The sequence below is a fragment of the Sorex fumeus genome, unplaced genomic scaffold, assembly GCF_029834395.1.
Source record: "Sorex fumeus unplaced genomic scaffold, SorFum_2.1 ptg000044l, whole genome shotgun sequence".
Lineage (NCBI taxonomy): Eukaryota > Metazoa > Chordata > Mammalia > Eulipotyphla > Soricidae > Sorex > Sorex fumeus.
Window position 1 is genome coordinate 20473878 of NW_026606101.1, and position 69238 is coordinate 20543115.

General features: G+C 53.4%; 3 protein-coding genes across 3 annotated transcripts in view; 1 reads left to right on the plus strand and 2 right to left on the minus strand.

The window, feature by feature from the left end:
• The first annotated feature begins 1068 nt into the window (after window positions 1-1068).
• ITPA (inosine triphosphatase) lies at window positions 1069-16045 on the plus strand. The gene is made up of 8 exons (XM_056121802.1): window positions 1069-1151; window positions 6930-6987; window positions 7071-7135; window positions 8144-8217; window positions 9029-9060; window positions 9562-9677; window positions 14100-14176; window positions 15579-16045. Exons 1-8 carry the CDS (start codon window positions 1086-1088, stop codon window positions 15718-15720), a joined length of 630 nt encoding a protein of 209 aa, XP_055977777.1. The 5' UTR covers window positions 1069-1085; the 3' UTR covers window positions 15721-16045.
• Window positions 16046-18473: 2428 nt separating this feature from the next.
• On the minus strand, window positions 18474-29088 carry SLC4A11 (solute carrier family 4 member 11). The gene is made up of 19 exons (XM_056121588.1): window positions 28978-29088; window positions 26803-26955; window positions 26490-26539; window positions 26116-26347; window positions 25939-26020; window positions 25695-25818; window positions 22891-23097; window positions 22699-22792; window positions 22462-22587; window positions 22263-22376; window positions 22033-22165; window positions 21752-21825; window positions 20513-20762; window positions 20320-20426; window positions 19869-20037; window positions 19612-19785; window positions 19337-19532; window positions 18955-19124; window positions 18474-18852 (listed from the first exon to the last, which is right to left on the minus strand). The coding sequence occupies exons 1-19, from the start codon at window positions 29006-29008 to the stop codon at window positions 18789-18791; spliced, it is 2550 nt and encodes an 849-aa protein (XP_055977563.1). The 5' UTR covers window positions 29009-29088; the 3' UTR covers window positions 18474-18788.
• Window positions 29089-39107: 10019 nt separating this feature from the next.
• The window catches only part of DNAAF9 (dynein axonemal assembly factor 9), a 125946-nt gene continuing 95815 nt past the window's right edge, over window positions 39108-69238 (minus strand). Inside the window, exons 29-37 of the mRNA XM_056121428.1 lie at window positions 60287-60324; window positions 53999-54134; window positions 51975-52061; window positions 49264-49370; window positions 48848-48922; window positions 46247-46452; window positions 44802-44867; window positions 42557-42650; window positions 39108-42187 (exon numbers count right to left, since the gene is read on the minus strand). Of these exons, the coding sequence (XP_055977403.1) occupies window positions 42075-42187; window positions 42557-42650; window positions 44802-44867; window positions 46247-46452; window positions 48848-48922; window positions 49264-49370; window positions 51975-52061; window positions 53999-54134; window positions 60287-60324 (922 nt within the window). The 3' untranslated portion in view covers window positions 39108-42074. The remainder of the gene's footprint in view (window positions 42188-42556; window positions 42651-44801; window positions 44868-46246; window positions 46453-48847; window positions 48923-49263; window positions 49371-51974; window positions 52062-53998; window positions 54135-60286; window positions 60325-69238) is intronic.

Genomic DNA, 69238 nt, shown 5'->3' on the forward strand with positions numbered 1-69238 from the left:
TCACATCCTTGGGCCCAGGTTGGCAAGAAATCACCTGGAGGTCCCCCAGCCAACAACAATAAAGACACCTGGTTGGGGCTCAGGAATGTAGCCACTGGCTGAGCACTTGCTGAGCAGGTCCCCAGACTTGCTCAGCCCCCACACCAAATAAAAACAGCCAAAATGCAGCCCTGGGTAGAGGAGGCAAGTTCACAGAAAAAAATAATTCATTTAAGTGGGTGGGAGAGAGGAGGGTACCAGGGAGCACAAAATAACGTTCCTGCAGACTGGACTTGTTATAGACTGAGTCCATTTTATTTTCACTCGTTTATTTTTATAACTTTGATTTAACAGGGGCCATGTCTGGCATCCGGTAGCACTGGGTAGGTGGGGAGGTGTGAGCCTGGGAACGGCCCTCGGGGTCTTGCACACGTGTGTGCTCTATGGTTTGTGCCACATTCTCTGCTGTTGGTAGTGCTAAGCTGAAAATTCACTGTCCAGGAGATCTGAGCTGGAGGGCAAGGAGGAGCTAAGGCAGCCGCAAGGGCCTAGATCAGGACACAGAAGTTAAGAAGTCCTTGTCCAGAAGGAGACAGCCAGGGAGGCGCCCTCCTTAGGGAGAGCGGATAGCCGGGCAGCTGTCACTGAACCGCGGCTGGTGGAGTCTTTGCTGCCCAGGGGACCCCATCCTCGGGGACCCCATCCCCAGACCTGGGTCGGTGGCGGGGACCGACCCCTTCTGGTCTTGGCAGCGAGCGCCCCCTGGCGGCAAGGACTGGTGTCGCACTCAACCTCCAGTGCCAAAGACCTCAGTTATCCGGCCGCGGAGTGGGGCGCGTGCGCCGTTGTCCTCCCCGCTAACACCCCAACTCTAAACTGCTCCTTCCGGAAGGGAGTGGCTAGGCTCCCCGGCGACGTGAGCCAGGATTCCCGGGACCCGGCGCGGACACCGAATTCCGGACTAAGCGGTTCAGCCGCCAACCGCCTCCCTGCCGCAGCCTCGCCGGACCGCGGGCCGGAAGTCGGACCAGCCCCTTCCGCCGCCGGCCGGAAGTGCCCGCCTCCCGGAGCAGGGACTTCCGGCGGGCTGCGGGCCGGTGGCAACCATGGCGGCCTCCTTGGTCGGCAAGAAGCTCGTGTTTGTCACCGGCAACTCCAAGAAGTTGGAGGAGGTGCCGGCCGGGTTTGGAGGGTCGAGTAGGAGGCGGCTGCGGGCTCGGTTGTGGCTGGGCAGAGGGAGGCGGCTGCGGGCTCGCCTGCAGGACCGAGGGAGCGGCCGCGGGCTCACGTGAAGGACGGGGAGGCGGCAGCGGGGTTGCACGTGGCTGGGCAGAGGGAGGCGGCTGCGGGATCGCGTGCAGGACGGAGGGAGGAGGCTGCGGGACCACGTGCAGGACAGAGAGGCAGCTGCGGGGTTGCATGTGGCTGGGCAGAGGGAGGCGACTACGGGTCGCGTGCTGGACGGAGGGAGGCGTCTCCGGGGTTGCACGTGGCTGGAAATAAGAAGGAGACTGCGGAATCGTGTGCAGGACAGAGGGAGGAGGCTGAGGGATCGCGTGCTAGACAGAGGGAGGCGGCTGAGGGATCGCGTGCAGGACAGTGGGAGGAGGCTGCGGGATCACATGTAGGACAGAGAGGCAGCTGCGGGGTTGCATGTGGCTGGGCAGAGGGAGGCGACTACGGATCGCGTGCTAGACGGAGGGAGGCGTCTCCGGGATTGCACGTGGCTGGGCATAAGAAGGAGGCTGAGGAATCGTGCGCAGGACAGAAGGAGGAGGCTGCGGGATCGCTTGCTAGACAGAGGGAGATGGCTGAGGAATCGCGTGCTGGACAGAGGCAGCTGCGAGGTTGCACGTGGCTGGCCAGAGGGAGGTGTCTTCGGGATTGCACGTGGCTGGGCAGAAGGAGGCTGAGGAATCACGTGCAGGACAGAGGGAGGAGGCTGCGGGATATCGTGCTAGACAGAGGGAAGCGGCTGAGGGATCGCGTGCAGGACAGAAAGGCAGCTGCGGGGTTGCATGTCGCTGACCAGAGGGAGGCGGCGGTGGGGTTACCTGTGGCTGGACAGAGGGAAGTGTCTATGGGATGCGTGGTGCTGGCCAGAGGGAGGCAACTGCGGGATCACGGGTGGCTGGACCACGAGGTTCAGCCCGGGATAAGCACCCTGACAGATCCCCCACCACGGAATGTGTGAGCTCAAGGGTGTGCACTGGAGGAGTCATGTGACCTCAGCACCTGCCCGGGAGGTCGCCTGGGAGACCCCCACACTCCCTGGGGTTGAATCCAGCCCCTCCTACCCCCGGCTGGTGCAGACTGAGCTTTCCTGGGCCGTGGAGAATGTGACGCCATGCGCCACATTAATGAGGAAAGGATGCAGTGGACTGCCAAGTTGTGCTCCCCGCGGGGCTTGATGAGGATGGGGGCCTTGGTTGTGAGAAAAGGGTGCTCCAGGGGATGTTTTGGGGATGCAGCAGTGGGGTGGCCCAAGTCCTGAGGAGTCTCCAGGGGGTGACTTGCCCTTGCAGACGCGCATCCCTGTTTATTGGGGTCCTTCTAGCAGAAGGGACCCCGGTGTTTCTGCCAGTCCTCAGCTCCAGTCCACTTTGCTGAGGTCATGGGTTTACCCCCATCAGGCCAAGGCTGTGGCGTCCTGCTGGGGAGTGTGACACCCACTGTATAGTCAGGTAGGCCAGTAGGGTGCTGTGATTAGGGGACTCCTCATTCTTCACAGTGGAGGAGCTAATGGCATTTCTGGTGGGGATTCTCAGAAGCCAGACCTCTGTGTGCTGATAAGTTTTGGGGTCCTGAGGCCAGACTCCCGAGCAGACAGGTCAGTGCCTCTCTGAGGTTGTTTTCCCCTTTTTTGTTTTATTTGGCACCACGCCCAGATGCTCAGGGGTTACTCTTGGCTCTGCACTCAGGAATTACTCCAGGCTGCCTCAGGGTCCACCTGGGATGCTGGGGATGGACCCAGGTCTGGTGCATTCAGGGCAAGTGCCTACCTCTGCTGTACTGTATCTCCAGCCTTTTATGTCCCTTTGTGGTGTGTTTTTTTTTTTTTTTTTTTTTACTTTTTTGCAATGCCCTGGATCTGTACTGAGGAATCATCAGGAATCACTCCTGGTGATGCTTGGGGGACCATACGGGATGCTGGGGATTGAACCCGGGTTGGCCGCATACAAGGCAAACGCCGTACTTACTATGCTATCAGTCTGGCCAAACCCTGCTGAGTTCTGAGTGGAGCCACATGCAAGGTGGCAGATGCCAGCCCCCAAGACTAAATCTGTCACTAGCTGAGAAAGTGGCCCACCCACACTTGAAGAAAGGGGCTGGAATGACTCCAGGTGGCTGACTGAAGATGATGGGCTTGAACTTGACCTAAAGAAAGGGTCAAGTTTTTTTTTTTTCCCCCAATCACTCTTCATCTCAAAGAGGCCGCTAGGGAGTCTCTTCTTGCTGTCCTTTTCTCCATCTGCTTATTTTTATATGTTTGTGATGCAGGGGATTGAAACTTGGGCTTCACACATGCAGAGCACACACACAGTCATAGAGCTGGCTCTGAGAATTTGTTGGGGGTTGATGAGGTACACCCAGCCGTGCTCAGGGATCACTCCTTTTTTTTTTCCTTTTCAGGTTACACCCGGCGTTGCTTAGGGGTTACTCCTGGCTCTGCCCTCAGGAACCCCTGCTGGCAGTGCTTGGGGGACTATATGGGATGCCAGGGATCACCCTCCCCACTGTACTATCGCTCCAGCCCGATTCAGTAATCACTCTTGGCGGGTTCAGGGGACCATGTGGGGTGCTGTGTTCAAGGCAAACACCTACGCGCTGTACTATTGCTCTGGTACCCCCTCCTTTCTCTTCCTGTGCTGCCATGACAAGAACCCACCTACTGTGGTTATATGCTGCTGGGGTGCCACACTTTTTGTTTGGGGAGGCACAGTTAGCGGTACACAAGGCTTACTCATCTGAGCTCAGGGGTCACTTTTGGCTGTGCTCAGGGGACCATGTGGGGTGCTGGGGATCAAATGCAGGTCAGCCACATGCAAGGCCAGCACCCTACCTGCTGTTCTATCTCTCTGGACCCTGGGTGTGCAATACTTCTGGAATTGGACCCTAGCCTCACCCAGGCGCTTGGCCACAGAGCCACATGAGCAGCTTCAGAACTGTGTGTATATGGATCTGGTTTCAGTGGAGGTTTTTTTTTTTCAGTTAATTAATTTTTTGCTTTTTGGGGGTCACACCCAGCGATGCACAGGGGTTACTCCTGGCTCTGCACTCAGCAATTGCTCCTGGTGGTGTCGGGACCATATGGGATGCTGGGAATTGAACCTGGGTCGGCCGTGTGCAAGGCAAACACCCTTCCTGCTGTGCTATTGCTCCAGCCCCCTACGTTTTTAATTTTTTGCTTTTTGGGTCACACCCGACGATGCTCAAGGGTTACTCCTGGCAGTGCTTGGGGGACTGTAGGGGATGCCAGTGATTAAACTGAGGTCAGCCACATGTATGGCAAATGCCCTCCCCACTGTCCTGTTGCTCCAGCCCCACAGTGGAGGTTTATTACAGTGACGAAACCCATCTAGCACTGGAGGCAAGCACCCTCAAGAGAGATGTGCCTATGTGTTGTTTTATGTTTTTTAGTTTTGGGGGTCATACTCAGAGGTATGTGGTGATGGGATCAAACCTTGCTTTCTGACATGCAAAGCATGTGCTCTAGCCCCTTCAGTCTCAAGCTCCTAGTCCCCCCTCCCCCAATATTTTTCTTCTTTTGGGGGGGGCCACACACAGCTGTGCGCAGGGCTTAAACTCCTGGTGGAGCCCAGGGCCCCTGTGGGGTGCTGGGGATTGAACCCAGGTCAGCTGCGTGCAAGACCAGGCTCTTACCCACTCTGCTATCGTCCCAGCTCCTCCTCTTCTTTTTTTTTTTTTGGTTAATTTTGGTTTGTTCAGGGGCTCACGCAGCCTGCATTCAGCTTTCTCTCTGGCCCTGTTTTTAAATTTACAAAAATACGTGGGATTACAAAGAAAATCAGTTACTCTTGAGCGCTATCCAGTGATGCTCAGGGGCAATTCCTGGCTCTGGGCTTGAGGTTCATCCCTGGCAGTGCTGAGGGACCAGGTGGCTCCAGAGCATATGGGTCTTAGCTTCTTGAAAAGCAGTCTCCTTGAAAAGAGCACCAAATAAAACGTGTTGGGAGGATCCTCCCAGGATGGGAGAAGCATCCTGAAAGTAGACTACAGACCAAACATGATTGCCACTTAATGCCTCTTTTGCAAACCTCAACACCCAAAAGGAGAGAGAGAACAAAAGGGAATACCCTGCCACAGAGGCAGGGTGGGACGAGGGGATGGGGGGTGGGAGGGATACTGGGACCCGTGGTGGTGGAAAATGGGCACTGGTGGAGGGATGGGTACTTGATCATTGTACAATTGAAACCCAAGCACAAAAATTTGTAAATTTATAACTGTACCTCATGGTATTTCACTAACAAAATTTTTTTTTAAAAATGTAAATGATGGAGAATGGGCACTGGTGGAAGAATGGGTACTGGGTCATTCTATAACTGAAACTCAAGCACAAAAATTTGTAAGTCTACAACTGTACCTCGTGGGGTTTCACTAATAAAAATTAAAAAGAAAAAAAAGAAAAAAAATAGTTATCTGAGTAAAAAAAAAAAAGGAAGAAAAGCAGTCTCCTTAAATTTGTATTTTTCTGGCCCTGAAATCAGTTACTTAAGTTTTGGAGCCACACCCAGATGTGCTTAGGGTTTATTCCTGGCTCAGTGCTCAGAGATCCCACTGTACTATCTCTCTGGCTCCTAAATAATTATTTTTTAAATTTCATTTTTATTAATGCATAATTGATTTACAATAACCCAATTCTGTTTAAGTACATTCTCAAATATTATAAGTTCTTATGATCTGGATACCTGTGCTTTATAATATATTAAAGGATTCAATCTAGCTGCATAATTGCAATAACTTAAAAATAGGATTTGAATGCTATTTTGCAATATCTACTAAAAAATCATGAGATATGAAATTGCAGTGCTTTCATGGGTTAAAAGGTCACGGGGGCCTATATTTATTTATTTATTAAATTTTTATTAGTGAAACACCATGAGGTACAGATGTAGACTTACAAATTTCTGTGCTTGGGTTTCAATTGTACAATGATCAAGTACCCATCCCTCCACCAGTGCCCATTTTCCACCACCACGGGTCCCAGTATCCCTCCCACCTCCCATCCCACAGGGGCCTGTATTTATAGTTGAGACGAGATGCTAACTTTCAGTCCAGGGCAGTGAATATATACAGTTATTTTTTTCTCCGTATGGCTTCGATCCTGGATCCTGAGAGCTGCTGGTCTCTGAGGGTGGGTGGGGTTTCTGGGTGGCCAGAGTGGGGCAGAGAAGGGCAGAGGGCAGGAGGGTGACCAGAGGGTGAGTAAGGAGATGAGGGCTCTCACCTGCTGGGGTGCGATTCCGAAGGAGGTGGGGGATCACCTCCCTGGGCTCGACTTGCAAAGCTTTTTTTTGGCGGGGGGGGGGGGGCACCTTGCAATGTTGAGGGGTTACTTCTGCCTCTACACATGCGAATGACTCCTGTCAGTGCTCTGGAGACTGTATGGGGTGCTGAGGATTGAACCCGGGCTGGCTTCGTGCAAGGCAAGCGCCCTCCCCCCTGTCCTGTCGCTCCAGCCCTGCCTTGTTAGGCTTTAGGACGGGGTAGCGAGCATCCAGGCTATGAAGTCACAGGGGTCTGGCGCCGGTGCGTGATGGAATCGACAGAGGCTCTCGTGCCTGTCACTGGCCGGAAGCGCTGTCAGACAGACTCACAGGCTTCTCCAGGGACTGCCCAGAGTCACCTGAAGGAAAGTGGGTGACAGCTGCTGCGGTCCTGGGGGTCCATTAGCAAATGGTGATGAATGTCCTTTCATTTTGCAACAGGTCACTCAAATTCTAGGAGATAAGTTTCCCTGCACCTTGGTGGCAAAGAAGATTGATCGTATGTCTCCGCTCTGTTTGCCCTCGCGTTAGGGTTGGGGTTCTCTGTCTCCCCATGGTCTGATTCTCTGTTTCCTCTCCAAGTGCCGGAGTACCAGGGCGAGCCGGACGAGATTTCCAGACAGAAGTGCCTGGAGGCAGCACGCCAGGTGCTTGTTCCGCACGGAGTCCGAGGCTGGCTCCTTGGTCAGCTCCTTGGTCAGCTCCTTGGTCAGCTCCCGGGCCCCGGGCCAGCTGGGAGCAGGCAAAGAGGAACAGGGTGGGCACCATTTATCATGTCTTCACAGTCCAGCCCAGACCTCACTGGGGGGTTGGCCCACGGTGGCTCTGGAACACTAATGTAGCCCCTCTCTCCTTCTCTCTCTCCCCCTCCCCCCCCCCTCTCTCTCTCTCTCTCTCTCTCTCTCTCTCTCTCTCCCTCTCACTACACATAATTCTCCCTCCCTCTCACACACAAATACCCTCCTTCTCTTCTCTTCTCTCTCTTTCTCTCTCTCTGGCACACACTCTCCCTCCCTCTCACCCACACATACCTTCCTTCTCTCTTTCTCTCTGTCTGTCTCTCTCTCACACACACCCGTCTCTCTCTTTCTTCTCCTAGCTCTTTCATACATTCCATTTGCTTTCTTTTGCTTTGGGGCTATATTCAACAGGGCTCAGGACTTAACGCCTGCCTTAGCTTTCAGGAATCCCTCCTGATCGTGCTCAGGGACTGGGGATTGAACCCGGGTTGCCTGTGCAAGGCGAACGCCCTAGCCCTACCTGCTTGCACTATCACTCCAGTCTCTTCTCTGTTTCTTTTTCTCTCTCTCACTTTCCCTCTCTTTTCTCCCCTGCTCCCAGGTGCATGTTTCATCTCTTATACCACTCTCCCTCTCTCCATCCACCGTTGCATTTCGAGTTGAAGAAGGGGTTGTTATCCACTCACCCCTGCGTGGGGGTTGTGGAGAAGGAACTCTACATTAGTCAGGTGTAGCCTGACTCTTTAAAATGAAGATAAGTCATTGGCAAGCAGGGTCCCTGTAGTCGGAGGAGGGAGGAAGGGACCCTGTCTGCCCTCCTCTGCTGCTCCTCCCAGGCTTGCCGGGCCCTGGAGTGGGGGGAAGGTGTGGGCGGTGCTGGGGGCCGCCTCAGGACTGTGTGTTCTTGTCCTGCAGGTGCAGGGGCCGGTCCTGGTGGAGGACACCTGTCTCTGCTTCAACGCCCTGGGGGGCCTCCCCGGACCCTACATGTGAGTCTCCCTGCCGGCCACAGAGCACCCTGAACTCTGAAACGGTCGGTTACCTGATCTCGCGGGTCGTTCCCTGTCTTGGCATCGGTGCTAGTGTTCCGGATTGTCCAAGGGAGGATTAGGGGTGGGGGAGAGGCAGGCTTTTTCTTTTGTGAAGTGTGAGAATGTGCCCTGTAAGTGGAGATGGGCAAAGGGGACCCACCCGCCAGAGAGGCGCATTTGTGGGCGGGTTGGTTTCAGGAAAGAGGAGAGAAGCACGTTGAGATTTGAAATGGGTTTCCTGGAAACACTGGTGCCCTGGACCCTCTTGGATCTTGGTGTTAATTTGCTTGTCCTTCCTGGGGCCAGAGTGCTGTTGCCTGGCCTTGGAGAAGCCTAAGTTTAACTTACGGGTGGCCAGTTTTGTTTGCTTTGGGGCCATGCCCAACAGTGCTCAGGGGTTACCCTTGGCTCTGTGCTTTGGGGTCACTCCTGGTGGTGCTTGAGGGCTGGATGCAGTGCTGAAGATACAAGACAAGTGCCTGGTGACCAATTTCATCATCAGCTTGCGAGTCAGTAACAGCTCACATCTCCTTCCATGGCACTTTGCTCCATATCCCCACCAGCACTGAGGAGGTTTTTGTTTTTACTTCTCAGTAGTTCTGCAGCATGGAGAAGTGACAAAAATGGTATTTAAGTCTCGTTTGTCATTATCCAGTGCAGTTGAAAGCCTCGGTGACATTCTGTATTTTGTCTTTTCCCTGTGGGATTCTTTTCTCTTCATCTGGGTGGAAGACCCTGATCATCTGATCGGCTTTGGTTTCTCTTGCAGAAAGTGGTTCCTGGAGAAGTTAAAGCCTGAAGGTACCACCAGCCCCCTGGGCTCTTCTGTGGGGAGGATCCCAGCTAGTTAGCAGGAATCGGGTTCCTGCTCCCAGCTCAGAACCTGTCTTCGCCTCCAGGCCCCCGGCTGCACGAAGGCTGATGGGTGAAGGCTGGTGGCCCTGCAGTTGGAAGCGCAAAGGGACTGGGGGCCCTGGGACTGCCTCCCTGTCCTTGTCTCAGGCAGGGCCAGGCCTGGAAGCGGCAGTGCCCTCCAAGGCCCCATCCCCCACCCACCCCAACCCCTAATGGCAGGCCCAGACGGTTCCTTTGTAGGTCCTTCAGAAGCACTTTTTATTATGGGCATGTCAGGTGATACACCCTGGAACAGGGAGCCTCACCTCCGCCTCCTCCCGTTTCCCGGGTGATCAGGGCCAGGGCTCCTCTGGGGAATCCTTATGAGGCCCCTGGGTGGGGTGTTGTTAGGTGAGGGCGGCTGCTGGCAGTACAGGCTACAGCTTCCGCTCACTGGAACTTCTGCAGGTCTCCACCAGCTGCTGGCCGGGTTCGAGGACAAGTCAGCCTATGCGCTCTGCACCTTTGCCCTCAGCACTGGGGACCCCGGGCAGCCGGTGCTGCTGTTCCAGGGCCGGACTGCGGTACGTTCCCCTCTTGTTCCCCCGCGTGCCACCAGAGGGCGCTGTGACTCAAGCCGGCGGCAGGCCTCTTCTGCAGGAAGGTGGGGGCGGGCTCCGCGGAGCTGGAGCTGGAGCTGGATCCCAGGGCTGCGCCCAGTCACCCCGGGCACCACAGCTAGCAGTGATGTCAGCCCTGAAGCCTCTTTGCTCCCCGAGGAGGCTGGCGTTTCAGGGAAATGCACAATGGCTAACAGCTGTGCACCCGGCCTGTCAACCCTCCCGAGAGGCAGATGTGGAACCTGAGGACAGTGATTCCCCGATGCCCCATCAACAGCCCAGACGTCGCCAAGCTCGGGTTTCTTTTCTTTTCCAGCAGTGCTCAGGAGCTCCTCCTGGCTCAGTGCTTGGTCCTGGCAGTGCTTGGGAGAGCCATGGGGTGCTGGGGGTCAAAGTGGCCTCTCCGTGCAGAGCCTGCACTCGGCCTGCTGGTTGTCTCTGGCCCAGGAGACTGGCCTTCTTTATTTTATTTTATTTTTATTTTTGGTTTTGGGCCACACTGGGTGCTTGGGTTACTCCTGGCACTGTGCTCAGGGATCACACCTGTCAGCTCCCGTAGGGAGCTCCGGGCATCGACTCTGGGTCACCCGCATACCAGACAAGTACCCTACCTACTATACCATCTCTCGCGCCCATTTTTTCCCTTTTTTTTTCTTTCCCCCTTGGTTTTTCTATCAGGTCCCAAGCTGTTGGATCTCTCTCTCTCTCCTCTCTCCTCTCTCCTCTCTCTTCTTTTCTCCTCTTTCTTCTCTTTTCTCTCTCTCTTCTCCTCTCTCTTGCCAGGCCTAGCAAAGCTCAGGATAGTGCTCCTGATGGTGCTCAGGGGACCCTGTGGGGTGCGGGGCATTTAACCTGGGTGGGCCCCGTGCAAGGTAGGCGCCCTCCTACCATCTCTCCAGCCCAGCAGCTGGGATTTCTTTGCTCAGCCTCTGTGATTCCGGCTTCCCGTGATGACCTTTCTGACTTTCCATATTCAGGTAGCATCAGGCCTCCGCCCCAGCTGCCCTTCACTCCTGCATCTCCACACCTGACCCTAGGGTCCAGCCGCTGCTCCTCACGGGGCTCAGTTCCCTCTCTAGGCTGAACCTGCTGCCCCCAGCCCCGCCTTGACTCGGGTGCACCTTCTGCCCTGGGCTCGGGGGAGCTGCAGAGACCCAGGGAGGCTCCAGCTCCTCCGCAGACGTTTCCTGCCAGCCTGCCTGGTAGATGTTTTCTTGACTGTAGTGAAAAAGCACCGAATCACAATGGCCAGGGAGATAGTACAGCAGGTAGTTTGCAGCTGACCCGGGTGTACTGCATATGATCACCTGAACCTCACCGCAGTGATCCCTGAGCTCAGGACCAGGAATAAGCCCTGTGAAGTGCTGAGTGTGGCCCCCAAAGCAGACAAACCCCGACAATGGCCATCTTTGCGTTTTTGAAAGTACAGCACAGAAATACGGGTAGGGCCCTTGCCTTGCACACAGCCGGCCAACGTTTGGTTCCCAGCACCCCAGATGGTCCCCTTGGCCCCACCAGAAGTGATTTCTGAGTGTGACCCCCAAACAAAACAGACCTTTTATTTATTTATTTATTTATTTAAGTGTTCATTCTGAGCATGTGCCATGGATTTCCAGAACTTCAGAAGGCTGGAACCCCATACCCCTTGGTGGCTCCCCGTTCCCCTCTGTTCTTGCCCCTCTGGCCAACTCCATTCTGCTTCTCTTTCCAAAGGTTGGACTCTTCTGGGTGTATCATAGACGAATCCTGGGGGGTCTGGGGAGAGAGGGCTCGGGTGGTGGTGGGACACATGCCACGTGCCCGGGATGTGAGGTTCTTGCACTGAAGGAGCAGCCCTGCCCCGTACTTTTTGCTGTGACTCCTTTTCAGTAAGAGTTGTCCTGCAGAATTTGTCTATTCTGTTTTGTGTTTTGGTCACTCCTGGTGGTGCCCAGGGCGTACTCCTGCCTCTGCACTGATGGATCGCTCCCAACAACACTCAGGAGACCAACCATCAGGGATTGGATGTGGGTGGGTCACATGCATGGCAAGCGCTCTACCCCTATATTATATTTCCAGGCCTCCCTACCCCATTCAAAAATGTTTTTTTGATTAACACCTGGTGGTACTCAAGGGACCATAGGTGGTGCTGGGCAAGGCAGGTGCCCTACCTGCTGTGCGATCTCTCCAGCCCAGTATTTGTCTTTTTTAAGGCTGAATAAAGTTTAGTTATATGTTAATACACGTTTTCTTAGTCTAGTTAACTGTGATGGGCATTTCAGCTACTTGAAAAATGCTTTCGTAAACCTCGGGTGTGCAAATAAGTTCTTGAGATTCTGTTTTTAATTGTTTTGATTAAATTCCCAGAAGTGAGGTTGGTTGAGCATGCTGCCTGGTTAAAAATTTTTTAATGAGGGGCCAGTGATTGAACAGCTGGCAGGGCATTTGCCTTGCACACAGCTGACCCACGTCTGATCTCAGGCACCGCATATGATCCTCAGAGGGCAGGATTGAGTAAGCCCTGAATATCACCAGGTGTAGCCCATCCCATCCCCCCCCAAAAAAAGTTCTTGTTTAGGGGCCACACCCACCAGTGCTCAGGCCTACTTCTTTCTTGTGGGCTGGGGGACCATTTGGGATGCTGGGGATTGAGCCCAGGTTGACCACTGCAAGGCAAACGCCCTCCCTGCTATACTGTTGTTGGATCTTAACAACAAAGAATTTTTTTTTAATGAGTTGTCTACTACTTTTGTAGAAATGTTTTTTCAAATAATGAGAGGCTGGGAGCCAGAGAGATAGCAGATCGCCCTGGGTCTCCTCTGCCTGCCCGGAGCCCTGGCTCTGCTCCCAGTTCCGTCCTGGCACCTCAGGGGCCCCCAAGCACTGGAAGGAGCCCCCAGGCCTGGCAGGGTGTGGCTCAAAAACAAAAGAAAGAGAACAAAAATCTGAAGCTCGAACAGCCACAGGCCCCGACTTCCTGCACGGTGACTAAGCATTGGCTGCCCTGTTGACAGGCCCGCGTCACTGCAGCCCCCCCCCAAGCCATTTCCTATTGTGTCCCCGACTCTGCTTCCTGCACTTCACTGCTCCCCAACCCCCACTGCATTTGAGGTGGCTTCTGCTTGGCCTGCACCCTGGAGCTGCCACCACACTCTGCAGTGACCGATCACCTGATCATCGCCTGACCTGAGCAGCAGCCAGCGGTGGGGGGGCCCCTGCCAGGAATGTGCCTGCCCGGCCCCTCAAACGTGGCCCAAATGCCCCCTCTCGGTGGCCTTTGCTGTGTCGTCGTCCCCCCCTCCCACTGAGGTCATCCCAGCCTGCTCCCCAGGAAGCACTTTGCATTTGGAAATCATTAATTTGTTTGCTGTGTGGTGGTGCCTGTTTTTGCCGTGATCTGTTCTGCCAGGGAAGGCCAGGCCCTGCTGGAGGTGTTCAAAACACGCTTGTCGCCTGGGCGAGGCTCTTAAGTGATCTAGTAATTGGCCTGGGTCACCCAGGTCCTCATAGCACAAGTGGAATTTCTCTGGCCTGACTGGTCCCTGCGCCCCATCCTCTAAGCCCTGCATTTTCCTGCATAATTGTCGCAGGTTTTCCTGCCTTTTTGCAGGTTTTGAGTGTGTCAATTACGTGAAGCTTTAAAGAAACAAACATGTCTTAGTTTTCAGGGAGGGTGGGTGGGACCATCCCCCGTGGTGCTTGGGGCTTACTCCAGGCTCTGTCCCCAGGGGTCACTCCCTGTGCTGTGCGGGGCGGAGGGGCTTAGGGTGCCAGGGCTGGAAGCACGTGAGGCGAGGCGGCACTCTCTGGTCCACGCTGGTACCTTAAAACTAGGGGCGGGGCCGGGAGAGATGGGAGAGCAAGTAAGATGCTCACAGGCAGCGGCCCCGCACTGCCTGTGGTGTTCTGAGCACCACCTGAGAACAGAGCCAGGAGCAGCCCCCCCGGGCACTGCTGGGTGTGCCCTTCCCCCAACCCCCAAATAGAAAAGGCATCAGGTATGATGGTTTTCTGGTGAAACATGGTACCTGGATTTTGTTTGTTTGTTTACTTTAGACACTCCTTTGTACTTGGGGAAGGATGGTGATAAGAGCAGGCATGGGGCTTATCTGCAAAGGCCAGAGCTCTTAGCTCCTTTTGGGGGGGGGGGGGGGGGAGTTTGTTCATGGGCCACACCTGGTGGTGCTCCCGGGCTGCTTCCCGGCTCTGCTCTAGGGATCTGGCGGTGCTGGGGGTGGAACCTGGGCTTCGGGCCTGAAGGTATTCTCTGTCACGTTTTCAGCGCTGACCCTTGTCTGCAGCGAGGTCTGTGGTGGGTGAAGAGTGGCGTGGGGGGTGGGGGGTCCCCTCTGAGTTTGGTGCCGGCTGCTGCCCAGCTTCCACACTTGTCCCCTCTTCCTCGGGCAGGGCCAGATCGTGGCACCCCGCGGCTGCCGGGACTTCGGCTGGGACCCCTGCTTCCAGCCTGACGGATACCAGCAGACGTAAGTAAGGCTCGGGCAAGTGTTTGTAGGGGTGGGGCAGCGGGGGTACCGAGGGCCGCACCCCGCCCGCCTGAGTGCAGGCATGCAGAGAGGGGCAGGGCGGCCCAAGGGCCCGTTCCAGCTGAAGGGCCAGAATCCCAGCGCCCGTCCCTCCCTCCCCTGGGGCCCGGGCTGGCTCCCCCACTTCCCGTTCGGCCCCTGCAGGCTGCACCCTCGGAGGTGGCCCTCCTGGGGCCTAGGTGGCCTTGGTCGTGGTTTGTTGTGCATAAACCGGACAGTGGGGTGGTTATTCCAACCCCCCCCCCCCCCATCTAGTCAGAAAACTCAGTTGGGCCTGCCCCGACCTTGTGGCACAACCGAGGAACACTCTCGGTTCCTCAGCTGCAGACCCGGGTGCAGCGCAGTGCCACTGGCCGGCCACGTGGGGCCTCGGGGAGTGCCTGGAATGTGGTCGGAGTGACGGGGGAGCTGGCGTTGTTTCGATTGTCACCGATTTCATTGTAAATAGACACATATCAGGCAGCTGGTGTGCAGGCCCCCACCGTGACCTGGAGGGTCTCACCCCTCCCCCCCAGAAGTCCCGCCTGGATGGCAGGCCGCTGTTTGCTCCTGTCAACAGGTGACAAAGCTGACCCAACAGGGAGCCGTGCGCGTGGGGCACTCGGGAAGGACAGTCCCGTGCCCTCGAACACTCACCCGCGCGGGTTTCGGCTCACGTGGGAATTGTAGGCCCTCGTTTTCGTCTTCACTGCACTTGTGATTGTCTTAATTTTAGGCACCGAGCATGAGAATTCTACTCATAGCAGGGTTTCATGCCTACAACCTTCCAGCACCACTCTCCCCCTCGGAGTGCCCCCGCCTTGACCCTTGTGTTTTATTTTTAAAGATTATCTGGTTTCTGGGGCCAGAGCGATAGCACAGCGGGTAGGGCATTTGCCTTGCACGCGGCCGACCTGGGTTCAATCCCCGGCATCCCATATGGTCCCCCAAGCACCGCCAGGAATAATTCCTGAGTGCAGAGCCAGGAATAACCCCTGAGCATCGCTGGGTGTGACCCAAAAAGCAAAAAAAAAAAAAAAAAGGATTATCTGGTTTGGGGGGTGGAGCCATAGTATAGTGGGGAATGTGTTTGTTTTGGGTTCTGTCTCCATCCCTGGCACCCCATATGGTCCCTTGAGTCCACCAGGAGTGATCCCTGAGTGCAGAGCCAGGAGCAAGCATTGAGCATCTCTGGGTCTGGTACACAGACACACACAAACACACACACACAAAGAAAAACCCCCAAACCAAACAAGATTATCTGTGTTTTCAGAGTACTGTCTCGGGTGTTTCCCAGTGGGCTCTGGGCTCCTGACCCGGGCTGGGTCCTGGGCTTCCCTCCACCTGTGCTGTTCCCCCATAGGTACGCAGAGATGCCCAAGGCGGAGAAGAACAGCATCTCCCACCGCTTCCGGGCGCTGCATGAGCTGCAGGACTACTTCTGCCGACTGACTTGCCCTGGGGGTGGCAATGCCCAGGCCGGCCAAGGGTCTGGGGATAGCTAGCCTGGCCACCTCCGCTGGACTAACACCTGCCGGCGGGGACTTTCCTCAGGGGAGTGGAGAGTGGAGACTGCTGCCCCCACGCCCCTTTGGACGGTGAGGCCGGTGTGCTGGGCATGGAGGGCACTTGGGGCAAGTGTTCCTGTTCTCTGGCTCAGCAGCCAGCCCCCAGGCCCGGGGTCCCACAAGGGCCTGGTGCTCGCTCGCAAGGGCCTGGGACATGGAGCCCCAGGGCAGACTCTGCACATTTGAGGAAGCAGCGCACAGACAGACACCTTGGATGTTTTTGAAATGCCACAAATAAAAAGCCTGAAAGAAAGACGCTTGCTTCCAGAATCAGCCGGATCTGTCCTCTCTGTCACCTGTCCCCTGTGGTGCCTGTCTGTCTCCTGAGTCCCCTGGGGCAGTGCAGGAAGCCCAAGGTCAGGGTTGTGGGGGGCGAGGGGGTGGGGGTTGGGGTGCTGAAATATCACTGCTCTCCTGTTCAAGTCTGAGATCGTGGCTGTAGTCTCCGCCCAGGCACCCACCACCACCTCCACCACCACTGCGATGTCCCCACCCAGCTGGCCTCCTGGGTTTCAACTGGTGGGCTGGGCTAGACTCGGCTCAGCTGTTGCTTGATGGTCTTGAGGCCAAGGTCGCATCTGTGTTGAGGGGACAGTGCCCTGACCCCTGCTGCCTTGACATGCCACAGTTGGCCCCGAATGAGCCTGGGCCGGTTTCTCGGGCGCCCCTGTCTGAGGCCCTGGGTGCTCCCAGGTCCTTCCTGAAGTTTATTGTCCGGCCAGGCCGTGTCGCCCCACCCCGGAGTCCCCATTGGGTGTGTTGGGGGGTGGGAGCCATGTCCTCTGGCTGCCCTTGGCAGCTCCGTTTCCTCTCTCCTGTGGATCCTGAGTCCATGTGGGTGAGCGGTGTAGCTCCCTACGGGGTGTGAGGCCCCCACACCCCCTCTCCCCGCTGGGGGTTCCAGGAAGTACGGTGGTGGCCACCCTCCAGAAGTTGTCACCTCCGTCTCCCGCCTGGTGTCTGGCTGGGGCTCAGCCTCGGGGTGTCGGCGCCTTCCTGGAGATTCTGGATCTGACTCAGTCTGCAGGAAACACCCCAGCTGCTAGGCAGGGGAGCCCCGAAGATCACAGGCCGCCTGGGTGGGTGCCCACCCATCTGGGAGTACACGTGCCGATGGTGGGTGTCTTGGTGGGACCCCAGCCTCCTTCCCAGTCAGTGCTCCAGGGGCAGGTTCCAGAACCCTTCTCATAGGGCTGAGGGTTTGGGCCTCTCACCCCGCCTCCCCAACACAAGCCTGTCTCGTGTTGGTTTGGGATTCTGTCTGGTAGTCTCTAGAACTCAAGGAACTCTAGCTTTCCCTCCCCTTTTCTCTCTTTTTGCTTTTTGGGTTACACCTGGTGACGCTCAGGGGTTACTCCTGGCTCTGCACTCAGGAATCACTCCTGGCGGTGCTTGGGGGACCATATGGGATGCTGGGAATCGAACCTGGGGTCAGCCAGGTGCAAGGCAAACGCCCTACCCGGTGTGCTATGGCTCCAGCCCCTCCCCTTTTCATTTTAGATGTGGCAAGTTTCTCTGCTACTTTGGTCTCCAGGGCTTTTGCCAATACTTTAAAGGTGATGTTTTGGGGTGACTTATCTCTGGAGGCAGGTGCTCCGGCTACCATGGCTGCTGCCCCACATGGTCATAGGGGTGCGCCCCTAAACCCCACATTGAGACTGCCTGCTGCCACTGTCATGGACTCTGGCCAGGTGACTGAGCGAGACATATGGGATGTCCTTCTCTCCACCCCCTCGTCCCCCAGCACCTGGGTGCTTCCCCACTTCCCTCTGGCCGCAGTACCCCATTCCTGCCCAGCCCACGCTATGCCCATGCCACCTGCGTCTTGGTACTGTTGGGTGCTGGGGAGGGGGCTCAGCTTTGCAGCCACAGGCCTTGCCGGGTGGGGTTACGTCCCTGGCAACACAACAACAACAAAAACTGGAGGTCACAACAACAAAAACTGGAGGTCGTGATTTATTTTCTATTTTGGTTTTTGTACCACACCCAGCAGTACTCGAGGCTTTCTCCTGGCTCTGTGATCAGAGACCATTCAGGCTCGGGGCTCATGTGGTGCTGGGTAGATCAGCTGGATGCAATGCAAGTGAGCTATGTGCTGTACTGTTCTCCGCCCCAGGAGCCTGTCCCCTCTCCTTGGCAGGCTCTGCAACTTCCTGAGAGGTGGGGATTCTCCCACATAGATAACCATCCCACTTCACAACCACCCCTCCCCCCCCCCCGCCCCACCCCTGCCTCAGGGGCTCCTTTGCTAGACTTTCCAAACCTTGCCTTGTAGCCACCCCCTCACCCCCAGCCTACATCCACCTGGGGTGGGTGGAGATGACAGCTGACAGGTGACACTCAGCAGGGGCCCTTTGATTCCACTTCCCCTGGGAGGATTTCCCCTCAGGAGCCTTCACAGACTGGTGGACAGGGAGGGGGACATTCAGAGACAAGGAAGCAGCAGCATAGGTAACAGAACGGCTTTATTCCCTACAGTGCACCCAGAGTTCCTTATACAATCAAGGAAATGCTTTCTCTTTCAGGCATCCGACTCTTTTATCAAAAGAAAATCCATCCTGTTTGTTCCTACCCTGGGCAAAGCTGCCCTGAGCAGTGTTCAGGACCCAAAGCTGAAGGCCAATGTGGGGGGCAGGGGGCACAAGACAGCAGGGGTTAAGATGCTGGCCTTGCATGCCTTGGACCCTCTGGTCCCTGGCACCACACGGCCATCCACACCCTGGCACCTCTGGGAGTGACCCCCAAGCTTAAAAGCCAGGAGTGACAGTCCCCAAGCATCACCGAGTGTGGTCCCAAAACAACAGCAAACAGGAGCAGGCACATGCCACTGGACCCCCCAAATGCTCAGACAACCCCGGAGGCTGCTGGGGCAACTGGGGGTGGTGATGCAGCACTGAGCAACACCCGAAGGACATCCATGCCTCCCCACTGCGCCACAGTGCCAGCCTGGGAAGAGCTGGACTGGGGAAAGGGTGGCTGCCGGGGCCTGGTGCTCAGCTCGGTGCTCAGTGCTCGGCATCCATGGCGTCCAAGTATTTGGCTTCAATGATCTGGGGCAGCAGGTTGTAGCTGGTTGGGGAGATGAGCGCTGGGTCAGAGAGAAGGCAGAGGGCACCCCCGCCCGGCCCCTACCAGCCTACCCACTGCCCCACCGCCAGAAGCTGCAGGTACCGGATGGGGATCATGGCGATCATGATGACGGGAAAGATCATTTTCATGTAGGGCAGTGGACTCATGCCGAAGGCGCAGAGCAGCAGCAGCTGCAGGGCCTGCAGCCCCGTGAAATAGTGGATTTGACGCTGCGGCACGCGCCGGATATAGTGGCTGGGCGGGTAGGCAGTCTGTGGGCAGGAGGCAGGGATCAAGGTGGGACATTGACCACGCCCCCAGCCATGTGGCCCCGCCCCCACCCTCTAGGACCACGCCCCCAGCCATGTGGCCCCGCCCCCACCCTCTAGGACCACGCCCCGCTCCCTATTACCTTGCCCTTATCCCTTATGGCCCCACCCCATTCCCTATGGCCCCGCCCCGTCCCTATGGCCCCGCCCCCCACCTGCTCCTTGAGCAGCAGCGCCAAGCGCTCCACCAGCTGGTTGCCATCGATGGAGGTGAGCGCGATGTAGAGGAAGAGACCGTAGAGCACTGGCTTGGGGATCCACTGCAGCGGGAAGGGCAGCAGCAGCAGGGAGAAGCCCACCAGCACGCTGGCGCCCAGCGTGGTCAGCCGCGTCTCCTTCACGCTCACGATCCTGCGTGGACCCAGACGCGAGCTTCACCGGGGGCCCGGGGCTGCCCCGCCCCAGCCCACCCTGGCTCGGGCACACTCACGTCTCATAGATGTGCCCGTTCTCCACCCGCTCCTCCACCAGCGCCAGCGCGCGCACGTGCAGCGGGGAGTGCGGGTAGGCGGCGTGGATCCAGGGCAGCCCGAAGAGCGACAGCCCCATGTTGATGATGGCCACGAGCAGGAGGTCCCAGTGGTAGGCGGTGCCCTTCACGAGCCTGCGCAGAACCCGGATTCGTGGGCACCAGCCGAGAGGCCCCGGGCCAAGCCCCCGGCCTCGCAACCCTCCCTGTCTACAAACCTGTTCTCAGGGGCGTTGGCTAAAGCGGCCACCAGGTTTTGCTCCATGAAGAAGAGCAGGGATAGTAGGAAACCGAGGCCCATGGCGCTGACGATGGCCCCCAGGGACAGCGACTCCACCTTGGCCATCTCAAACCAGCTCTCGCTGGGGTTGTAGCGGAACTTGCCCACTGTAGCAGGAAACAGGCCCTGCTCCAGCAGCCCACAGGCCCCTGGGAGCCCAGGCCAGGCCAGGCCAGCCCAGTCCTGCCAGTTCCACCTGAGGGGGGGTGGGTGGAACCATACCCTGTGGTGCTCAGGGGCTACTCCTGGCTCAGTGCTCAGGAGCAGCTGCATGTAGATCAAGGCTACCCCTGGCTGGGGGAGGGGGGATGGAGGGGGAATATGAGGATGGGTTGCATGCAAGGCCAGCAACTTCACCCCTGGCCACTCTCTTGGGGCCCCCGACTCACTCTTGATTTCCGGGAAGCCGTAGGAGCTGATGAGAGAGAAGGTGAGCACGGAGATGGGAAGGGCGCAGTCAGACAGGACCTCACGCATGGTAGGGTGCAGATAGGGACTGGGAAGGCATACGGGCATGTCAGCTTGGCTGCAGGCAAGGGGGGGAGCTCATGCCCCCCTCTCTGCTCTCGCGGCCCCCCTCACCTCTTCTTGAACTGATAGAGGGTGTAGCCCAGCCAGAGCGTGCCCAGCATGATGAGAAGGCTGAACACGGCCGTCTCCCGGCCTGGGTGATCCGTGTGAGTGGTCTCCGGGAGCAGCTCCGCGGGGCTGGCCATGAGGCTGGTGTTGAGGGCTGCGTGCAGGCTGGAGTTGAGGCCCAGCAGGCTCTCCAGGGGAGCGCTGGCCCCTTGCTGGTCTGCAGTGTGGTGGCTATAGTAGTACTTCTGGAAGACTGGAGAGAGGCCCATGGGGCTGTTATCTAGGGCCAGCACTCACCTGTGGGCAGGTAGAGGGGCCCTGAGGGGGGAAATAGGCTCCCAGGGGCAAGGACCATCAGGAGCAATGACCCCCTTGATCTCTCTGTCCATCCACCATCCCCTGACCCCTGCTTGTTCCCCCTGTTCTGGTTTTTGTTTCTGAGTTTTGTTGTTTTTTTTTTTTTTTTGAGGGGGGTAGGCGGGGGGTATATCCAGCAGTGCTCAGGGGTTACTCCTGGCTCTGCACTCAGGGATCACTCCTGCTCTGGCCTATTTTCAAAATTTTTTCAGTCTTTTTGGACCACATCCAGCAGTGCTCAGGGAACACTCGTGACAGGGCTCAGGGGACCACCTGGGGTGCTGGGGATTGAACTGGGGTCAACCCCATGCAAGACCCACTGTAGCTTACCGTACTATCTCTCCAGTCCTATTTTGTTTTTGGATCAGATACAGGGGTGATCAGCTCAGGCAGTGCTGGCAGGGGGCCCATGCAATGCAGGGGCCCTGAGCCAACTCCCTACCCCTTTTCTTTTTTTCCTTTTTGGGTCACACCCAGCAATGCTCAGGGGGGTCACTCCTGGCTCTGCACTCAGGAATTACTCCTGGCAGTGCTTGGGGGACCATATGGGATGCCGGGGATCGAACCCGCGTTGACCGCGTGCAAGGCAAACGCCCTACCCGCTGTGCTGTCGCTCCGGCCCCTCCTTACCCCTTTTCATCGAGGACAGTGCATCCTTCCAGGCCTGGAGCCTGGACACCTAATAAGACAGCCCTGTCCCCTGGATACCTGAGGCTGCTGTCCTATCTGACATGGCTCTCCCAAACTCTCTGGGATCATGGGAGCAGCCTGAGCTCGAATAATTCCTGGCCTCCGCAGATACAGCTCCCAGCACCCCATCTACTCGGCTTCCCCACCAAAAAGGAAAGCCAAGGGATAGTACACACTAGCCGTGCTTACACTCACTTTTAACCATGCCCTTGACTGCATCCAGCACGAAGGTGATGGAAATGAACAGGGCGATGATTTCCTCTGTGGACCTGGGTGTGAGCAGTGAATGCACCTCATGAGCTGTGGGTGCCAGGGGGGTGCGGGAAGGCTTCCTGGGGCCTCTGCCCTCCCTCCTGGCCCCAACCCGAGCCCACTTCCTGCCACACGGTGAACCAGGGCCAGGGAGACACCCCATCAGCTCTCGAAGAGTGCCTCGGAGGCCAACCTCGCTCCCCCAGCAGGCCCGTCAGCGTCACCTCTTGAAAAGACTCATGAGCAGGCTGAGGTTGCAGAGTGCATAGAGTGCGAGGAAGATGCTGTTCCACAGGCCCGTCCATGCGTAGAAGGCGCCGAAATCCAGGCTGTAGTCATCGCAGATGCCCCGGATCACTGCAGGTGGCGGGTGAGGACAGGGCCGTCAGTGGGGGGGGCAGGAGGGAGGCTGGGGGGAGACTAGGGGTGCCCCTTGCCCACCCCATCACTGTACCTTGGATGTAGAGGGCCAGCGGCCCAGTGGTCAGCAGCACCACCAGCGGCTGCCCGGAGAACAGCGCATACAAGAGGCCCCCAATGCTTTGCCCAGCGACGGTCTTCTGCACATCTGTGGAGAGGTGGGTCAGGCAGGGACCATGGCCTGGCCACTCCCTGCTGTGCCCCCACCCCCCCCCCCATCCCCAGCCCCTTACCGATGGCCCCGTTGGTGTTCTCGTCGTTGAGGGAGCCGAAAGCAATGGTGGGCAAGAGGCAGGCAAAGTAGAGAAACAGGGTGGTGGTGATGTACTTGCCCACGGCTTTGTTCTTCCCGATGATGCCTAGGAAGGGGGCAGGGGTGGGGCTGAGGCCCGTGGGACAGACCCAGTGTCCTGCATGTCCTGTGGCCCGCCCAAGTTACAGGTTGAACTTGCGGAGGGGTGGCCACATACCATCAGTGAAGTCCAGCGGGTACAGGGGGAGCCTGTGGGCGATGTCCTTCCGGATGCCCTTGCCCAGTGCAAGAAAGTCCTTGCACTTTGGAGGCTGGGAAGGAAAAGGAGGAGCAGGATGAGCTGGGCTGGCAGGCGGTCCCAGCCCCGCTCCTCCAAGGCCCCCAGCCCGGCACCCCGACTCATCTGCACCTGCAGGGGTCTCAGGACAGAAACAGAGCTTTTGAAGGCAGGTGCCACCTGGCCCGGGTGCATCCTGCTCAGCAGGTGTCTCTGATGTACCAGGGCCTCCTTGAATTCCTCCTCCGTGCGGGTCTGCAGCAGCTTCTGGCGGAAGGTGATGTCCAGGAACATGGTGGCGAACGTGCGCCCCACCTCCAGGGCAGTCTTGGTGCTTTTCTGGAGGGGGACAGGGGTGGGTGAAGAAATCAGGTCTGTAGCCCTGGGGAGCAGGGGGGTGCCCTCCCCAGCACATGGCAGGTGCTCTCCCCAGGAATGGAGAGCAGAGTAGGAAGGTAGGTAGGTACCTAAAAGTACCAGGGTTTGTGGTCCCCTGGCTCAGTTTCGACCAGGTTGGTAGGTCACGAGGGGTTCTCCTCATGAACTCGGGAGATAAGGGGTTGGGGAGACACTTAGTGGGCTGAGCACACGTTGTGCATGCGGGAGGCCCGGCCAGCTCTGATCCCCGGAACTGCAGTTTCCCCCACCCTAGCATCAGTAGGAGTGACAGCCCCCCCCCCGCCCCCAAGCAATACACAGCAAGTAGTCTCAGAGCTGCTGGGTGTGGCCCCCCCAAACAAACCAGCTGGAAGACAGGGGAAAGAGGGTTAGAGTTATGGCAGAGCAGGTAGGGCTCTTGCCTTGCACAAGGCCAGCCAGGGTTCCCGACATTCCACATGGTCCCCTGAGCCCCATTAAGAGTGATCTTTGAGCATAGAGCCAGAAATAAACCCTGAGCACTGCCTGGGGTGGCTCATGGTGCTGTGGCACTGTGCTCCCATTGTTCATTGATTTGCTCGAGCGGGCACCAGTAACATCTCCATTTTGAGACTTGTTAAGTGTGGCTCATAAACCACAATAATAATAATAATAATAGTAATAATGATGTAAAATTGGAGGCTGTCAAGTGGCAGGTAAAGGAATGGGCAATATGTGTGAAGGTGAAAGTCAAGGTGAGGGGTTAGCCCTAGAATCCAGTGTACAAGGACATCTGCCTTGCATGCAGCCAACCTCGGTTTGATCCCAGGCACCACAGATGGTCCCCGGAATCCAGCCAGGAGTGATTTCTGAGCAGAGTCAGGAGCCCTGAGCACCACCAGGGGTCATTACTGAGCACAGAACAGAAATAGGCACAGTGGAATAGGCACAGTGGGGTGAGGCCCAAACACACCCTACTCCCCCCAAAAAGGAGAAAGTTCTCATCAAAAGTGTGTTTATGTGGTGTGGGGACACTAGGCCCATTGTTAGGTGATCATTTCCCACTGTATCACTGTATCACTGTCATCCTGTTGTTCATCGATTGCCTCGAGCAAGCCCCAGTAACGTCTCCTTCATCCTAGCCCTGAGATTTAAAAAGTGCCACATTCGAGGCTCTTTCAGGTCAGGAGAACGAGACCCATCATTGTTACTAGTTTTTGGCGTATTGAATACGCCACAGGGAGTTTGCCAGACTCTGCTGTGTGGGCAGGATACTTTTGGTAGACTGCCAGGTTCTCCAGAGTATTATTATTATCTAGATCATTTCCCAGTAGCCACTAATACTGAATTATGGGGCTGTAGAGATTGTACAGTGTGTCGGGAGCTTGCCTACATGGCCGACCTGGGCTCAATACCCAACACCCCGTATGGTACCCCTGAGCCCTGCCAGGAGTGATCGCTGAGTGCAGAGCCAGGCGTAAGCCCTGAGCACCACCACGTGTGGCCCCCAAAACAACAAGAAAAACAAAAGCAAATATTTAGTCATTACTGAAACTAATAGGCTGGAGCGATAGCACAGCAGTAGGACATTCGCCTTGCGTGCGGCCAGCCTGACCGAGCGGGGTTTGATTCCTCTGCTCCTCTCGAAGAGCCCGGCAAGATACTCTCGGCAACCTACTGAGAGTATCTTGCCCGCACGGCAAAGCCTGGCAAGCTCCCCGTGACGTATTTGATATGCCAAACACAGTAACAACAAGTATCACAATGGAGATGTTACTGGGCCCGCTTGGGCAAATCGATGAACCATGGGAAGTGCAGTGCTACTGAAACTAATAGTTTTGTATCAATGATACTTCAATAACAATAAATAATATAGCCAGAATGAAAAGATGTGCACTGGAGAGCCAGATCACCAGGATGACTGTTGTCCTGCAGCATGTGGGGCCCCGTGCTCCACCCCACATCCCTGGCACCACATGGGTCCTTGAGCGACCCCCACGCACAGTCAGTAGACCCTGAGCTCGGCTATGTGTGAAGAGAACAGAGATAAAACAGAAGAAAGAAGGAGATAAAGACAGAGAAAGAGTCAGAGAAAGAAAAACACAGAAAGAAGGAAAGAAAGGAGGAAAGAAACAAACAAACAAATAAACAAACAAAACCAAGTCAGTGGAGCAATAATGCCTGCAGGTAGGGCAGGGCATTTGCTGAAAGTAATTAGTCATTACTGAAACTAATAGGCTGGAGGATTAGGTCCAGCCTAATCCATTAGGTGGAAGAGGATTCAATCCCTGCCCACCACAAGGGCAGAGCCAGGAGTAACCCCTGAGTACTGCCAGGTGTGGCCCGAAGAGCAAAACTAAATAAAACAGACAGGGAGGGAGGGTGGGAGGGAAGGAAGGAAGGAAGAAAAGAGTAAACCTTTCAGGACCCTCTGTGGCTGCCAGATGCCTCTGGTGAACCAGGTGCAGGTTTGTGGGCAAGGGGAAGCGGGGGCGGCACTGAGGGACCGGATGAAATGGACGAGGGGGCCGCACCGGGCCAGCCTGGAAGAGGGGCTCAGAGGGCAGGGCGATCCTCACCATCTTGGGCGGGGTGAGCACCAGGATGACAAAGCGCACCTCGCACGAGTTCTCCCCCCAGTTCTGCGGGCGCACCAGGCGGCTGATGCACACGTACCGCTTCAGCAGGGCCTTGGAGGTGCAGCTGTGGGGGACACAGAACGCAGGCTGCCACCTGACCACCGGGAGGGGGTGCTCAGCCCCTCTGCCGGCACACAGAATCCAGTTAACATGGGAGGGAGGGGGCTGTAGGCAGGCAACTCACATGATGCAGAGCCACGACTGCTGGTACTGCACCCCCGTGACTGTAGCTGTGACCCCTTGGATGATGTCCAATAGCAGGTGGACTGAGGACAGAGTGGGGAGAAGGTGAGAAGCACCGCACCACACCACACACACACACAGACACACACGTCTTCCAGGGTCGTGGCACAGGCCTTACCCTTGCCCCCCATGGGGGCCTCGACATCGGTGAAGAGCCTGGACATGAGCTGGTCCAGGCTGCAGGGCGGCTCGGGGCTGCCGCGGTCGTGCGCCAGGCGGTGCAGCATGGCCCGCAGCACGTCGTCCAGCGACGTGGCCGTCTCCTGCAGGATGATGCTGGCCCGCGCCAGGAAGCCGTCCAGGTCGCGGTGTGCTCGGATCTCCTCCTCGAAGTTCTTGACCTTCATGTACTGTGCAGAGACGCCGCCCGCTGGTGCTCCCCTCTCGCGGCCGGCCCGAGGGCTGCAGGTTTTCCTTAACCTCCCGTGCCCCCCTCCAGAAAAATCCCTGGCCCCCCGGAGGGATGGCCCAGTTCCCACCCCCTCCACTGACCTTACGAGAAGTGTAGAGGAGCCCGCAGTCTCCAGGGCTTTCGCTCTCACCTGGAGAAAAGGTCTCCTGGATCTCCTGTGCCTCTGGTCTGCCCTCCATACCTGCAGCCCCCTGTCCCCTCCCAATGCCCCAAACCCACCCTCCAGGTCCACATGGCCCCGCCCATTCCTTCCACCAATGCCTGCATGGTCCCGCCCATTCCCCCCCTCCAGGTCCACATGACCCCACCCACTCCCTCGGCCATGCTGTATGGCCCCTCCCACTCCGCTTTAGGCCCCAACCACATCCCCTTTCAGACCCACAAGGCTCATACCCGCCTGGCCAGGCTGCACGTCCAGGTTCACATTCACAAAGAAGCGGACACTCTCAGCTGACACAATGGACGAATTGACCGTGTCGAAGACCTCATCTCCCAGGCTCTCCTCCCGGGTCTCCGAGGCATCATCTGTGTCACACTTGAGGTAGCCTGGACATCCACCACCCCCGAGAAGTGAGGGCTTGGTCAGTGGCCAGGGCTACCCAGGAGAGGGCAGGGCGGGGCCAGCCATCCCCCAACTCCCTCCCGTATGTATCCTTTTGCAACAGGAACTAAGCCCTGCCTGCCCTTGCCCCCCATAACCCTCTATCCTCCAGTCAGAGGAAAATGCATTCGTTCATTCCACTAACTCTGGGCCAGGCATGCAGGGACTGAAGCAGTAAGACTGCCCAGCTGCCCCCCAGAACCCCAGATTATGTGACCATGACCTGCTTGGTTCAATAATTTAGAGTCAACAGAAGCCAGAGTCTTCTAGTAGGGACCCCCAGAAGGTGGTCTTGAGACACCCAAACATGTGGCCCCTTTTGCTAGACCAAATGCCCCAAGCCCAGCAGCCGCAGGGTCAGGGTTTGGTCTGGCAGTGCAGGGGGAGGACACGTAGTGCCAGGGTGGGACAAAGGTTTTGCACATGCCTCCCCCTGCCACCCTTGGTGTGCACCTCTTTCTCCAGAACTGCCTCTCAGTTCTGGTACCCCTCCTCCACTCAGTCAGGCTTCCAGATGTCAGGCAATTCTCCCACCTTCCTGAGCCCTCTGCAGCCTTGAGGGTCAAATTCAGGCAGCGTTGGGGCTCCCGTCCTGACCCCCAGTGGCCTGAGGCCCACTCCCCACCTGGCTCTTGTGCTCCTCAGGCAGGCCAGCTCTTCCTTCCAAGCCCAGGGCTCCCCTCACAGAACCTTCCATAGGCTCCTGCCTAGATGGTGCCTCCCTCTGAGGGTGCAGCTGCTTCCTGACTGTCCTGTGGGGTCCACTCAGGCTCCCGGTTTATGGATGCTTCAGGAAAGGGGGCCTGGACCCCACCATGCGCGACCAATACCTGTGCAGGAGGCCTGCACGGCCCCGCACCTGTCAGGCAGTGACTCACCCTGACTCACTTCCACTCGGGCCACCAGTTTCCTCTGCACCTCCCGGGGCTGCCCCCCGATGTCCTATGCTGTCCTAGTCCCTCAGGACACTGGCTTCCGCTCAGTGTTACCAGCATGGAGCCCAGTGAAGTGCTGGAAGGCCGGGGGATGTCCCTCAGGACCCCCTCCCCAGCCCACGCCACCAGCACATGCAGGGCATCAAACCTGGGGCCTTCAAGGTGAGCACCCACCTCGGAGCTGCCTCCTCAGCCTCGTTTCCCTGTGTATGCAAACCCTCGGTTCCTCCCAACTCCATGCATGCTTTGCTTCTCCTCTCTGGCCCCCCCACCCCACCCCCACCCCCACCCAGAGTGCCAGTCTACTCCAGACTCTCAGGTCACGCCTACCTGCACCCACTATTCCTCTGAGTGCACAGCCTTGGCTTCTCCCTAGGAACTGCCCAGCTGCCACTCTGGGTCCCCACAAATCTCTGGGGATGCCAGGCCTAGAGTGCGGCCCATCTGAGCGTGCTGCCACATTCCTAACCAGCCGGCCCGCCCGCAGCCTGGCACGCCATGCCCCAGGGAGGGGCACGTGCTGCTGTTATCCAAGCACTTTCCCATGAAACACCCCGCTGCTGCTCAGGCAGGGCGGGAGGGCAGGGAAGCTCCCTGGGAGGTTCCGGGGCTCCCAGGGCAGCCCCTCCCTCGCAGGCTGGCAGGAGGCGAGGAATGTGGGCATCATCCTCACACTCAGCCAACTGAGGCTCAGAGTCAGCGCGCCGGAAAGGTGAGCGCCAGCTCCCCGGATGATACCATAGGCGGGAGGGGGACAGACCCCCCACCCCCAGCCAGGGGAGGGGGCAGGCTCCAAAGGCATCCTACACCTGCAGAGGACCACAGAAGGTGGCCAATGACCCCGGACCAGGTGGCGGGGGAGCGGGATTCCTGAGAGCCACACCTGGGGTACTCAGGAGCTACTCCTGGCTCACTGCTCAGGGACAAAGCCACGCCAGGCCTCCCACATGCACCCATTGAACGTCTCTTGGGCCCCAGCCCCCCCACCGCGGACGGACCTAGGAGGCCCATTCATGTCTCCACAGCACTTACCGGCCCCCTCCGAGAATCCATTCTGGGGCATGATGAAGTTTCCTGCAAGAAAAGCAAAGAGGTGTTACCAGCTCTGCAGGCAGTGTGGGTGCCCAAGACAGTCCCGCTGATGATCTCTTACCCTTCCCCGCACCCCTGTCAGGGACCAGGAGAGGCCCCGTGGGAGGCAGGGTCTTCCTTAGTGCAGCTGCGAGGGGGCTGCCCCGGTGGGAAAGGGAAGAGCAGGGCAGAGAGGCAGGGAAACAACGCGAGACCCGTTTCCCTCTCCAGAGCTATTAGCAGCGCCAGCCAGGAGAATGGCTGTTGGCAGTACCAGGCCCAGAGCAAGACAGACAAGGAGGGCGGGTCTCAGCTCCCCGGGAGAGCAGAAAGCCGACCCCCAGCTCCCCATCCCTCTGCACAGGTCCCCCAGGTGCGGAGTCCTCTGCCCAGCCCGCCGCCCCTCTCATCCGGGCAGCAACACCATCACGCGAGCCAGTCTGGCGAGCCTGGGGTCAGCTCAGGCAACCGGGGGGCCCCAGCCACTCCGCGCCACCCACGTCCTTGGACTCCTGGGAGGCGCCTCGTCCTCGGGGGAAATAGGGGTGGGAGGAGGGGAGGGGGCTGGGCGCTCTCTAGAGCCCGCTCCCACCCATGGTTAGGGCTGTCTGGGCCCCCCCACCCCGAGAAAAGCGCGGGTCGGCGGGTTGGAGGTGGAGGGGTGCTGGCCGGGGTGGGTGGGATGCACCCGGAACGGCGGGGGGGGGGGGGCGGCAGAGAAGCGCGCTCCGGGGCGGGCTGGAAGCAGAGTTCGCGGGCCGGGCCGGGCCGGGCGCCCGCTCCCCGCCCACCCGGGGCGCCCACGTGCAGGCACGCCGGGCTCCCAGCCCCGGGCAGGCCCTCAGGTGTCGAGAATCGCGAGGAAAAGATGCGGCGGCGGCGGCGCGGCGTGCGGGGAGAGCCCCGGAGCCGCCCCCCACGGCCCGCAGGGACACCCCCCACCCCACGCGCAAGGCCCGGGGCCGGACGTCCGCACGCGGCGGCCGCGAGCCATGCTCCCCCGGGCGCCCGGGATCCCCGGGTCCGGTCGCCCACTCGCGCGGGGCTCCCGGGTGCGCCCGAGCCCCGCGTGCAGCCGCGCCCTGGTCCCCACCCGGACGCCCGCGGGCTCGCGCGGCCCGGCTCGGCCCGGGGGAAGCCCGCGGGGTCCCGCGCCCGCCGCAGCCCGCCCGCACCTCGAGCCCCCCGACGGCCGCCGCGTCGCCCGCGCCCCCGAACTCCGGACTGGGCTCGGGCGAGCCCGCGGCGGGAGCGGGCGACACACCCCCGCGCCGCACCTGGGTCCTAGTGCCCCGCTTCGCCGCGCCCCGCCCCGCCCCGCGCCGAGGGCGGGGTCCCGGCGCCCGCCCCTTCCCCCCCAACGCGCGCTCACCCGCGGCCACGGGCCCCGGCCGGTGGACGCCGCGCGGCTCCGGGGTCGCCCGGCCCAGCCGCCGGGGCGGGCAAGTTTCGGGCAAGAAATCGGGCGGTCCGCGGAGCAGGGAGTCCGGCGCGGCAGCGGGTGCGGGGAGGGCGTCCCCGCGGCGGATTTAAGCGCGGCGGCCCCCGCCCCTCCCCTCCGTAGGGGGGCCCGTGCCGCGCCCCACCCGCCGCCGCCCCGCCCCCTCCATTCATCCCGGCCGCTGGGGCGGTAAAGCCTCCTCCTTCTCCTCCTCCTCCAGGAAGCGCGCCCCGACTAACTAGACGGGCGGGCGCGCGTCCCCCGGCGCTGCCCTCCCGCGCGCTCCAGGCGCCTCGCGCCCTCCCTCACCTTCCCCGGCGTCCGGGTCTGGGCTCTCGGCTGCTTTCCCGCCCCCGAGTCGGCGGTCCCGGGGCCGAGCCGCCCCCACCCCACCCCGGCGCCTCCTGCCTTTGCTTCGGGACGAGCGTGCGCGTCCTGCGCGCGGGGGTTCGTGCGAGCGCGGCTGCGGGGCGCGCGCTCCGATAGGTTCCCCCCCCCACCCCCGAACCCAGCACGTCTGCTGCGCCCCGGGGCTTCGCAGCGAGGCTGTCCGGCGCCCCGCCGCCCCACTTGCCCCAGGAACTCCGTCCGTTGGCTGCGGTTAACCCCGCACCTCCTCCTTCCGCGTTCGGACGGTGCGGATTTTAGCATCGGCACCCCCCGCCCCCAGCCCGCCTCCCGCTCGGGGTCGGGGGAGCCCTCCGCCAGGTCCCCAGACCAGGGGGAGGCAAGCAGGGGGTGCTTTGGGGGAGCTGGGCACAGGGCTGTCCCCGCCTTGCCTGAGAAGTGAGTATCTCCAAGGGGTGATCTGCTTGGCACATGGGACTGTCTTCTGATCGCCACGACTTCACGAGACGCGGTGGGAGACATCCAGCGTCCCCCGGAACAGGCGAGCTGGTGTGAGTGTGTGTGTGTGTGTGTGTGTGTGTGTGTGTGTGTGTGTGTGTGTGTCGGGGGAGCCGCGAGGACTTGGGGTGAATCTCAAAAAGCTAAAACCAAAGGAAGATTCGGGAGCCCCGGGCCCGCCTAGGGGTGAGAGGCAATCTAGGGCTGAGCAAGTCAGGATCTATCCAGGGGCCCCTTCACCAGCCCCTCGGGACAGCGCCTGAGCCACAGACTCTCCCCCCCCCCCCCCAAACTGGACGCCCAAGTCAGTCGGGGCATCTGGAGAAAACGCTGAGAATCTACCTTTGTCAAAGTGAGCAGGGCACACTCCATCCTCTGAGTCCCCTGCACCCCTCAGCTTTAGTGCGTACCTCCTTCCTTCCTTACACTCCATTTGGCGCTCCCAGCTTGCAGTGTGCAATGCCTTTAAGGCTTTCTCACTCTGGAATGAGTTTTCCTTTTCTTCTCTCTCCTCTCATACTTCTTAAATAAAACCATTTTACTTCACTGTCTTCTCTGGAAGTTCTTTCCTTGCGAGAGTAGCTAAGGAACCACAGGGTGCAGGAGTGGGGCTTCATGAGTCCTGCCCAGCCCCCCTCTGGCTGTCTGGGGGTCAAGCAGGTGGCAGCCACTTTCTCTGGGGGTCCCCTCTCCACTCGGCTCGGGAGCTCCTGCAGGCTCTGACTCAGAGACCCTCACTGAGGGGGTGTGGATGGGGGTGAGCGGGTCATGGGCACCCTGGACAGTCCTTCCACTCTGCCCTCTGGCTGACCCTCCCTCTAGACAGTGCTCCTGCCTTTGCCTCAGACCCCTCTGATCTCTCGGGGTTGAGGTGAAGAGTGAGACTGAGGGTTGGGTGGAGGAGTTGAGGGAAAGGTGAAACCCGGCAGGCGGGCTGCCCGCTGAGGAAGGCTGGATGGGGTGGGAGTGTCGGGATGGAGCTCTCTCAAGCCTCCTCTGTCCCTCCCAGTCTCTTCTCCGTCTCTCTCCCACACGCTGGCGCTCAAGGGCTATTCCTTGCTCAGTGCTTAGGGACCTGGTGGTGTTTGGGATAGAACCGGGGGCTCCCACATGCAAATCATGCACTCTGGCTCCTGTAGCCTCTGTTTTCCCTTTCATCCACTTGGGTCCTTTACAGTTAAAGGATGAAAGGAAGTGAGAAGGCAGACCATCGGCCAGGCTGGCCGTGCAAGCGGGCAGAATGGCGCCCTGTTCTAAAGTCGACCAGCTGAACAGCGGAGATGTGGCTCAGAGGCAGAGGCAGAGTGACTTTTGGGGCCCGAGTGACTGCAGTGATTCCCTTGAACAGCCATCCCTGTTCCTCTGTGGCTTTTCAGAGCCGGTCCACGTCTGTCTCCACAGCCTCTCTCCACTTGTCTTCAGCCCCCTCATACCTGCCTTGTGTCCCCACCACGCTGCTGGGATGATCTGGTCAAGGTCATCTCATGTCCACTTCCTTGCCAGTGCTTCACTTTTAACCCCTGAGTAGTACTACCAGATTTTTTTTAAGGGGGAGGGGAGTTTGGACCACACTTGGCAGTGCTTAGAGGTTACTCCTGGCTCTGCAATCAGGGATCACTGCTGATGGTGCCCAGAGGACCATATGTGGTGCCCGGGTTGTCTGCCTGCAAGGCCAGCACCATACCCCTGTACTGTCTGTCTCTCTAGCACTTCCTTTCCTTTATTTTATTTTTATGTAGGAGTACTGCTATTTATTCAGCCACTGACTAGCTGATTGAATTGTGCATGAACTCCACCTTACTTTATTTTTTCGTTTTTTATAATTTATTGAATCACCGTGAGAGCAGCTACAAAGCTTTCGGGTTTTCCTTTGTTTTTGAGTTTTGGGCCAGCCTGACAGTGCTCAGAACCTGTCCCTAGGTCTGTGTTCAGGAGTGAGCCCTGGTGGTGCTGGGGGTGGGGGTGGTAAACCACAGGCGATACCTGGAGACATGGGGTCCCTGGGATGTAAGGCAAGTGTCCTACTCCTGTACTCTCTCTCTGGCCCCGTCAGCCATTGCTTCCTGCCACCTTCTGCCGGGCCTGCCTGAGCTTTCCTGCATCCCAGACTCACCATCAGCCACAAATGGCTTCAGACCTCAGGACTGACTGCTATCACTGAGTCCCGGACTTACACATCCCCACCTCCCTAGCAGACTCTCAAGACTCATGAGATTCACACAGAGCAGGGCACCGTCCTGTTTGAGTTCACTGTCCACCCAGCGGCTCGGGCCCCGTAAGTCACCCTGCCTAAGCCTCTGAGCCACATCTCCGCCATTCTGCTGATCAGCTTCAGAACATGGAGCCATTCTGCCCTCTTGCACGGCCAGCCTGGCCGATGGTCCGCCTTCTCACTTCCTTTCATCCGTTCTCCACCATTCTAAATTCTCATGGCGTTTAGAAACAAACACAACTCTTGGGTGTGGCCCAAGGAGGGAGTTAGTGTGGGAAGGAGCTGAGCTCTGACCCCCACCTTGTCCTCTCCCATCCAGTCCCTCCTGCTCCCTGGGGACACGGCCACAGAGCTGCACCACAGCTCTTACCTGCTTTTTTTTCTATGGGGGGGGGGGACACATCCAGTGCTCACTCCTGACAGGGCTCAGGGAATTGGCATCAAACACTGGTTGGCATGTATGTGCAAGGCAAGTGTTCTGCCCAGTTCGTCTCTCTGGCCTCACGGCCCTCACCTGCCCCTGGGCCCAGGTCACCTGCTGTGATCTGAGGCAATGACCTCAGCTCATTTTGTCTTTCCAGCTCTGAGAGGCTCTTTCTGGTCTGGCCAGTGGCTTCTGGATTCCTTCTTCTGCGGCTGCAAATTTATTTCTGCTGCCTGGGTTCAGCTCCCTGGGAGTCTTTGTCAGTGGGTAACACTGATGCCCGGGGTGCTGTCAGCCTGTGATTTGTGGAACGTATGAGGGGCGTCTTCATGTAGCTCCCCTAAGCTTTGTCATCAGTGAGGCCCACCGATGGTCCCTGTCTTCATTTTCCTTCACTCCCCTACCAGCCCCACCTAACAAGTCCCCCAACCCAACACTCCTGCTTCCTTCTGCCCCTTTCAGCTCCAACTCCTCCAAGGTTCAGGCCTGCTATTCCTCCTTTAGGTCTTCCCAGTCTCTGCCCTTCTCTTTCTGGGAGCCTGAGGGCCTGGCTCCCACCCTTGCAGCACAGAGCTTGAAGCCCCAGGGGATTCTGCTGCTAAGGGCCCCAAGGCTGACCCCAGAGTAGAGACAGCCCTGCATGAGGGCATGTCCTGGGCAACTGTTGGTTCTTTTAGGGAGCCCCATGCTTAGCTCAAGTGTGGGGGAGGCTCAGTTCCCAGTGAACAATACTCTGGTATTTATGGAGGACTCCCGAACTTATGTCTTCTGTCCACTAGTAAACATTGTGTGTGTGTGTGTGTGTGTGTGTGTACACACAACCCAGGATGAAACCTAAGGCCCCTTTCATGCAAAGCATGTACTCTGTCCCAGGTTATGTTCAGCCATTTATGGCTCCTTTTTTTTGGCGGGAGGTGTGGGGGGTCATACCAGCTTATTCCTGGCTATGTTCAGGGATCACTCCTGGTGGGGCTCAGGGAACCATATATGGTGTCGGGGGGTAGAACCTAGGTCAGCTGTGTGCAAGGCAAGCAGCCTACCTACTGTACTAGTTTCTGTTCATGGTTGTTCCCCTCCCTCCCCCCGGGGTGGGGGCAAGACCCAGCAGTATTCCGGGCTAACACCCAACTCTGTGCTCAAGGATCACTCATGATGGGCTGGACGGGGGCACAAATGGGATGCTGGGGATCGAACCCAAGTCAGCCTCATGCAAGGCAAGCACCTTACCTGCTGTACCATTGCTCTGGCCCATGTGATGATGCTTGGGGGGTAGTATGTAGTGTCACAGATTGAACCCTGGACAGGGCATTTTCTTTACCCTCTACTACTGTGCGCAAGCCTTACCCTCTACTATATCTCTAGCCCCATTTTAATTTTCAATGTTGTTATTTGGGCTAGACCTGGCTGTTACTCAGGGTTCACTCCTGGCAGTACTCATACTTTGCATGTGCTCAGCCCATTAAGCTATCTCTACAGCCCTTCCAGCTCCTTTTGTTTTGAGGGTGGGGGGCAGGGGTCATCACACCCAGCAGTGCTCAGGGCTTACTCCTGGCTCTGTACTCAGGGATCACTCCTGGTGGGGCTCTAGGGAACATACGAGATATTGGGTGTTGAACCCGGGAGGGCTGTGTGCAAGACAAGTGCCCCTATCCAATGTACTAGCACTCCAATCCCTTAAACTTTTGTTTGGACCATCTTTCACCCTGAATACATTTCCCCTTTCCAGCTTTTGCCTTAAAAAAAAAAAGTTGGTGGGACCTGGGGACCAAAACCTGAGCCTCACACATACAAAGCAAGTGTTATTCCTCTGAGCTATGTCCCAGGCCCCCAGCTTTGCTTTTGATCATGAGAACCCAGCGTTAAGACTGGGCATACAGGCCTGGGGGAGGGAACATGGCCTCCCACCTGGGGAACTTCTCCACCTCCCCCGACCAGATGGGTGAGACTACCCTTTGGTGCCTAACATGGCATTAAGCCTATCCCAGTTGCCCAATCCCCTGGCTGAAACTGAGGCTTCAATACGGGCTGTCAGGAGGGCAAGGAGCTGAGGACAGCCAGTAGGGACAGCCTCTGTGCCCCCCTACAGCACCCCCTTGACAGCATGGAAGATCTTTTAGCTGACAAGTACTGGCTCTCATCTTCCCCGCGCCTGCTGTTAAGGGGTACCCTGGCTCCCACTGCAACTCCCAATGCAGACAGCCGCCTCACCACGCCTTCCTGTTCCTCCCAGGAATTCGGATGCTGGGCTGGGAAAGTTAGGGGAAGACACAGGGCAAATACCTTCAGGCAAGACCTCTGGCCTCCCTGGGATTGCAGAACTTTTTTTTTCCAAAAAATCAACAAAACATTTAAATGGAGTGGCTTGGGGGCCACACCCAGAAGTGCTCTGGACTCCTGTTGCTCCAGGCAGTACTTGGGGGACCAGCTGGCCTGGGTGGGTTCAGGGTAGGGAATCAAGCCCTATCCACTGCTTTCAAAGTGTCTTTAAGTCTGTACTCTCTCCAGTTCTGAAATTAAAAGTTAGTTTTTAGCTAGAAAATTCCAGGAATGTTTATCAATGATCTAGCCTCTTCCTGTTGTCCATATTCTGCTATTATTTGTACATTCATCCGGGCGTGAAGTTTCATAGTAAAGATGGAAAAGTTGCTCACAGATTTGAAGTGGGAAGAAAAGTAAATTTCTCTACTGGTATATGGGAATAGTGGTAGCAATTGTAGGGTAAAATGGAAATCTATTCACTTTATTTGGTTATTATTATTTTTAAAAGATTTATAGTCACTTATTAGTTTGACCAAATTTATTAATCTTGATGCAATTCTTTTAAAACCCAATTATTTGGGCTGGTCAATTTAGCAATGCAGAAGCCTGGGAAAAACAGAAATCATTTGTGGATAAACAAATTAATTTTCTTCCCTAATTTTTGAAGAATAAAACAAAAAGTTTTTGGAATTGTTTCAAAATGTTGGGTTTTTTTCCACTTTGGCTTTTTCCATTTCTACTTTGAGGTCATCTCCTTTGCTCTTGGTTATTTTGTCTTGTCAGTTACTTGTTCCTCCCAGGTCATTCTCTAACCGGTCAGCACCTTGCCCCCCCCACCCCCATGCAGCACCTCAGACTGCTCCCCATGTGCCAGTCTTCATGAATCTGTTATTCTGAAAGTAGATTCCTTATCAGCACTCCAGGACACCAACTCTGGTGTCCCTATCTGCAGTGGAGGCAAAGCATGGGGACCACAGTCTGCAGGGGAAAATGGTCTTAGTGGATGGATGTTTTCAATGAAAAAGTTTTCTTCCCTTGGTTAAGAATCCCGCCACTGGGCTAGAGAGAGTATGAACGTAGACCCTTACTTGAATGCTTCAGACCGTTTGGATTCCTGGCACCACATCTGGTGGATGCGGCCACAATGCTGGATGCGGCCCCATCAAATTAAAAAAAAAAAAAAGGTCACAAACAGTTCAGTGTTGGTCTACCGGAGCAAGCCCTTCTTTGGGGGACCCAGCTGACCAGTGATTCTGATTTTAAAGGTCCCTAGAATCGCAATGATCTTTACCCAGACAAATCAAAATATCCCCGGTCACTATGTCAGTGAAGACCCCATACCGAGGACAGAGCAAGTCCTGGGAGAATCTAGCATTTGTATGCATTCGTGTGTGGTTTCTGGGCATGCTAAAGAGCAGGTCATGTGTACATGTGTTGTGTGTGGGGGGAGTTGTCGGAAATAGGGCAAATTTCTGCTGTGCCACCAGCTGATGGAGATTTTCTCTAACTTGCCCCTTCACTTTTCCCTGAGAGGCACCAAACTGAGTTCCATACAACATCTGGGAAGCTATTAAAATTCTACTGAATGGGCAGTAGGATTTTAGTCCATCCCTGCACCACATGGTCTCCTGAGTATCACCAGGAGCAGTCTTGGAGCATCTCTGGGGAACCCCACACTAGTGGGGCCTCATATTGAACCACTGGCCTGCTGGGGTGAGAACTTCAGGCAAGAGCCACCCAGCACCTCTGCCTAAAAAAAGTGCAGGTTCTCAGCTCTGCCAGCTGAGTCAAGTCCTGGGGGGGTGGGTCTTGCTTTGGGGCACTGGGCCTCTGGTGGGGGCATAGTGACACCTCTAGGACAGAAGGTGCAGCTGACAGACATCTGCAGGCCTCGCCCGGCTGGCAAGGAAAATGGGACCATCCTGGCTGCTTGGGACAGAAGTCAGCCTTTCTCTTCAGTCTCGGGCTGGCAGTGGGGCATGGGTCTGTTTCCTTTAGGTAAGACTGTTCTTTAAGTGTGCGTTGGACAAGGACACCCCAGTGTTTTGTGTGTGTGTTTTGGGTCACACATCTCTCAGGTCCCAAGCTTGGATCTTTCTCTGTTCTGTTTTTGAGCCACACCTGATGATGCTCAGGGGTTATTCCTGGCTCTGCACTCAGGAATTACTCCTGGTGGTGCTCCGGAGACCATACGGGAAGCTGGGGATCGAACCAGGGTCGGCCACGTGCAAGGCACCTACCTGCTGTACTATCACTCTTGCCCCACCCCGATGTTTCTTGTGCTCCTTCTTAAAAGTCATACTTCCCCAGGACTCCGATTCTGGGGCCCACAGGCTTTAGAAGTCTCCTGTGGCTCCGGCTGGCAGTGGGGCTCCTCCTCACCCCCCATCTTTCAGTCCTCTGGTTTTCAGAGACCCCTTCCTCCCTCAGTATCCCCACTTCCCGCGTAGCTGCTGTGGGTGGCCAAGGGTAAGCATGCCCACCAGGCCTGAGAGGCGGGAACCAGGCTCTTAGTGCTGGGCCCTGCAGTGGGGGGCTCTGGCCGCAGCTGGGACATGTGGCAGGGGGCTTCTGGTTCCTATGCCAGTGAGGACGGTGGCTCTGCTCTTGGGTCATTTGTACCCTGTTCCCGATGGGAGCGAGGGGACAACTCAGCTTCTGGAGCTGAGCGCATACAACTGAACCCTGAATCTAGGGGCAGGAGATGCCACTTGTCACAGGTCTGGGCGGAACACATAGCAGCTCACAGCTGGCTCCCTTGGGGTCCCCAAGTGCCTTTTAGTCTCTGCCGGCCACTCACTGGAGGATCTCAGGAGGGGACTGTGTGCCCCATGGACTCCTTCCACAGCGGCCTCAGCAGGGGGGTGTCTTGTCCCCTGGGGCTGTGGGGACTGAGCCATGGGCAGACAGTGATTCCGTGAGAGTTTATTGGTCCTTCGCATCACAGCTCAGTTACCAAGGTAAAGTCACAAACACAATTGCAGATAAAAACATGGAAAATGATATAAAAATAAATTGAAGGCTACTTTTATGTTTACGGAATTAAGTAGTGTAATAAATACTATAATAAGCAAAAAGCTTCAATCACACAATTCAGTTTCACTGAAGTTACAGTAGTGTTTGTAAATCTTTTTTAAAATTTAAGTTACAAATATTAAAGCACTGAAAAACTAGTATAAAATTGAATTTTGGCACGTAAGTGAGCTCTTATGTCATTAGTACTGGACAACCTGGGACAATGAGGAAGCCATTTCTCACCTACTTTTCTGAGGTACAACTATCGAACTAGGTCAGCAATGTGGCTGAAATACTTAACATACGGCGTACAATCTTTGAGTTAACTTTCCCTTTTGAGGAGCTCAAAGAGCAACCCAGAGCTTATTACTGTGCAAAAATTCTCCAAAATCCTAATCGACTTTAGGAGGATATTATTTTTTTTTTCTTGCAACCTGCAGGACCCAGTGTCCAGGCCTCAGGTCACTGAGCAACCTCGGGGGGCTCTGCAGGGCCACACCCGAGGGTAGTAATCCCTTTTCTTTGATTTCGGCATTTTTCTTTCCAATCAGAAATAAAGAAAAATCCCACACATCAAAACCTAAGAGAACCCATAACTTCAGTGACTGGGGTATCACCACACGCACTCTGGGTGAGAGAGAACTGAAGCCGTGAGCAGGAAAGCTGGCAGGGAGCACACGAGCCCTTGGAGGACGATGTCTCTGCTGGGTCCCTGCTCGGGCCACGGCCAAGGCCAGTCTACCACATGGCATGGCCCCACACTGTGGCCTGCAGCAGCAAGTGGACACTCGCCTTCACGGTAGAAACCCCCCCATCCTGGAAGGGGCTCCTCCCAATCTCAGTCCTCAAAGAGCTCGGCCCGCATGCTGCCGGCGCCTCTTCTCTGAGGCGCGTGAGTGCGCCCCTAGGAATGCCCTTTCGCCATGGTGCCCTTCACTCCTGAGCGGGCTGAGGTGGGCCTGTGGAAGCCTCAGCCAGTTTTGCCATTTTTTTTTTTTTGGCTCTTAAACTTAAAAACTTTTTAAACTTTGCTTTTTTCTTTCTTTTTCCTTTGTTTTCAATCACAGTTTCATAGATAAGTTGAGGTAATCACAGCTTCCCCTCTCAGAGGAGAGGAATCGGACCGTGGGGCGAGTTGGTGAGAGAGCATTTCTATGGGAAACAGTCAGAACCAAGACCACCACGTAGTACAGCCCCACGCAGTGGGAAGACCCGCATCTAAAGAGGGCGGGCACGGACCCCTCTTTAAAAACTCTTGTGCAGCAGCCAGGATAATGGCTCAAGCTCCTGGATCCAGAGCAGTCATTTAAAAGTCACAGCGAACTGGAGGAAATGGGCCTCCAGTCCTGCACCCCGCCCCCCACCCCCCCATTCCTAAGGCTGCTCGTTTGAGTTTTTAAAAAGAGCTCGGTAGAACTATAAGCTACAGTAACTCATTGCTTTTTTTTTTTCTTCTTAAATCAATTGCACTTAAGATCTAGGTTAAGGATTCTGGAGCAGAGGCGGGCCAGCATGGACTTGAGCCTCTGGCCAGCCAGAAGGCAGGGGCAGCTGGACCCAGGCTCCTTGGTGGGGCCTGAGCTGGGAGTGGAGCACATGGGCCTTTTCTCGAGTCTGTCTTCATGCAAGATTTTGAGTCAATGGAGTTTTGTTTGTTTAGCTTCAAATACATTTTTAAAAAATTCCATTTTGCCAATGAGCCCTCAGAGGCTGCTTGGCTACTTGCATGTAGACCTCTGTGTGACCAAGCACAGAGACCCAGGTACTCCATCCTGTCTCTGAATGCTCTGCGCCAGGGGCCTTCTCTAACACCCTCTATGTTACTAGGAAACGCTGGTTTCATCTATGTGCTTCTTCCTAAGGCATGCAAAAAACTTGGTGAGATTCAGAAAGCATTTACAGTCTAGGCGGGCGGCTCGTTGAGATCCTAACAACTATCACCTAATATCAGTGCTGCGGCCGCTCCCGGCCCACACTTATTCTGGAAGCCGGGCACGAGGCGCGCGTGGCAGTCCCTTTTGTGTCAGGGTTCAGCTGAATGCAAGATAACTGGAAGAAATTCTAACTTGGATGTTGGAATTCTTTGAAATTCCTGGTCCTCAGGGGAGCCAACTACAATGCTTTGGGGTGTGATTTTTTTTTCCTGAAGTTTGTGGCCAAAAACCTGGCAAGGCCAAGGAGAGGGTCTGAACTCCCTCCATAAGCAGCCAGAGCCCTGGCTTAAGCAGGACCCTCCCCTGAATGAGACAGACTCAGCAGGAGGCCTTGAGCAGGGGATTGGTGCTGGTCTCCCAGTCAAGCAAGTCAGAGCCATGCCAGGAGGGGAGCACAAGACCAATCCCGGAGGGCCTGCCACAGGCTTCTGGAAAGAGAGTGTGCCTTCCCCTCTGCTCGTCCAGTCTGGGGGAAGTGTCTTCGGTCAGCAGCAGCTGCCGATCTCGGTCTATGCCGGCTCTGGGGTTGAGCTTGTGCCGTGTGCCCCCCAGACCCCCTTTGAGGTCCTGGTCTTCCAGGGGTGGTGACAGATTGTTTGGGCAGCCTGGGTTTGCCTGCATGCCAGGGGCTCCTCTGTGCGATTCCAAGGCTTCCCCTACTGCCCTGGCCCCGTGCCTCCACAGTCCAGACAAGGTTCCGGTACCAGAGCCGGGAGGCCTGGGACTACCCGCTGCACACACAGGGCGGCCTACTCGACCCACAGGTGTGAGGACTGATCAGTGTGCAGGAGATGCTCAGCGCCGCAGAGAGAGGAAAGACAACATGCACTCAAAGCCAGCAGGAAGGGCCCGGGAACAAAGGACAGCCCCTCCGGGAGGGTTTCCAGAGCAGACCCAGACACCCTCCGTCCATCTGTGTGCCCTCCTCTAGGGCTTCTGCTCAAAGAGGTCGTGATACTCCTGCTGCTCCAGCTCACGGTTGTACTTCTCGATTTCCCGGTTGGCTTCCTCCACGTAATCATTCATGAACTGGTCCATGACTGGCAACTCGTTAAGGAAGGGGGCACTGCGCTCTGGCCCAGGTGCAGGGGCCACCCCACAGCAGCACCCCCACCCTCCCTCTGAAGAATCCACTCATCTCTGACTTAGAGACGCTAGGGAAACTGCAGCCCCCAGAGGAACATCAGCCATCATCAAACCAAGGGGAAATCTAATTCCAGCTTCCAGAGAAATGAAGAGTTGGCCTCGATGGCTGTATGGCTGTGTGTGTGCGTGTGTGTGTGTTCCCAGAACACAGCCCGTTTCTGGGGTTGCCTGGCAGCTCCAGCAGGCAGCTTCCCAACAGATAGCCCCTCCATCTCTACCCTGCCCCCCACCTCCCAGCCATACTGCCCCAGATTCAAGGATACGTGGGTGAAAATCTGTCTTGTCACCAAAGAAGTTGACAAACTGGGTGCCATTATAGAAGTAGCCTGCAGGCAAGGGGTCAAGGTGGCGCTTCACCTGCAGAAAACATAAATTCTATTAGAATTGATTCCCCTCCCACCCAACTAGGGGCCAGAGGGATAGCAGAGGGGTTAGAGCACTTGCCCTGCATGGGGCTGAGCTGGTGCCACAGTACTTTAAGCACTGTCAGGAGTGACCCCTGGGCAGGGCCAGAAGTATAGCTGGGAATGGACCTAATCCCCCCAAATGAATGATCTTACTGGGGCTGGAGTAATAATAGCACAGCAGGTAGGGCATCTGCCTTGCACACGGCTGATCCTGGTTCAATTCTCAGCATCCCATATGGTCCCCGAGCACCGCCAGGAGTAATTCCTGAGTGCAGAGCCAGGAGTAACTCCTGAACATTGCTGGGTGTGACCCAAAAAGAAAAAAGAAAAAGATCTGACTGATATCTTCCATCACTCATTCACTACAATGAAGTAAGCAGAGATGGGGAGATGGCTCAAAGCACTAAGGCATGCCCTGCATAACACTGGATTGGCCCCGGGTTCAATCTCTGTGGGAGGCTCTGCTGGGTCCCAAGCACTGCTGACTCGAGCAGCATGCTATCACTGGGTAAATGCATGGAATTTCTGGTGTACACAGCAGGCAGAGCTGTCTGTGGGTGACCCCCACCCTTCCCCAGGCCCCCTCCTTCCCAGCAGAAAGACAAAAATCAACACCGAGTGAGACAGGCCACTGCCCCATGAAAGGCAAGAAGTGCAAGGCAGGAAAGGCTAAAGCCATTGACTGCTGGGAGGAAGTGAGGTGTTGTTAATGGGATTAAGCTCAACGCCCTGGGGGGTGGGAGGTTGGTCTGATAATGCTCAACTTTCCCAGGTGCCTACTAGCATCTCCTGGCATCACTTCCAAAATAAAGAACCTGGGGCCTGAGCTATATATACTACAGCGGGTAGGGTAGGTCATTTGCCTTGCGTGGCAGACCTGGGTTCGACCCCCAAAATCCCATATGGTCCCCCAAGCACTGCAGGAAGTAATTCCTGAGTGCAAAGCCAGTAGTAACCCCTGAGCATCACTGGATTTTTTAATATATTTTTTTTGCTTTTCAGGTCACACCCGGCAATGCACAGGGGTTACTCCTGTCTCTGCACTCAGAAGCTCCTGGCGGTGCTCAGGGGACCATATGGGATGCTGGGAATCGAACCCGGGTCAGCCGCGTGCAAGGCAAACGCCCTACCCGCTGTGCTTTCTCTCCAACCCCATCCCTGAGCATCACTGGGTGTGACCCAGAAAGAAATAAAAAAAAAAAAAGAACCTGCATTTAGATTCTGGATTTTTTTTTTTTTTTTTTTTGCCTTTTGGGTCACACCCGGTGATGCTCAGGTGTTACTCCTGACTCTGCACTCAAGAATCTCTCCTGGCGGTGCTCAGGGGACCATGTGGGATGCTGAGGACTGAATCTGGGTCAGCCGCATGCAAGGCCCTCAGATTCTGTTTAAGGTGGGCTTCTGGGGAACAGAAAAGTTTTCTGAGGTGTCCATGGTATTCTTTCCTGGTAGCCGGGTTGCCTACACTATACAAACTGGGTGTGAAGGGGCCCTCCTTCAGAGCAAAGCAGAGGGTTTGTTTATTACTGGCACTGGTCTCAAGGCTCCGTCAGCTTTGTCCCCAGTCCTCTCTGGACAAGGCTGCATGTGGGTGAGGGTGGGGCTGAGAACGGGAATCGCCTAGAGGGTTCATTAAGGGATCTCTCTTTCCCACCTGTTTGGAAGCAGCTTCTAGAGCTCAGTTTTTTTTAGAGATTTCAGTCTTGTTTTTTCTTTTTTTTGGGTCTGGGTGGTTATTTGGGCCACACCCATCTGTGCTCAGGGATCACTGCTGGCAGGGTTCGGGGACCACCTGGGGTGCTGGGGATCAAACCCTGGTCAACAGCAGCAGTTGCAAGACAAGCACGTAGCCTGAGGTCCTGCTTCTCCAGCCCTGGAGTCCCTTCAGGTTTAACTGTGGTTTCTCTAGGCCAGGGAGGGGGAGAGAAGAAGCTTCTGTCGCCTCACAGGAACAGAACAGAGCGACCTCTGATCACCGGCTCCTCCTCCAGACTCTCCAGTCCCCTCACTCACATGCCTGCCTTTCCTACTCAACTGGCAAGCGCAGATGGGAGCAGGGGTCTCTGCGCAAAGGGCCGTGCAGGTCCAGCCAGGTACTCACGTGGATATTCCGGATCTCCTGCTGGGTCAGCATCCCTCTGGTCTTCAGGGCTTTCCTCTGAGGCTTCTGTGCGAGAGGGAGGGCGGGCTCAGGTCCCCAGAGAGCTGACCATGTGCCACCAGCAGCAAGGGGTCAGGCTCTGGGGGCCAGGGCGTGACTCAGGTCCCAGTGAAGGAGGTCCCTGTGTGTGCCATGGTGTGGCTCCAACTAACTGCTGGCTTCTCCTGGAGAGACGACTTCCCCACCACTGAGCATGCTGCCAGGGTGGAAAAAGCTGCTGCTCTGCCGACTGTCCACCCTAAGCCCCGCCTGTGACACATGCCAGTCAGAATTCTATGGCGGTGCCACAGAATTCAGGAATTTCTCCAGATGAGTCTGAGAAAGGAACACCCAAGAGGGATGAAGCTGTGTGCTCTGCTTCTGTGTCTGGGACGGGCACTGCCCTGCAGCTGGCCTCAGGAGGGTTTTTACTCCAGTGTTCATTTCCTTTGTGGTCCTGGACTAGAGGAAGATCCCGTGTGTCTGTGCAACCTTCAGGGCCCCTCACTCAGGCTACCCAAACATGAAGACCCGGTCTGCAAACGACTCTTAAGTGTATCTTGGTTTCTCCTTTCTAGAAAGAGGCTGGGGACAGAAAATTTCTGGGATTGGAACATGGGGGTTTTTGACTTAGCTTCAGTGAAGATGAAATTCTGAGCTTTGAACTCCAGGTTGACCCCTGGGTCCAATAAAGAAAAAATGAAGTTAGGGGCTTGCGATAGGACTCATCTGGATAGCAGGTGGGCCACTTTCCTAGCATGCCAGGTTCAATGCTTTATTGGTATCTGTCTGCAGCACCTGGGCCTCCAAGCCCCACCAGGACAGATCCCCTGAGCACAATGGGGTATGGTCCCAAAATGAAACCAAAAATGCAATTATTACAAAAAGAAAAGAAAGAAGTTTCACCAAGGCCCTAGTTAAGCCTCCCAATAATGCTAGTTTCCTTTGGGAAATGGAACTGGACATGATCTCAGGGGACAGTCAGCAGGGTCTCCCTGCAGGAGCTGCCTCCGCTTTCCAAGCCTCCCCCAAAATACGGGCAGAGCAGGGAGGAGCAGACCAGTGGGGAAGACACAAGAAACAACGGGAAGATGGGCCAGAGAGAGAGAGCACAGTGGCTAGGGCACTTGCCTTACATGTGGTCGGCTCAGGTTCAATCCCCAACACCCCATATGGTCCCCAAAGCACTGCCAGGAGTAATTCCTGAGCACCGTTGAGTGTGACCCCAAAACAAAAACAAATGAGAAGCAATGGGTGGGGGGCTGTTCCAGCTGCAGCCCCAAGAGGGATATGCCCGTGTGTGCGTGTTTGTGCATGCATGTGTCTGTGTCTGCATGTTTGTGTATATATTTGTGTGTGTGTGTTGTTGTGTGCGAGTGTGTGTATGTGTGTGTGTTGAGCCGCACCTGCTTGGCTGACTGCCGCAGCCAATCCTTGACGCTATCCTCCTTCAGGGAGCAGCCGATGAACACCAGGTAGCTCTCCTGCGACCCACTGCCCACTGGAGGGGTGCTTCTGGAATCAGGGGGTGGGGTGGGTCCCTCTAAAACGGGCACGATGCTCAGCAAGTTGGCCAGAGTGTTGTGGCAGACCTCCATGGTCCGCTCAGAGTCTGGAAGAACACATGGTAGTTGCTGAGCTGCTGCCCAGAGAGGAAACAGCTTGCAAGCAGCAGTGGCAGCACAGATGGCTGGGTTCAGCCGCGCATGCAGGAGGGAAAGGGGGGCTCAGGGAGCACTGCCAGCTGCCAGCAGGGCTGTAGGGGGATCAGGAGGGCACCAGGGCTCCAGAACAGGGAGGTTCTGGGGGATGATGATGGAAGTTTCACCGGGCATCTACAGTATGTGAAAGGCTGTGAAGACCCACATGGCCTTTAGGAGCAGGTGCTGGCAGGAAGCGGAGGAGATGCTCCTTGTCATAGGCGGAGGGGATTCAGAAGAGGGCGGGTTTCAGAGGTCCAGAGCATGATCAACAAAATCAGTAACATGGATGGAAACAGGAAAGGTATGACTGGATTTATAGGTCTGAATACATAAGGAAAGTGCAAAATGTCCCTTAAAAAATTGGAGAAGGGAAAGAAATCCAAGCAGAAGCCAGCACGGTTACCGTTGAGTAAGGGATTAGGAGCAGGGCTAAGGGGGCTGGGGAGATGCTGACAGGTCTGGGCTGTGGGCTGTGTGAGTCCTGGGTCTGATCCCTGGCCCCACACGCAAGCACCCCTAGCACTGTGCCAGTAGGACCCTGTCTCCAAAAACCAAAGAAGAGGAAAGAAGAGGTGGAAGGGCAGGGATAAAGAATTCACTGTACATGCATTAGACTTGGGCTCAATTCCTGGTATCTGAAAGGGCAGGGGTGGGGGAAGGAAGGAGAGGTCTAAAATAAGGGAGGCGATGGGGAGGGAGGTGAAGAGAGAGGCGCTGAGACCTGGAAGTAGGAAGAGATGGGTATCAAGGCCTGTGGGAACTGGGCTTACGGAGGGGCCACAGGTGCACCATTAGTAACAGAAATCAAGCCCGAGGTAGGGGCTAAGGACCCGGGGGACGTCTCCATTGGGATGATGTCATCTACTTCTCCCTCTGAACCCAGGGGGCCCCATGCTTACAACTCTGTCAGTGACTCCCTGAAGAAAGAGCACCCTGAGGGCTCCCTCTTCTTTCCCAATCACCCCATCACTACTCCCTCCATGGGAGGCGGCCTGGAGGAGCTGTGACTAATGAGGCCCCGGCAGAGCCAGGTATCTAGACAGGACCCCTGTCTGTGGCACCCTGAAGGCTGAGGGGTGACCCAGGGAACATGCTGGCACGCCCTGAGTGGAAGTGCGGACACACATGCCTGTCACCTGGGTTCTCGGGGCGTGCTAGATGGCCTTGCCTCGCAGTCCTTGCCCAGTGGCTGATACCTGCTGGTCCCATTAGTGTTTGTCATCATAGCTGCAACTCCCTAACAGACACACTCCCTTCCTCCTTCCCCCAGAGTCCCACCCCTGAACTCCACTCTGAGACCAGAAACGTGCCTTTGATCCTCAGCACTGCTGACCCGCTACCCTGTCTCACTGCCCAGTAGACCAACTCCTACTTGTTTAGAGGCAGTACCTGACCCTATCCCAGGACAGAAAAACCTTAGACTCTTGTTGTTGTTTTTTTTGGCCACACCCGGTGGTGCTTGGGGGGACCATGTCATGCTGTAACTGAACCTAGGGACCTCCACATACACTCTGACCCTTTGAGCCAACTCTCTGGTCCTGGACAACCTTCCAGATGTCTAAGATTTATCAAATAGTCCTGTGAGACAGAAGGGAGAGGGAACGTGGGAAGCTCGAAGACCTTGGAAGACAAGGGTCAGAGTAAGGCCAAGAGGTACCTCATGGGAATAGGAGTGCAGGGTTTGCATGCAGGAGGCCTGAGTATTCCTGATTACTCTCCCTGGTACTGCATGGTTTGCTGAGCACATATAGGAGTGACTTCTGATCACTGAGCTCGGAGTAGCCCCAGAGCACTGACAGGTGTGGCCTCAAAACTAAAATAAGGAAAAAAGGAGGAAGAGGAAGACTGGAAGACAGTATAGAAGTTAAAGTACTTGCTTGCAGGCTGCTGACCCTGGTAAGTCCCAGGCACCCATGGTCACCTGAGCACAGAGACAGTAGTAGTACACTAGCATCTCTGATATGGCCTCAAACTTCTCCACAAAACCAAAAACTGGGTCAGAGCTAAAAAGCCCAGTGCTGCTACTCTTGCAGTACTGGTCTGGGAGAACCGAGTCTGGATGCAGGGAGTCATGGAGCGGGAGGATAGGGACTGGGCGGTCACCTAGGGAAGGGAGGGCACATTCATTCTCCGCTGTGGCCAGTGGTACTTGGGGGAGAGGTGGGCCCTTGGAAGAGGGGTGTGAGAGCTTGAGCAGCATCCCAATCCACACCCCACGCACACACGGAGCAGCGCAGCAGGGGTGGTGGACGCACACAGCAAGACATGGACACTGCAGTGCTGGGCTCCCAGGCCAGCCATTACCTGTGAATTTCACTTTGCCCAGGATGTGGTAGATGTTTCCAGAGAAGGGACTTGGCTTGATGGAGGACTGGATGGCTGGTGGAGAAAGAGAGCACAGCTGTCACCTACCAGGGAGGTATAGGGTCCCTCCTCCAGGGCACAGGAATCACACACTCTCCTCCCACTCCTTCCTCCCCAGCAGCTCTACCAGCGTTCCCTGGGGAGCGGGTACAACCCCCCAGATTGGCCATCAGATGGCCTGGCCACTGAATCCCGGGGCAGGGTACTCCTGGGCTCAAACTCCTCCACCTGTTTTCAGACACAAGTCCAAGGAGAAGGGACAGCACACAGAACAGCATAGAAGCAACAGGAAGCAACGCCCTCTCTGGAACATTCTCCTCTGATACCCTTGATGTGAGTCATTGAGGTTTATTTACCTTTACACCTAGCCACAAAACGTGTCTTCTCCAGGGGCCGCCCAAACCACACACAGATCTGAACCATAAGCGGAAAGACCGATCCAGCAGCAAATTTACCTTGATACCTTAAAGGATTTAAAAAAAAATTCTAAGTACAAGAAACTGAGGCATTGGGTATAATTACTATTTTGGGAGGAACCAGATGTCACTTACATCTGAATTTTTCCTTATTACATGCTATTTTGTGTTTCAAACATTTGCTTAAATATGGAAATCAAATCTTGGAACTGGGAAGCATGTTTGGCTCATCAGAATAGGGTGAGGATGCTGGTCTTACCTCCACAAGACTAGCAGTTCCTTGAAGGAAAAGACCCAATCTGTTTTGGAAGCCTGGTGGAGGTGGTCATTCCTGGTACCCTTGGGATTCTTTCCCAGGATCCCCCCCACCTCTTCTTTCAGCTCTCAACTCTGTGCCCCCATCTCACTGAGGACATTTCACAGACTATATTTGAATGTGTGCATTTTCTCCAGAAGGAAGGTGGGGCGGGCCATCTCTGCGCCAGTATGCCAATGTAGAGTTCAGCAGGTATTAAGATCTGCCACAGTATCATGCGGAGCACAGTTATAGGGATTGGAGAGGGAGTGTAGGAGGTAAGGCGCTTGCTTCGCATGCAGTCAACCCTAGTTAGAGCCACAGCACTGCACAGTCCCCCCAGCACTGCCAGGAGCAATCCTGAGCCCAGAGCCAGGAGTAGCCTCCAAGCACTACCGGCCATGGCCAGCAAGCAAACAAACAAAAAAGCATCAGGGCTGCATGTGGAATCCCCAATGCCCCATTATTGCATGGAGTTCCGTTCCTGGTACTGGGTGGGGAGGATCCCAGAGCATTAAGAAATTAACTTTATTACTAAGAAAAATTTAAACATGCAAAGCTAAAAAGAGTATAACAAACTCCTATCCCCTAACATGATCATTCCTTCTTTTCGATTATTTCCTTGAGGTGAATCTCTATGGCCGGCATTCTCTTCAGGAGAGGGGATAAGCACTTCCATAGCAATTTACACTGTTCCCAGCAGTAGGTGAGTATACAAGTACAAAACAACCACCTCCACATTGACTACGATAGGCATTTTTGGTAGATATCTAGGTGTTAAATACAAGAGGTGTTAATCAAAACAATAAGGGCCCATTTACTTTTCTGAATATTGCCTGTGTGGGACACTGTGACCATGGCTGCCACTTATACTTAACTCTCAAGAGAATGCAACACATCCCTGAGACTTCTGACTCAGAAAGCTTCTAGATAGTACAGTGGGGAAGGCACTTGCCTGCATGCAGCCAACCCCAGTTTAATTCCTGGCACCGAATATGGTCCCTGAGCACTGCCAGAAGTGATCCCTGAGCACAGAGTCAGGAGTAATCCCTGAGCACCGCAGAGTGTGGACTGAAAACCAACAACAACAACAACAACAACAACAAAACAACAAAAAGCCTTCTAAAGAACCCTTACACCAAAGAACCCTCACACTAGTCCCCCTCTCAGTGTGCTTTCAGCCAAGTCTGTGCCCTGAACTAGCTCACTGTGGCAATGAAGAATGAAGCCAGTATGAACTGGAGAACAAGAACCTTCCTGCGTGTCAGGATTGGGCCCAGAGCAAAGGCAGGAAAAGGGTGCCCATCTATCTCATTCCACAGGCTCCATGTTTCTTTCTGGCTAAGAGGTAACTGTATCATTCTTGTGTAAGGAATGGGTCACTGTGTAGCTGAGCAGGAGGCACATCAAATCAAAGTACAACTATTGGTAACATAAGAGTGCAGACAGGGGCTGGAGAGATAGCAGAGCAGGTAGGGCGTTTGCCTTGCATGCGGCCGAACCGGGTTCCATTCCCAGCATCCCATATGGTCCCCTGAGTACCGCCAGGAGAAACTCCTGAGTGCAGAGCCCGGAGTAGCTTCTGTGCATTGCCGGGTGTGACCCAAAAAGCAAAAAAAATATAAATAAATAAATAAAATAAAGGGTGCAGATAACTGAGAGGTCTCTCTAAATGGAGAGGGAAGTGTGGGAGGCTGGTGCGTCATCAACATGGCTGGTGGCTACTCTCGTGGAAACTGCACCTCACAACAATGCCTGGTGTACAATGATGCTGGTGTCACAGGGTTGCATGCTTTCTCGGAGGCAGTGGGATAGGACACTGCTTGGCCCATCTACTGGAAGGAAACGCTGGAGGACTGAACATGTTCTCATGTAAGAGTCTCTTGCCAGGAAGGTGGCAACTCCTTTGCTCTGTGCCAGCCATCTCACCCTCCCAAAGTGCTGGAGGAAACCCTAATGCGCTTGGTGTCTACAAGGCAATGCCCCAAGTCCCAACAGCTAGCAAAATGTCCCGCTTGGAACTGAGACTCAGAACCCCAGGATCAGCGGGATTAGGGACAGACTAGGGTCATTGCCTTCCTCCTAAATCACACCTATTCTATTTGTTTTTTCTTGTTCAGTTTTTTTTGCCACACCCGATGGAGCTTAGGGCTTACTCCTGGTTCTGCACTCAGGGTTCACTCCTGGCAGGGCTTGGGGACTACATGTGGTGCTGGGTGCAAGGCAAATGCTCTTTCCACCTTCTTATCTCTCTGGCCCATCCCAGCTCTTTTCACCTTCCTTTTTCTCTTTCTTTAAATAAATAAACCAGTGGGCTTACAAAAAAAATTAGTTTCTTTTCAAAGATGATACTTGCCAGCCAGGGAACATTAAATATCGAGATCGCAGCATCTGGGAACTTGAAAAACTACTGTCAGAGAGAATCATATCAATGTCTTCATTCCTTGGAAAATGTATAGAAAAAGTCATGTTAGGGAAATTCAGTTTAACTATACATTTCCTTCCTCCTCCCTCTCCCATCCCCCAAGCACACATCAATGTATATTTTTCTATAAAGTCGGTTGTATATCCATGTTATTTCACCTTTTCAATACTTGAGTATGCATCTCCTTAGAACAAAGACTTCCTGGGGCTGGAGCGATAGCACAGCGGGTAGGGCGTTTGCCTTGCACGCGGCCGACCTGAGTTTGATTCCCAGCATCCCATACGGTCCCCTGAGCACTGCCAGGAATAACTCCTGAGTGCAGAGCCAGGAGAAACTTCTGTGCATCGCCAGGTGTGACCCAAAAAGCGGGAAAAAATAAAAAAAGAACAAAGACTTCCTTCTAGAGAATCACAATACTATTGTCACATTCAATTCTTTTCATATTCAAAGAACTGAATATGACAGACCAGTGGTTCTCAAGGTTGACCTGAACAGACTTAAATCTACCAAAGCCAGGGTTGGAGTGAAAGAACAGCGGGTAGGGCATTTGCTTTGCATGCGTACAACCCAGATTCAATCGCTGAAATCCCATATGGTTCCCTGAGCATCACCAGGAGAAATTAGTGCAGAGCCAGGAGTAACCCTTGAGCATCACTGGGTGTGACCCAAAAAGCCACCCCTCCTCAATTAAAAAAAAAAAAAACAACCCAAAGAACAACTACCAAGGCCTGGGACGAGAGCAATAGTATAGTAGGGAGAGTATGTGCCTTGCATGCAGCCAACCCAGGCTCAATCCTTTACACCACATATTGTTCTTTGAGTCCCACCAGGAGATCCCTGAATGCAGAAGCCAGGACTAAGTCTCGATATCACTGGGTATGGCCCAATACCCCCACCGCCCAAAAAAAAGAAAAAAGATCATTTCTCACTGATGCTGTGCAGAGGGAGAGCACTTATACTGCATACATTGGAGGACCTGAGCTAGAACCTTAGTGTATATAAAAATAATCTGTCTATGTTTTTTATTGTTAGTATTCTTCAACTTTTTTACACTGTGGACTGATACCTGTCTTGTATTTATATATTTTTGTTTTTGGGTCACTACTGGCAGTGCTCAGGGGTTACTTCTGGCTCTGTGCTCAAGAGTCACTCCTGGTGGTGCTTAGGGGACCATATGGGATGCTGAGGCTAACCGGGCTGACCATGCACAGTTACTTTAACACTGAATATCTCCCCAGCCCCACCTGTTTTGCATTTATAATCAAGGTGGTAGACCAGTAGTTTTCAACTACTACGCATGTGAACTGACAACAGCCTGTGGACTGGTGGCTGAAATTACTGCTCTATGCCATGTCTCTTATATCTTATTATTTATTTATTTATGTTATTAAAAAATTTTTAATAGTGAGACATCATGAGGTACAGTTGCAGACTTACACATTTTTGTGCTTGGGTTTCAATTATACAATGATCAAATACCCATCCCTCCACTAGTGCCCATTTCCCACCACCACGGATTCCAGTATCCCTCCCACCCCCTAGCCCCTCTCTTTTATATCTTAGAGTTCCAAGGAACACTGGAAATCTAGACTTCCATCTCTGAAAGCAGTTTTGAAAACATGTTTCTGAGCCTGGCCTTTTGCCAACCTAGTTTCCGGCCCGGGGGACCCTGCCCCTAGAGGTTAGCCCCTCAGTCTCATGGAGGTCCCCAAGCACTGAGCACCACCAGGCTTAAGCAGCACTGCAGGGCTCCACCACTGAGTCACACGACCACCAGGCAGAGTGGGGCAGGGGTGGGGGTGGGGCAGTTGGTCTTACAAAAACCAAACCAAATCACCTGATGTCTACACAGATTCTGGTTCTAGAAATAGTGGAACGATCCTGCGGGTCATACTGGAATGCTGTGTCTGAGCAAGAGACTGGCCCTTGGAATGAAGTGACCTTGGTAAGCTTACCTGGTGACAATCCCATTTTCTGCAAGAATGAATGCCGCAGTAGGATTGGCCGCCCTGATGAGGCTCTGCAACTGAACCAGGAGAGGGTGCCTCTGCTCGGTGGTGAGACTAGTGAAGACCACGTTACTCACCAGGCCTGGGGAGCACACCAAAAATGAGAATCAACAACTGAGTCTTTAGAGTCTGGTTTGGTTTGGGGGCCACATTCTGCAACACTCAGGTTGCTCCCAATATGGTGCTTGGGAGGTTGGTTTTTTGTTTTTGGGCAATACGTGGCAGTACTAAGGTCTTACTCCTGGTTCTGCACTCAGGGATCATCCTGGAGTGTTCAAGGGACCATATGGGATGCGGGGGATGGAACCCGGCTCGGCTGGGTGCAAGGAAAATGCCCTACCCACGGGAGTATTGCTCTGGTTCCTTAGGAGGTTGTTTCTGGCGATGCTCGAGGTGGAGACAGGGAATCATGGTTTCAGGGATCAAACCCAGGCCCCCTGCATGCGGAGCATGCACTATAGCCTGCTGAGTCACCGCTCCAGTCCTCACTTTTCTGTCTTTCTGTGATGCTGGGGACAGAACCCAGTCTCGTGTACACTTTACCAATAAGCTATATTCGTGTCAAGAATCTTGATTGAGGGTGAGGACTCATACAAAGCTGGGCCCATGCTGTCTCCTTTGATCGCCCTCTACCCTCTTCCCTCTTCTGTCCCCGATCCAGTACTATTATCTTTCTGGGGTGAAAAGTCTTAGCCTGGTAACTGCCTCACTTCTAGACTCTTCTCTCTTATGGTGCCAGGGATTAAGCCCAGAACCTGATGCGCGTGAGGCATGGGCTCTCCACTGAGTTGCCTCCTAGATCCTGAAACTCCCCCACAGTAATTCTGCTTTCCAGAGGCTGCTAAGGCTGCTCTACCAAAAGACGCTTCCCATATACTATGCACTTAACCTAATCTGGACCCAATGCCTGTGATATCCACCAGTTCAGAACACAGATCTTTGGATGGAAGAGATGGCTCAAGGACCTGGAATGCATGCTCTGCATATGAGAGGCCAGTCTGATACGAATCAGAATTCCCTGGTTACCCACCTCCAGTACCTCTGGAAGCGACTCTCAAGCACCACTGAGCATAGCCCCAAAACTAAAGAATACAGACATTCAGCAGGCACTAATATGTATCAGGTAATGCATTCTATTCTCAAAAAGCAAAGAGCCAAAACGTCACACACAGATGCACAATTTCAAGCAAGGAGTAACAGATATTCACATAGACACACACAGTAAGAATGAGTGGGCTCAGGTAAGGAGAGGTTGTGGAATGTGAAAATAACAGAGTAAAATCCACAATTTGACGGAGGAGGGACCATAACTCACCATGCCAACATAACTATACTCTTCTATGATCATTCCTATTTTATTTTATTTATTTAGGATTTGGGGGCCATACCCAGAAGTGCTCTGGGACTTATTACTGGCTCTGTGCTCAGAGACCCATATGAGGTGCTGGGTTTTGAACCACGAATGGCTACATGAAGGCAAACACTTTAACTTCTGTACACTACCTCTCCAGTCCCCAGATACTACTTTGTGAAAAACTGTTACCGTTCATATATTTCCACTAGATAAGGACTACTGGGCCACAGAGACGACTCATCAGACCAAGTCCCTGCTTTACAGGCAGGAGGCCTGGGTTAGATCCCCAGCACCACAAGCTCCCCAGAGCATTGACAGGATCAACACCCAGGCACAAAAGCAGGAGCAAACCCCGAGCACTACCAGGAGTGTCTCTCCAAAACACAACAACAAAAAAGATGGGACTATTTTGGGTGTACAACTGGGGGATGGGCTATACCTGGCAATGCTCAGAGGAACACATGTGATCTGAAGCACGTTGGCTACATGCAGAGCATGATCTATCATCTTGGCCCATTTACATACTTTCATACAAAATCATAAAGAATATTTAGTAAAGAGTTTCCTTATTCTCCTCTGAAATCATGAGCCTTAGTTCTCCTCCACAGAGCAAAACTGATAAGATTCTATGTTTTCTTAGTCTATGCACATACGAGTACACAGGAATATACAAAATCATGTTTTCTGGTTTTGTGTGGTTGCCTTGGCCTCCCCACTGGTGCGAAGGCCACAAAGGCTATTCCAACTCCTGGTGAAGCCCAGGAGGCTAAGCATTGCTGGGGATCAATCCCAGGGCCCTGAATGTGGCCGGCTAGCACTCCACCCCTCGGAGTGATCTTCTGACCCCCAAAGCATGTTTTCCTGAATTCTTCCTACTCTCAAGGGTTCTATCTTCAAACTCTCTGAGTGTAATTTATAGTTGGAGCAGCACATGACCATGGAGTTCACATGGCCTTTGATTTTTTCCATTTCTAACAGGTTCCCCCACAAGCCTGGTCTGTGAGAAACTTTAACATTAAGATGGCTCACTCTCAGGAATGTCAGGGAAATCTAAAGAAGGTGACATGGGGGCCTGGTGGGTGGGAGAAAGTTGGGGAGTGTCCCTGTTCTTATGCCTCCTTAGAAAGACCATGCAGGGTGCTGTGAGAGACAGTGGGGACAGTCTATTAGACCTAATGCTAGAACCCCAGGTCTGGTGCAGTCACAGCAAGTGGCTAGCGTTGCTGGGAATTAAGGCCACATGAGGAGGCCAGGACCAGAAAGGGGCTCAGTAGGAAGCAGGAAGGGTTCTACAAAGATTAGTACATTCTGGAGATGGTGGACATGGGTATCAGATCCTGCAAGAAGCCAGTGAGATTGCCAGGATGGAAAAGGAAAATGACACAGGTATTTGGGCTGGAAAGAAAGCTGAATGGATCAGAGCACATGTCTTGCATGCAGGAGGCCTGGGTTTGATCCTCATCACCACCTGGTCTCCTGAGCATTACTAGGAGAGGCACCCTCATCCCACCCCTCTGAACACAGTGCCAGGAGAGACCCTTGAGCATTGCTGGGAGTGACTTCAAAGAAACTGAAAGGGGGAAAGAAAAAGAAAGGAAAGAATAGCCTAAGTTTTGTACTGAGGAGTAAGTAAAGGTCTAAAATAAGAAGCCCATGATGGCTTACACCTCATTTTAGTATCTTCTAGAACCTTGCATGTGGCTGACCCTGGTACGATCTCTGGCCCCACATGTGGTCCCCTGAGCTCATCAACAGTGATTCCTGAGTGCAGAGCCAGGAGTAAGCCCTGAGAACTGCCGGGTGTGGCCTAAAATCAAAAAAACAAACAAGGGGGTTTTGCTTTAGAGGGAAATAAGCAGAAGGATTATCTCTGGCATTCCTAAGGCCAGCTATGTAAACTGCAGCCTGCCAAGAGGAAACGCCACTTGTGAGGCAGGTAGAGCAGCTCTCTGGAGCACATACGAGTGGGTCTGTGCTCTCTTCCTCCTGCTCTGCATCGCGGAGCAGAGACATAGATCTGGACAAGGTCACACCAGCCTGGGCTGTGAGGGAATGGACAGCCAGGTCTGCTCACTGCCAAGAGTGAAGAAACATCTCTGAAGTCTCAGCAGCCCAGGAGAAACAACCATTGAGTACTCTGTCTACTGAAAGTACTGTCTTCTGAAAGCAAGGATGGTCTCTATGCTTTCTGAAAGTAGTTTCTTTTGAGCTTGAGGGTCCCTCTGGTGATGCTTAGAGGCTACCCCCAGCATGGTGCTTGGGGGTCACTGAAGGATTCAGGGATCAAACCCCTAGGCACTGCTGCGTGCAGAACATGAATTCCAGCCCTTTGCACCTCGCTCTACTCTGCCTCTAAGCCAAGGTTATAATGAGCCTTGCTTTCAGTTTAAGCACTGATATTATTTCCTAATCCCTGGATTTCTGTAATACCCATCATCTTGGGACTGCAATATAGTCCTTTTCTCATTGTAAAAAAATCTTTTGTTGTAAAAATCAGAGACCCAGAGAGTGTGACTCATGAACAGGAGCAAAGGGAGACACCATGTTCCCCCAGGACATGAAGTGTTTGCCTTCTGGTGGCAGATCCCAACTGCGACCTGGCCAGCAAATCTCTGAGGAGAAGAGAAAGCAAGTTCATCTCCTCTTCCCCAGACAGCCCAGGTCCATGGTGAGCCAGGTCAGACCAGTCACTAGGGACACCTGGCCCAGATGCAAAGAAAAAATATTTACCAAGGTACCGCCACCCCACATGTCCCTCAGAGTTCAGAAAACAGTGTAGGTGGCCTCAAAGTCATCTGCCCACACCTGATCACACTTCTATTAAGCATGGGGGTTGAACACGTAGCTTTGGGACAATGAGTTGGAAGGGAATAAAATTATCAAGTATTAGAGAGCATGTTTCTGTTTCAACCTTTCTAAAGGCTCTCCTCTGAGGGCTGAAGTGATAGCACAGCAGGTAGGGTGCTTGCTTTGCATGCAGCTGATGAAGGCTCAATTCCTGCCACCCCATGATCTCCTGAGTCTGCCAGGATTCCTGAGTGCAGAGATAGGAGTAATCCCTGAGCATCACTACTTGTGGCCCCAAACCAAAACCAACCAACCAAACAAACAAAAAAGGCTTTCCTCTCATGACAACAGCCCAGGCTCATAAGCAGTAAAAACCCAGAACTTTCCTCAAGCTCTGTGCTGGGCATGCTGTGCTTTTCCCATATGCAAGAGAAACAGGGGCACTGCTGGAGGAAGTGTCAAGGAGTACAAGGACAACAATAATCCCCTGCTCACAGGAGAGGGCTGGCGCCCACCCTTGGTGCTGACTATCATTGCCAAACACTTATCTAAGTTGCAGACAGTTCTCCAGCGTTATCTTGTACAACAATGTTTTCTCCTGTATTTTCTTTGTTTTTAGACCACATGGGGCAGTACTCAAGGCATACTTCTGGGTCTGTGCTCAGGGATCAATGCTGGTGGTACTTAGTGAACCACGTGAGGTGCTGGGGACTAAACCAGAATTGGTTGCCTTACCAATTATACTACCTCTCTGGCCCCTGTATTTTTTTTTTTCCTTGGAGGTGGTGGGGACCAAACCAGATGCAAGGCCTGCGCTCTACCACCAGGCTACGTCCCTGCCTTCTCCTCTGTCTATTTCAGACAGATGTCAAGGAAGGACGGAACTGAGGAGTTGTCCCGGATCCTTTCCTCCTTTTCCAACTCAAGCCCTCTATCTCTCTGTCATTCGATCTCTTGGACCTGACCTCCACAACATCTGCTTAATCAAGCTGGTTTGGATAACTGTGGGAAGTGCCAGACCACCTCAAGCCACTCTGCTTCTGGGGAGCAGTGTTTGAAAGACACGGGGACCTCTGAAAGCTGGACTTGAGATTCTCTAGTCTGGTCATCCAACACACACATTCGTCCCTCCCGTGACCAGCCTCCTGCCTGGCTTAGCACCCAGCTCAGCTGTTTCCCAAGACAATAGCTCTGGTATGCTCTATGTCTCCGCTCCCTGCAGACTGGCAATGGGCTCAGCAGGGAAAAATTATGTTAGGGACAGTGAGTTGTTTTCTTCTGTCTGATTTCTACTTGCTGGGTTGGGGCAGGAAGTCCAGACCCCATGTCTTCTCACAACAAGGAGCATTTGATCACCACGACAGGAAATTGGGAATTTATTCTGGGTCGCTAGGCACCATAGCTAATACAACTAAATAGTCCTGCTTCCAAAGTTCCCAGCTGGTAAGACAATTCAAGGTTAGGTGCACCCTACTGGAGATGCAGTTTTTCAACTTCAACAAGGTGTGGAAAATACCAGTGTAGGAAGAGGGAAGAGGAAAAGAAGATAAGCCCTAAGAAAGTCCTACTTGGTCATTCTCTGCACTCAGAAAAGGAGAACTATTCCAAGGTGTTGATTTAGATATTCAGTCCATGGATACTAGCTGCAGGTCAGGGCAGAAGCTGAGCTCAGAAGGGAACATTGCCATGGCAACTGAGCATCACTGAGATAAATTCTTGGAAGAAATCTGCCTATTAAATATGATAAAAGTAATAAATGTCAAAGTTTTCTTTGGACCGATTTTGTATGTTACAGATTTCAGAATGGTAGGTAGGAGCCTGAAGCAAAGTTTATTCAGAATTTGATTTCTTTTTTTTTTTTTTGGTGTATGCGCTTATTGGGGGTAGGTACACCCAGGGATGCTGAGGAGTAATTCCTGGTTCTGCACTCAGAAATTATTTCTGGTGGTGCTTGGGGGACCAAAGGAATGCCAAGGATTGAAGCAGGGTTGACCACATGCAAGGCAACATTTACCTGCTGTACTATAGCTTCAGCTCTGAAAGTAAACAGAATTTGAAAGGCATGCAAATAGGAAGTAAAGCATATAGCTTACCTTGTGAACACTGGTCAAGACATTTAGGAAAGAGAAATCTAGGGGAGAAAAGAAAAATATTTAAAGATCATGAATGACTTGTCACTGACTACTTTCCTCTAAAACATGAACATCACTGATACGTAAACTCACTTTGTGGAGGGGACAGTTTGTGGCACGTAGTGACCACAAAGAACAGACATGGTTCTGCAAAGGATCTTCATAGCCCTGAACCAAAGTTCTCTAAAACCAGGAATCCTACCCAATTCCCTACCTAGTAAACTCTTGGTAGAAAGTTTAAAAGGGGATACTGGGGGCAGGGGCAGTTCTCTAGACTGATTTTTTGAACTATTTTTTACTTGTGACCCTTTTCTTCTGAGAAATACAACATGGGTGAATGCTCCCAGAGATAACTCAAAATCATGACACCATTGGATTTTTTTTTTTGTTTTTTGGGTCACACCCGGCGAAACTCAGGAGTTACTCCTGGCTCTGCACTCAGGAATTACTCCTGGTGGTGCTCGGGGGACCATATGGGATGCTGGGAATCAAAACTGGGTCGGCCGTGTGCAAGGCAAACGCCCTTCCCGCTGTGCTATTGTTCCAGCCCCGACTCCATTGGATTTTAAAAAATTTATTCCATTAAACAAATTACTCCATAATTTCCTTGGTGGCAGCATGTCCTAGTCCTTTTATTTGATTTCTGAAAGCAGTCAGACACACACCATTTGGAAACCCATTTGGAGTGGAGTGACTTGGTAGATGACCACTTTGGGTTGTGAATCTGGTTCTCTTGCCTGATTCACTCGTGGTTTCTGGAAGACTCCACAGAAGAACACTCTTGGACTCTGAGAAAAGTCTGGAGCCATAGAATGAGGGAAGGGCCTTCTCTACCTGTTCCACCAGAACCGCCCTCTGTCCTCACTGCAGATACCTTCCAGCAAAGTGCTCTCCTCCACCAAGTGCCCAAGCCCGGGGCTTTGCAGTAAATGCTCTGAGGGCCTCCCAGGGCTCTGGTTACTTTCCCAGAGTATAATGGTGTACAGCATTATACACCAGGGACACCTAGGAAAAGGTTGAGCAAAGCGCCCCCCTTGAGCCATCTTTTGTTTGGTTATGGGGCCACACCTGATGATGCTCAGGCTCAGGAATCACTCCTAGTGGTGCTTGGGGAACCATCTGGGATGCTGGGGATTGAACCCAGGTCCACAATGTGCAAGGCAAGCACCTTACCTGCAGTACTCTCTCCAGCCCCTCAAGACATCTTTTTTTCTTTTTTGGCCTAAGCTGTGATCTGTGATCTGAGGGATGGATCCTGGCAGAACTCAAGGATTACATGGTGCTGGGATCAAACCTTGAGTTCTGGCATGCAAAGCCTGTATTCCAGCCCTTTGAGCCATCTCCCTGGCCCCCCCTCTAGGCATCTTATCCTATCACAGGTTGGATGCTCACACTTTAAATCTTTCACGGAGAAGGGATCATTAAGCTGGAAAGAAAATATTCAAAGCATGTGGAGATATCTATGATTCCTTAATATTCAAATGCAATTTCTCCTATCAAGGCATCTTTGATTCCTGCTCTTCAAATTCTTTCCTAATCTAACCAAAGGTTATTGGAGCTTCTTTATAATTCTTACAAAATTTCATCAATCTCTTATTAATGGGGCTTCCTGCCCCATGTCATCTGTACAGCATTTAACCTTTCTGAGCATAAGGTCCTACGGCAATCAATACCTTTGTAAAGGGTTTATTTTTATTTTTGTTTAGTTTTGGGGCCATACATAGTAGTGTTTTACGGTTGCTCCCAGTGGTGCACAGGGGTACATGTGGTGCTGGGGCGCTCTCTCTCTCTCTCTCTCTCTCAAGGGCTTTAGCCACACCTGTGGTTTTCAAGGCTTCGCCTGGCTCTGGGCTCAACAATCATTCCTAGTGGGGCTCAGGGACTTTTACGAGGTACTGGGGTATCAAATCCAGGTTGGCTGTGTGCAAGGCAAGTTCCCTACCTGCTGTACTGTCTCTTTAGTGCAAAAGAAGTCTTTTTTTTATTTTTTAAGGAGTAAAGCATTATAAAGCTAGACAAATGGTACAAAATAACTGTTGGCTCACTCTCCACCAGACAAATGTCACAAAATAACTGTTGGCTCACTCTTCTCTTCAAATGTTTCTTTTTATTTTTGGGTTACACTTGGTGGTGTTCCGGGGTTACTCCTGGCTCTGCACTCAGGAATTACTCCTGCCGGTGCTCGGGGGACCATATGAGGTCAGCTGCGTGCAAGGCAAATGCCTTACCTGCTGTACTATAGCTCCAGCCCCCTGACCTTTCCTTTAATAACAAAAATATTTGTGATAATACATTTCAGGGCTTACTTCTGATTCGCACTCAGGGATCATGCCTAGTGGTGATGGGGACTGAAATGGGGTAGGTCAAGTGCAAGGCAAGCTCTGTAACCCCTATCTCTCTGGCCCCTCTTTTATGGGAAGAAAGGGGTGGGGGCTATCCCAGCAGTACTCAGGGTATATTCTAAACTCCCCAGCATCCCAAGCACCAGCAGGAGTAATTCCTGAGTGCAGAGCCAGAAGTAACCCCTGAGCATCATCAGGTGTCACCCAAAAAGCAAAAAAAAAAAAAAAAAACCAAACAAACAAAAATACCAAAAAAATCCCACCAAAACCAGTAAGTCAATAAATGATTAGTAATAAATAAATACTGATCTAATATGATCCAAACCATGGATCTCATCACAATTCCTATGTGCATGTACACAAAAATGTAGAGACCTGGGTTGACTTGTTCCTTGCCGGTCTCTCTATGATGAGAGTCTGGCTTAAATTACATATTGAAAGAAATCCATTAGCATAAAAACATTAGGTACCACATAGTCCCCCTAACATAGAGCCAAGTGTGGGCCCCCCAAACAAACAAAAAGGGATGAATTTGGGGGGATGCAGTTCAAGCAGTAGAGTACTTTGGCCTATGTGTGTAAGAACCCTGGGTTCAATTCCTCACAGCAGGTAGGGCGTTCGCCTTACAAGCGGCCAACATGGCCGACCCGAGTTCGATTCCTCCGCCCCTCTCGGAGAGCCCGGCAAGCTACCGAGAGTATTCGATATGCCAGACACAGTAACAACAAAGTCTCCAATGGAGACGTTACTGGGCCCGCTCGAGCTCGAGCACACTATGAAAAAAAAGAAAAAAAGAAAAAAAGGAGGATGACTGGGCTGGAGTGATAGCACAGTGGGTAGGGCTTTTGCCTTGCACGTGGCCAACCAGGGTTTGATTCCCAGCATCCCATATGGTCCCCCAAGCACCACCAGGAGTAATTCCTGAGTGAAGAGCCAGGAGTAACCCCTGCACATCGCTGGGTTTTGACCCAAAAAGAAAAAAAAAAAAGGAGGATGACCAAAGAGATAGCACAGCAAGTAGGGTGTTTGCCTTGTATGTGGCTAAACCCAGATTCAATCTCTGGCACCCCATATGGCACCCTGCCATTGACAGGAGTGATCCCTGAGCACAGAGCCAGGAGAATGTGCAAAGCACTCCTAGTTGTGGCTCAAATCAAATCCCCTCCCTGCAAAAACTATGTACTGGGCCAGAGAAATAGCTCAATGGACTGAGTGCATTTTTTTTTTTTGCTTTTTGGGTCACACCTGGCGATGCACAGGGGTTACTCCTGGCTCTGCACTCAGGAGTTATTCCTGGCGGTGCTCAAGGGACTATATGGGATGCTGGGAATTGAACCCAGGTCGGCCATGTGCAAGGCAAACGCCCTACCCGCTATGCAATCTCTCCAGCCCCTAGTACATGTTTTTGCACCCAGGAGGCCTAGGTTTGAGCCCTCGCACAGCATGATTGCTCAGTGACTATGAGTGGTCCCTGAGCACAGAGCCATGAATAGGTCCTGCATTACTAGGTATGGTCCAAATGCCCTGCCACATCTAATAACACCTCCTCAACAATACCAGCTGTTTTGGCATTTTGCTTTGCCCACTTCACAAAATAAAGGATATTTTTCCATGTCAGAACATAATTTTTAAAAAATGCATTATTAAGTATAGCATTACATTATACACAGATACCCAAATTTAATCAAAGTTACTTATTAATGAGCATTTGGATTACTTCCAGTTCTGTTTGGCCTTATAAACTGCTGTCTAAATATCCCAGAGCACATCTGTCATTTTTAGACTGACCAGCCCTTCTAAACAGCATTCTTCAACGTGGATTTAGGAAGTCTACCCCTCATGTATGAAGTGTAAAAAACTGCTTTCCCAGTCTCTCTATAGTCTGGTGTGGGCAAGTCACTCAAGTCCCAGCAATCAAATGTACAAGATTCCAACTGATACCAAGCATGGTTACTAATATAAGGTAAGCAGAGCCTTTTTCTAGGGAAGGAAGTGGTTGAAATAATTCCTATTTCTGTCTTACACTGGAATGCTGAGTGTTACTTCCTGCCGACTAGTCAGCACTGTCTGATCCTCTGGTCTTCCTGGAGACACTGCAAGGTACCCAGCATGCTTTAGTAAATCCCTTTCCAATTAAATATCCTGGAGACTGGAGAGATAGTACCAGGGTAAGGTGCTTGCTCTGCAGGCAGATGACTCTGGTTTGAACCCTGGTACCATATATAATCCCCTGAGCATCACCAGGAGAAACCAGGAGTACAAAGCCAGGAGTAGTCCCTGAGTACCGATGGGTGTGGCCTAAATCCCTCTGTTCTTGGGGCCAGAGCAATACTACAGTGGCTATGGTTCTCAGAACACTGCTAGGAGTATTCCTGAGTGCAGATTTAGGAGTAACCCCTAAGCACTGACGGGTATGGTCCCAAACCAAAAACCATACCCCACCCTCCCCCCAAAATCCTGGCGTGTGCTCTACCATCTGGAATGAAGAATTCTGCCTGAAATAAATAACTCTATCCATATATGTTACTACAGATTTGTACAAACATAATTGCATAATAAAACTGTAGCAATGAAATGGCCAAATTTGTTCTCAAAGAGATGATATCATTCTACATTCCTATTACCAGTGTAGAAATTTTCCTATGCTGTTGCTTTGTAATAAATCATCGCCAAACAAAGTAGCCAAAAATAACGATGATTTATAATTTCACATGATTCTGTGGGTTGAATGGGTGGTTGTTTTGACCCAAGGAACTTATTTAGGGCTGATATGGTCTTCCATCAGTGGAGTCGCAGCAGGTGGGAGTGGAATGGGTGGGCCGCTCTCCACATGGTCGCTCTTCCTCTAGCGGGCTAGCCAAGGCTTCTTCAGATAGTGGTCTCAGCTCCCAGAAGCAAAGCAGGGAAAGCCCCAGTGTGTTAGGCCTTTTCAAGTCTCTGCTTGTTTCTTTTTTTCTCAATGCCTTATTGACCAAAGCAAGTCAGACACCGAAGTCCAAATTCAAATGAGAAATAAAGTCAGCTTTTTCATATTTGTTAGGAGTTGTACTTTTCTTTTTCCTGTACAAATATAACTGCTTAATAAAATGGTAGCAATGAAAAGGCCAAATTTGTTCCCAAAGAGATGTTCCCAAGTAGCCCGATTTGTTCCCAACATTTAAGCAAAGCTGGGGGGTCAAAGTGAGTAGAGGAGTTATATTACTTGCCTTGCTTGCTTTGTCATGACCCTGGTTTGATCTCTAGCACTACACAGGGTTCCCCAAGCACTGCTAGTAGTCATGCCTGAGCACAGAGTCAGATTAAGGCCCTGGGCATCACTGATTGGGCCCAAACCCCCTTAATCTGTTTTTTGCCTTTGGGGGGGTCACATATCTGGCAATGCTCAGGGAAGCCTCTGTGGTGCCAGAGAGCCAACTGGGTTTGCTGCATGCAAAACAAGTGCCTTACATAATTAATAAATTTTTGTTAAGTCTTAGTAAAGATTCTAATTCTATTTCTAGAAAATTAATAATCACGAATGACTAGGAAGAAACAAATAATTTTGCAAGTTGAGTGCTCTGATCAATTGTATATTCATAGTAATTTAAATGATTTCTCATTTATAGAAGAAAATACATAATATTTAGTATGTTCATAGATAGTTTTATTTATTTATTTATTTATTTATTTATTATGTAGGAGTACTGCTATTTATTCAGCCACTGATTAGATGATTGAATTGGGCATTAACTCCACCTTACCTTTTTTTTCATTTTTTATAATTTTATTTATTGAATCACCGTGAGAGCAGTTACAAAGCTTTTGAATATAAGTCTCGGTCATACAATGAAACACCCATACCTTCACCAGTGCCCATTCTCCACCCCCAACATCCCCAGCACACCCCCGTCCCACACCCTCCCCCTACCTGTGGGGCAGATGATTTCCACATTACTCTCTCTCTACTTTGATCACATTCAATATTTTGACACCAGACCCACCATTATTATTTGAGATTTTCCCCCAACAATCAGATCTGCTGAAAAGGCAACAGTTGACAATTTGTTTTCTATTGCTGGTTATGAATAACATATGATGTCGCATGGCTGCAGTAGTGGCCACGGGATTTTGAAATTCTGAAATTTTAACACTTAAATCTGGAGGGATTTCTGCCAAAACCTGCTGGGTTCCGAGATTTGCTCCTGAGTCTCTGTGATCATGGCCGTTAAGCAGCTTGATCAGGAGCCAGAAAGGCTGTTCGTGGGCGATGACTTGGGGTCTCCTTGGGGTGGGGAGGACAGGACCAGCTCCACCCCCATCCCGTGAAGCCCAAAATGTCTCACCACTGCGGGCCCAAACCTGACTGTCCATTGGCCTCTGGAAGATGACGGCTACCAAGCTGCCAGGGGAAAGCAGGCGGAGGGACAACACCCTTTCCCCCTGGGGTGGCCCAGTGACAGTAACCTACTACGTGATCCGGATGCATTTCTGACAAAAACCGCTGGGTTTTGAAATTTGTTTCTGAGTCTCTGGGATCATGGCCATTAAGCAGTTCAATCAGAAACCAGAGAGGCTATGCCTCTAATATATAGCTGAGCTGGAGGTGGTTTGTGGGCGTGTCTCCCACATACCTAACTTTTGGCCGTTTATTTTCTTGGTTAACTTTGCCCCAAGTTTTTGGGATCTGGCCAAAGGCACAGCAGCAATTTTGAGCTATCTGGAAGTCTGAAGCCACCATCAGGCTGCTAATGCACTCGCCTCACAGGTACAGACTGACCTTCTGGCGGCACCATACCCCCATATACAGATAATTTTAAATCTTTTAATTTTGTAAGTATTTTAATGCAGATAAATATGGCAAGGTAATGGATAAAACATTGTCAAGATAAAAGTATAATGCTTTAGGATATACCCTTTCGGAGAAACTAGAATAAAAATACAAAACTAAGAAGAATAAAAATAAAATCTTGGGGGGAAAAAAAGTGCCTTATCCTTGTTCTCTCCCCATCCCTGAATTCTCCTGAATCCTTTTAATGGAGTGGGTTTAATTTAATAACTTCAAGATTTTTTGTTTTGTTTTGGGTCCTACCTGGCAATGCTCAGACATTGCTCCTTGCTCTACATTCAGGAATCAGTTCTGAAAGTGCTTGGGGGACCATGGGGGGGGGGTGCCAGGAACCAAACCTAGGTTGACTGTAAGGCCTTATACATTGTACTATGTCTCCAGTCCCCAATAACAATTCCATTCCTAATCACAGGTCCCTAATTCTCTTAGGTTATTCAATGTGCAACCCTACGCACATGGGGTAAAATCAATCCCTAGCCACGTGCATAAACTAATCATTTTTGTAACTGTGTTTTTTTTTCCTTTTTTTGGCTTCACCAGGTGGTGCTCAGGGCTTACTCCTAGCTCTATCTATGCTTAGAGGATGATATGTGGTGCCAGAGGTCAAACCCAGATTGGCTGTGTGTAAGGCAAAGTGCCTCACCCACTATACTATGTCTCCAGCCCCTAATCATTAGTTTTCCAACAGAGCACTAGTATAAACTATAGTATATTACTTTCTGGAACGAATTCAGAATTTTGCAATTTCTCAATAATATCGAAAGAATGAGAAAATCAGTCATCTGAACACTTAATATTTTTGATCATCTTCTATGAAAAAATAAGAAAATTGTAGCACTGTAGCACTGTCCTCTCTTTGTTCATTGATTTGCTCGAGTGGGCACCAGTAATGTCTCCATTGTGAGACTTGTTACTGTTTTTGGCATATCGAATACACCATGGGGAGCTTGCCAGGCTCTGCTGTGCGGGCGGGATACTCTTGGTAGCTTGCCAGGCTCTCCGAGAGGGGTGGTGGTATCAAACCTGGGTTGGCCACGTGTAAGACAAACGCCCTACCAGCTGTGCTATCACTCCAGCCCATGAAAAAATCAGGAAATTAGTACAGAAATATTTCCTGTGACTGAGGCCAAATTTTGTTACTTATCTTATATTTCATAACCACAATTCCCACTATTTAGCCTTACATATTTTCCTTCCTTTTATAAAAAACATTCTGGGTCACACTCAGCAGTACTCAGGGATTACTTATGCCTCTGTGCTCAGAAATCACTCCTGGAAGGGCTTGGGGCACCATATGTGGTGTAGTAGCCCTACCTATTGTACTGTCTCCGGAACTAGCCTTGTTTTTATATGGTAATAGATTTATAGACTTATCTTTAGTCCTTATACATGCTTTTGTTTTTCTTTTTGTGTAACTTCCGGCAGTGCTCAGGTGCTAGGGACTGAAACTGGGCCTTCCACTTGAAAAGCATGTGGAACCTTTCTCTTTGGCTCCCATGTAGATTTGATTGTTTTCCCTTTTTTGGTTGTTGTTTTGCTTTTTGTTTTTTTGAGTCATAGCCAGTGGTATCTGAGGTACCATGTGGTACTAGGCATCAAATCGAGGGATCCTGTACACAAAGAATATGCTCTGGCCCTATGAGTTATCTCCCTGGCCCCTTCTGTACGATTTTTGTTTATTCAAAAAAAATTTTTTTTTGCTTTCTGGGTCACACCCGGCGATGCACAGGGGTTACTCTTGGCTCA

Bases quoted from the DNA above. Each gene is read 5' to 3' on its own strand.
- ITPA (XM_056121802.1), top strand. From the start codon at position 1,086: ATGGCGGCCTCCTTGGTCGGCAAGAAGCTCGTGTTTGTCACCGGCAAC. The intron at 1,152-6,929 runs GTGCCGGCCGGG...ATTTTGCAACAG, and splicing joins ACTCCAAGAAGTTGGAGGAG to GTCACTCAAATTCTAGGAGA. The intron at 14,177-15,578 runs GTAAGTAAGGCT...GTTCCCCCATAG, and splicing joins CCTGACGGATACCAGCAGAC to GTACGCAGAGATGCCCAAGG.
- SLC4A11 (XM_056121588.1), bottom strand. From the start codon at position 29,008: ATGCCCCAGAATGGATTCTCGGAGGGGGCCG. The intron at 22,588-22,698 runs GTATGTGGCCAC...CCCCCTTCCTAG, and splicing joins CCCGCTGGACTTCACTGATG to GCATCATCGGGAAGAACAAA. The intron at 21,826-22,032 runs GTGACGCTGACG...GCTCACACCCAG, and splicing joins CTCATGAGTCTTTTCAAGAG to GTCCACAGAGGAAATCATCG.